The following is a 72,089-nucleotide window of genomic DNA, read 5'->3' as shown; positions in this document are numbered from 1 at the left end:
TGGAATATTTGCTTTTATAGAAATAAGGACTAAAGGAAGGAGCCATGGCTCTTTGTCATGTGTAATGAAAAGTGAGGCTCTGGCTTGAAGAAGTGGATGCTGGAGTCCAATTTTGTCATTAGTGCACTATTGCACTGTAGTCCAGACTAATTTGTTTATTTACCTGTATATCTGTGTGCACTCATGCTGCTTGAATCATGCAAACATGAAATTTGATTTGCATAAATAAAGAAAAGGTTACTCATCTTAGAATCTCAATTTGTGCATGTAGTCGCTCTCAATATAGTCCTCATAAGCACATTCAAGTTAGCATGAGCAGGATTTTTTTCTCGCAGAAGCAGTTAAATTTGTCTACACTTTGCTGTCAGGCACTTTTGTGATCATCTGTTTTAGTCCCTAGAGTTTCACATCAATGGTGTTGAGATGCTCTTCAGCGTCAAACAGAAAAGCTGGGCCGCATTAACACTTTTTATCCCAAAACTTGTTAATGGTCACCCGCTTGTTCTCCAAGAAACATCCTCACACATCTCATGGAGCACCAGCTTTAACAGCCAGCCCATCCATGTGTAACAAAAGACATGACTTGAAATACAAAAGGTTTTTGCGGCAAGTTAGACAGACACAAAATACTCACTTTTCAAACTACCATAATATGTTTTCTGCAGCATCAGCTTTGAGCTCAAATACTGCTGGACAACTTGCAGATTACATACAGCCTGGTGACATATGATAAACATCTGTACCTTGTTTACTGAAGGCGTTCCTCCCCTGGTAGTGAGTGTGGTGTTTCTGTTTTTGAGAACCTGTGTGCACCTGTGCTGTCATTAAATTCTCTCTTTTCTCACAATCTCTTCCACCTCTTCTCTCCGGTTTCTCTCAACTCATCACCTACGTTGATAACCAGCTGTTTCACATCAACAAGTCTCATTTCAAGGGAAATATTATACCGCCTGGGTTACAGTACAAAGACAATATATTTAGTGTTTTACCTCATCAACCTCATTTATTTTGTAAATATATTCTTATTCTTAATTTGATGCAGCAGTGCATTTCATTCAAGTTGAGACAGGAGCTACAAAAGACTGGGAAAGTTGTAGAATGCGCCAAAACAACTTTTTTTAGAATCAGGTTTTGTAGCTTCGCCCCTTGGAAAGGCATGCAGCACTTCTGAAATCCCATCAGCACAGTTCACACACCCCCACCTCTGAGCAAATCGAGGTGATTCCTGAATGTAGCCAGTCCCTAGTTAGCCACACGAGAGGACAAAACATGCTAATAAGACAACTTCAGAGTTACAAGAGGGCATATTCCTCATATTTTGCTTCACGCTAGCTCTCATTGTTATTGCTTGTAGCAGCTCCGAAAAATTGATTAGTCAGAAGTTACAGATGTCCTACTCTCTTTCTTCAAGGAGCACCACACCATGTATCAAACCTGTCAAACGTCTGAGTGCGCACAATGTTTTTTGCTGCACAGTTTGTAATATTTAGCTTGCGAGCCTGAAACTGAATGCACAAACTTAAAAAAATAAGAGCACAGACTGCGATGTACAAACATTCAACACAGTTTACAGGTACAAATGTATGAGTGTACAAAAATGAAAAAGATCTCAGGTACAGAGCTCGACTTTCAGCTGCACCTTTTTGAAAGATTTAACATACCACAGTTACTCAGTAATTCTTTCCTGTAAGAATGGCAAACTCTCTTTTTTTTCTAATGCTATTACAGTGATCTTCTAATATAACACCTTTCCTGTATTTGCACAGAGGTTTGCTCCTGCATATAAATCCTTAAAACAGAATAGTGGCACATGAATGCTTTGGAGACACTGTTGCTGGATGAAGTCCTTCCCTTTCCTAATTATCTGCTTTCCTCTCATTTTCAAGTACATTGCAGCTACCTGTTTTATCTCTTCTCCGCTCTATCCATCTCTTACCACCCCTCAGCAGTAGAGGTGCATACTGTATACCTCTTGCTGCATTTCATTCTGCCCTCTATCCTTCTCAACTTCCTGTCATTCTGATCCCTCTTAAACATGTCAGGCTCTGCATCTGCACCCCAGGGAATGTACTGCTACCAATCTGAATACTGAGCAAAATGCCTGAATATCAGGTGGATGTAGGGAGGCGATAGCGAGAGGAGTTGAGAAAGGGGATCATGTGAGAGGAGTGAGAGAAATCACAGTCAGGCTGTGGCAGATAGAAACAGCACAACAGATAATGACTTTGAAAATATAGACACAGAAACAGGTAGAGGATTATTGCTGGCAGATGATTGTTTTAACGGCAATGTCTCTTAACAAGCTCCTAGGATGCCATGTAAGGGGAACCCAGTCCTGTGCTGATGGGAAGGCACCAAGGAGCTCATTAAGAGCCACAGCCCATCCCTGCTAACCTGCCATCTCCTGCCCTACCCTGCTCCATCCACATCTCAAAATGAAGGACAGGACCTGAGCATTGCATCCCACTTTGGACAATGCATGCTAATGAAGTGTGTGTGTGCATGCTGCGAGGTAGTGTTTGGGCAGACGGTGGTTGGTAGGTAGGTGGTGTCTCCGTGCATAATTGCTGTTGGTTGTTAGCACGAGACGCTTTGACATATTGAGTGAGCTTCCATCTCTGGTTGATCATGATAAATTCATGGACTTGCAGTGTGAAGCTCTGCCAGGGAAATGGTTGCTGTGTGGACAATGCATGGACTATGCTGTTCCAGGTGGACGTTGACAGCTGACTGTCGCCATCAGCTTTAAAAAACAGCACACTTTCCGACCTTTTTTCTTCTTTGTTTCCTGTTTGTCTTTCTGTATGCTCTACAGTACATAGTGGAAAAAATGTCTTCTCCACTCTTCGTCACGCTGCCTCTGGTGTGATAAAGTTTGCTTTGTCTAATTTCTGTAAATACTGCATATTGTTGTTCAATTCATGAATGAATTCTATTGAACTCACCCGTCGGGTAGGCACACATAATCAATACTGAACCAGTTTCAAAAATTGTTGTCCCCATTAGTCGCACACAAAAACATGGGAAAAAAGGGTGTGTAAACATAATAATGTTTGATTGGACTTTCTCCAATTTGTCCAGGACATTGAAATCTTCCAGGAAACTCTGCTCTAGACCTACTGCTGCCGCTGTGCTGGCTTGGCTAAGCTTGTCTTTAGCCTGGTGGCCATGCTAGCTGGCTGTTTGACTATGGCTGTGTGTGGGAATTATCAGCCTGTCTACTCTGATAACTAAAGACATCCGTTGCTTGTGAGAGGATCTGATCTGCGCCTAAGAGGTTCACATCAAAATCTTTAAAAATGCACTTAATAACTCATGAAATGTTTTAGACAGTCCTACATTTCTCAGATAATACATGATAACCAAAACAATCATCAGTTCCTTTTCTCCACCATGAAAAACTGCTTAACCCAAGATCAGTTCCTGCCGAGCTCGTCTCACCGGTCAGATAAATATGTCACCTTCTTCAACTTCTCTGATACTAGAAAAAAGAAAAACACAGCAATTTCCCACTCTAATGGCTCTGGACTGTCTCTGTCCCTACATCATCTTCATCACCACCATGGCCACAGTGCATAATTTTTCACCTACAGCCTCAATTCCCAAAAATCTAGTACCCTGTGTTAAACATAAACAAAACAGAATGCAATCATTTACAAATGACTGCCAGTTTTACAAAGTGTTCCTGAACCCATGTAGTAACATCCTTTATCCAATCATGTGTTCACGAAGTGTTGAGCCTCTCTCCATTCCATCCTCGCTTGTGAACGGCTGAGCCTTTCCAGGATGCTCCTTTCATGCCCAATCATGATTCTCTCACCTGTTACCAATGAGCCTGTTTACCTGTGGAATGTTCCAAACAGGTGTTTTTGGATTATTCCACATCTGCCCCAGTCTTTTGTTGCTCTTGTGTCAACTTAAAAAAAAACTGAACGTGTTACTCCTACTGTATACTCAAACACATCCCTGACCTGCTCCCTGCTGACAAACCCTCCAGCATCCTCAGATCATCAGACACTGCCCTCTTAACTCTAACCGTGATCTGAAGAAAGACCAACCTGCTCTCTCAGGCCTGTGGCTGGCCAGTCTGTCTGTCTCTTTGCACTCTACCTATGTGTGGGTGGGTGTATTTATGTTGGTGGCTGGGAGGGGGATGAATAATTGTTATTATTTCTTTCGTTTTTGTATGTAGTCATGTTCTATTTTATTTTGGTCATATTTGTTGTGTGTGAAGCCCACTGAGCTTACATTGTATGAAACATGCTATATAAAGAAATCTGACTTGACTTCTCCAGTCAAAGGCTTCTTTCCACTCGTGGCTTGCAAACACTTTTAATTGCTTGTGCCATATGTTGCTGAGGACTCAAAGCCTTTGTTGTACATAGTGAAGAGAAAAACGCTGGACCATTGTTACCTGCATTCTGTGTTATAAGTGCAGTGGGAGTTTTTCTTTTCTCCTTTAACCACAATACATCAGCCAGCCAAGAGCCCATTATACAGAAGTTGTTATCACGTGGACCTTTCAGCCTGTGTGCCGTCACGCAGGTCAAAGCTGCTGTTCTGAAGCTGTTGATTAGTTCTGCCAGAAAATAATGTGTCCAACTAGTGTTACACAAACTCTCAACTTAAGTCTGTTTCACTTTTTGAGTTATCTTACCATTGCTGATGAAATGTACCCATGATTTTGTTGTATATTCAATACGTATGATGTGATTAATAATCAGTATAAATGTTGGCTATTCATCTATGTGTATGATGTGGCTGAACTGAAAGTAAACAAACACATGTTCGACACTTCAGGGGAGGTGTGCTGTTCTGCCACTTGATAAACTTTTGGTAGAAAACAAGTCTAATATCTTGTAAAGAGAGCAGGAGTATAAAGACTGTATTCATTAATTAAATTGTTAATTAAAATAACCCATACAGGATAGTTCATAGGCCATATTCTTAAATAATTTGATAATGTCACATTTTAAGGAAAAAATCTACCCTGACTAAGAATTGGAGCTGCAAAGGAAACACAAAAGGCAGAATTAAAACAGTCTGGCTTACTGTGGGATAAACATCAATAAGAGTTTAGCATTAGCATATTTAACTGAGCTATGAGAGAGCGCATGTAAGTGCAGCAAAGAAGTAGATCTATTGACTTGCAGGATATAATTAGATGAAAGGAAAATCATGTATTTGGAAAACAGAGATATCTAACCATAAAGATTAATCCTTGACTAGAACGGCTATTTTACATTAGATAAAACAGCACAGCAGATATATCAACTGATGTTCACTTATGGCAGATATATTGGTATATATGTCAGCAAGTAACAAGAAATCAGTGAAGGAATATCAAACTTGTATTTGATATTTGGAAACATTGTCTCCATTGCAATGTTTGTCCACCAAAGAGGAAGGACAAGCAAACAAACTTGTCCTTCCTCTGGAAGTTGAACCAGCTGAACTAGCAGAGAAAATGACAAAACAGGTTTTAAACAAGGAATTTTACCAGATCATTCAGATAATCCAGACACATTATCTGCAAGGCTGCATCCACACTACTATTTTGTTGTCTATGCTAGCAGCTGCTATGCAGTTAAATTTTGCATTTTGTGATATTGCCACTGTCACATGTGCACGAGAACGCTGAACCCTGACATGCCCACTGTCCATGAACTCAGCAAAGATGTGGCATCAGTTCAGTCCCACCAAAGTAAACTAAAATAACCTAAGTCCTGTAGCGTACAAGTTGTTCATTTGGATTGTGGGAAAAAAAAAAAGGTTTGAAAATACAGTCTCTTCCCTCCCTGCTTGAAGAGTAATAATGAGGGCCAGGTTGGCACCTAGACCTGCTTCTGGGCTGGCAGCCTAGGGTGGGTTCACACTAATCAGCCTGGTGTGAAGGCATTAGCCTTGCCTGTCTGCTTGGCCCGCCTCATTAAACACCTCACCTGATGGGTGCCACCAACCAGAACCTTATCTTAAGTCCCTCAGTTTGGCCTTCTCCTCTTCTGAATGTCCCCGACACCATCAGCTCTCTGGGCACCTTTTACAAGCTCTCTAGTCCCAAAGGAACTGGTGCCAACAATGAATGGATGCATTCCTCCGAAGTGCTCCTACAGTACCTGATATATAACTCACCTCTGCACTACTGTGTCTCATGTTTACCGATGTCTGAAACGTCTTGGTACACTCAGATGAAGCCCAGCTTTAATGCAAGTGTCTTCATTAAAGTTGCGATTCGTGCCTCACTAAATTAAAAAGGGTTTCTATCATGCATAGAGTTTTGCCATTAATTCATATTTACACCTAGAGATGCAAAGAAATGAATCGTGCTTTAATGACCTGTTTGAATGTATTTCATTAAACCACTGTATTTTCAAATTAATTCAAACCTATGTAATTTATGCGTTGTGAACACATTACATCGTAGTTGGACAGAACACAACATATATAAATGTTGTGTGCACTATCCTGAAGCCAGCTTCATTAAACTGCGAGCAATCTATGAGTGTGTGATCACCTCTTTCAAGCTCAGTAACTTCTAAGTCCTTGTGTCTGCGGACAAATATGCACTTCTTCTGTCATTTTGTACCTGTGACATCACTGACTAGTGACTAATAATCTCTTGGCATTCATACTATATGGTGCACAGCTGCATTAGTATCAAAGGCAAAGTTTGCCTTCATCGCTTCTTCTGTTGTAGTAGTACATGTGAGGCACAATCCTTTGGACATTGAAAAGTGTGTAACTTTGTACAATTAAAGCCCTCACAGTAAATATGGTGGGATAGAGTAGAACAAACACGATGGCAGCCAAGTTCTGGTGGAGGACAAACAAAGAGCGAACTTTCAACCTCATACAAAATGGTACAATCTAAGGGGAACAAGAATAAGTGCAATCTTTGCCTCCCCCCACCTCACCATGGCTGCTGTGGGGCCCTGAGTATTTGCTTTAACAGCATGGTGGATCAGGAGTCAAGTGGCTAGATTCATTTGTTGGAGTGCAGAGGGAGTACTCAGAGTTAGGAGTGCCACAGAGAGGGGAGGACGGGGAATGAGTGTTAGAGGATAAAGAGAATGGCAAGCTGTAGGAGGTGAGAGGTAGATAAGCCTGGAGAGAAAAGAGACAGACAGACAGACAGAGAGACAGACAGACAGAAAGAGAGCAAGAGCAACACAGGTAGTAAGAGGACGAGAGAGAGGGAAAGAGAGGCTTCAGTTCCCAGCACTCGCAGACAGGCGCTCTTCCCCAGAGACTTCTTATCTACAGGGGGCATCTTTGACTTGATAATCCTGCTCCTCGTCACTTTTACCACCCTGAACTCCCCACCACCACACACACACACACACACGCACACACACACACACGCACACACACACACACACACACACACACACACACACACACACACACACACACACACACACACACACACACACACACACACACACACTCCACCTCTACACCCCTGCCCAGGGCCCAGGGGAGTGAAGAGCTACCTGTCACTGTGCCTATACCTCCAGGCAGCTTGTGGGGCAGGGTTGTGAGGGGTGGGGGGTTGTCACTGTGCCCGACTAAGAAGTCACCTTTCGGGGATATGAATCTTAATAAGGTGGGGATGAAGGGGGGCTAGAGGAGGTGGGAGCAGATGCATGCTGCTGCTGTTACAGTATATGTGTATCTACTAGGTGTGTGTGTGTGTGTGTGTGTGTGTGTGTGTGTGTGTGTGTGTGTGTGTGTGTGTGTGTGAGACAGATGGGGAGTTGTGGAGTGCTGACAGGCCCTGTATGCTTCCTGGCTGCCAGATTATTTTTGGTAATTTATAACCATTGTTGCTTAAAGGGTCTTTTATCTCCAACGGTTACTGATATAACAACACTGGAACAACAGCAGTGCATCCGGCTCTTGTGGACTGCACCTTCAGTTATTTGTGTGTTCGTGCTTTCTGTGTTTTGTGCATTTGTGCGGTTGTGCACAAATGTATTAGGATATGGTAGAGCAGTGAGGGAAGGGGTGCTCTCATTCATAGAAATGAGTGTTTGTGAGAAGGTGCACAGATAAAAAGAGGAACTAAAAATTTCCCATACTGCATGCGAACATGGAACGTAGAGGCCAAATAACAGCTTGGGTTTATGTAAAATAACCGTTTGTGATCCTTGTTGTTTATTGTGTGGAGTATAGTATTAGCTTAGGCTGTTGTTCAAGTTGCTCTTGATTAGCATCAGATACTTCACTCGTGTCAGTATCACTGGCTTATTCTTTAGCTACATGGCTACCAGCTAAATCCTAATGTCCATTTACATTCATACCACCTTGACCTCCTCCTATATGCTAAGCTTTTGATATTGTTTTAACTAAGAATTTATATTCATGTACAGTATATATAGTTTCTGCTTGCATTCTTCCTTCAGACAGCAGACACCTAACCATTTGCAATAAGTGATGAGGTCTTTAATGGACATGTCTCAGACTGAGTTGTGCAGTTTGTCGTTGGCACGTCTCATGCTTTCTGTTCCCTGTGACAAATAGTTTTGCAGCTTTGGGCGCAGATGATCTGGCCACTTTGGAGCGCTGCCTAATACTGCCATTAAAACTCAAACATCAAAGAGCTGTTTGCCAGACATCTTTATTAGCTGAGTTATTATAACGTCCAAATACATTTGCAGTCAAAAGTTAACAGAAAATAGCTGGGTATTAGCTCTCTGGAGTTGTGACAGTCAAGTGAATGGTGATGTGAATATGTGATGGTACCGTCATGGTAACACATGATTGTTGCACGGAAATAGCAGGCAGAGGTTGCATTATGAGGGCCCTGTAGCACCAGACATTCATAGAATCACTGTGTCACTGAGAGACAGTTTTATATTTGGCAAAAGTACAGCATGCACCTAAAACAGCTCAAAGAGAGGCTGTGTAGAAACTGGAGTGTATGGCAAGGTCAGACAGGGGGATCTGATTATGTCTGATAAAAGTAATTATCAGGTTTATTTATTTTAGATGTTTTGTCTCCAGCCTCAGTGCGACTACATGGATTATGTGCAGGTTGTCAGGTGAGTCTGATGTTGTACATCGTTTGATGCATTTGGACACATCGGCGATGTAACCTGAGGTCACAGGGCGTTTAGGGTCTTCAACGTTAGACGCGCTCACCCATGCCTCCAGGCTACAATCGGCCAGTTCCCGGCTTCTATTCAAGTCTTATCTGTAGTCCACGCATCATTCTTCATTATTCATTGCCATCCTTGGGCCTTTCATATAACCTCTGATGGTATCAATGTTAAAAAAAAAGAAAAAAAAAACAAATGTTGCTACTCGTCAGAAGAAAATGATAGTAAATCACAGTAATATTCAAAAAGATGACATAAGATACGAAGGTTTCTAAGGTTGCAGCCGCAGCTCGATGCACTATACAGGCATCTTTCTCATCTCAATAACTCTTTTTGATTTGACAACAGAAAGGCCACATTCACACACCAGCATCCTCCTGCCCTCTCAGTGATTTGAGTCCGGTGATGCAGCAGGGGTGCCAGCACAAGGGGCCACAACCTGTGGTGGAACGTAACTAAGTATATTTAATTTAAGTACTGTATTTAAGTGCAGTTTTGACATGCTTGTACTTTACTTGAGTAGTTCAATTTTCTGCTACATTTCAATATGCTTATATGCTGTGATGGTGTGCTATTGATCTAACCAGTGGTATACGAAGTATCTAAAATTGGCTCTACATTTATTAATTATAACATTAAAATATTCTTACAGGTATTTGTTCGTCACATCCACTCAGTCCCTCATCTGCTGCCATTGTCATCTCACCTGCTCACCTGCTCTGCCAGTAGTTTTCCACACTCAGCCAAGCCCACCAGTCCCCGTCCCCAGTACCCAGCGGTGGAGTAAGTTAAATGCTAACAGGCTCACAGTGACAATGCTACCACACTGATGCTACGATGTATAATATTTGCCATGTTCAACATCTTAATTTAACATATTAGCATGCTAACATTTGTTAAATAGCACTAAATACAAAGTATGGCTGTGGCTGAGGAGAATGTTATTCATTTCGCACATATTTGATCATCTTAGACAAATAAAAATTTTGACCATATGATCACCAAGGAGGTCAGGGGACACCAAAGTTAATGCGATTACTCGCGTGGAAAACATGAATGTCTGCAACAAAATCCATGACAGTCTTCCTCATAGTTGACTGTGACAAATGTCAGCCTGATGGTGGCACTATAGGAAAATTCAGGGGACCACCACAGTCATTAGGAATCCATGAATGTCTTGTACAAATGTCCAGTGGCAATACAATCAATAGTTGTTGAGATATTTCTGTCTGGACCAAACTGTTGGGCTGACCGACCAGCGGACAGACATTTCCATCCTATGAGCCACCCTGACTGTGGGGCTACTCAAGCAAGACAATTCTCATTCTTCACATGGGACCAACATCACAAAGAGTCGTCCACACTGTGACACTGTCAAAATAATTCCAGCTGCATATTAAGTCCTGTCCTGTTCTGACAGACAGACGTAATCAAATCCAATTACGCCACTTCTCCCTTTGCTCCCCATTAGTGCTCATCTCCCATTCTCCTCTCAAATTCCCTTCCTGCAACAAAACATTTGAATGACAATGACATAGTCCTAACACCCGCAACAGGCACAGCGCTGGTGCTCTTCTCCTGTGCCTCTGTCACCCTCTCTCCTTTCCACACGTTCTCCCTTTCTGAAATCGATAGAAAGGAAAACAAAATGACAGGGTTTCATATCACTGCTGTGATACCCCGAGACTACACAGGGAAATGACTATTTCCACACACAAAAGGCTCCATTACTGCCAGGTGACCTCTCGTCATTGTGTTCCTTAACCTCCGAGTTGGACACCCCAGGATCGGCGCTTCAATGTATATGTGTTCGCAGGCGTGTGTCTCTGTGTGACTGAGGAGTGTAATTGTGTATGTAGCAGAGCTCCTCACGCAATGGCAAGGAATCTGTCATTCATGCTGACTTTTTTTCCCTCGCACTTTTTGCTGCCGTGTTTGCAATGACTGCACAGCCGTCTGTTTTTAGCATAGAAAATTCCAGCTCTTCAAAAAATGTCAGAGGCGTGGGTAATTACATTTTTCCTTTGTACTTTGAGACATGCTTGCAGTTACTCATAATTATCCTGTTTTACTTTAATGAGAAGGTAAGGGACTTTGTTTTTTAGACTCAGGATGGTGAGTTTGATTGTTTTCCAGCTCTGCAATTGTATCTTATTTTGCTGAATCGCTGGCGTGAATCTACTGCCTGAGTGTGTGTGCATTAACAAGGCATTCTTGCACAGACATAATGGTTTTTTTGGCATGTGTGAGCCTGTGCTTAGTGAGTTCTGATGTACTATAATAAGTAATGTTTCCTTGTCAGACTCATTTTGTGTCATATTCTTCTTCCCCTGCCTCCTGCACCTCCACCTCTCCTCACATTTATCTGCCAGTGTCTCTTGCCTCTTCCTTTTTTACTTCGTCCTACTGTTCCACCGTGTTCATGTGGATTTCGAGTGTGCATCAAGCTTTGGAGCCTGTGTCGCAGCTGACGTGTGCCTCCTCAAAGATGTATCTACTCACCAAGGCTGCGGCAGCTACAGAGGTATCACATGGAGACCATAAGAGCTGTGAATGGTCAGCTTGGGCTGCCTGTGTTTTTACTCACAAATATCTGATTCCAGTGGAGATTGTTGACAATGAAGACAACATGATGCAAGCACCACGATCGTCACTCTATCATAGCGAATGAAAGAAAATAAACATGACATTTACTCAACAACGAAACAAGATGAAATAGAAGTTCCCTCAGTGTAAACTGCTGTATAAACATAGCCCAGCACCACTGTATATCACCAAAACCCCATTTACATGTAGTCGCTTCTTGCATCTTGAGTGGACTCAGTAGCTATCAGATGGCAAAAACGCTTAAATGCTATCAAGAGGCATTCAAGATGGACTGAAATAGACCAAATCCTCAAACCACATCAGAGGATGCACTCTGACCCGATGTTACTGAGATGTAAGACGTCCTTCTCTCCAATAAATATATATAATCTTTACTCCTCCTGAGTGTAACTATGTCAATAAGCTATCTGAGGAAATAACTTCTACAGTGTAAGTCCAGTCCAAGTTAAGTTTTACAATGCAATGAAATTTGTCCTCTGCATTTGAACCCATCCGTTGAGCGGCAGTGGGCAGCCACTGTGCAGCGCCCAGGGACCAACTCCAGCTGTATGCCCGTCCGTTGGTCAAGTGCACCGATGTGAGAACTGACCTAAGATACATGTTTTGATGGTCTGTCGAGTGTTGTGGTGATGTTAGGTGAAATATGACACTGAATTATAAATCAGAAACATAAAATATACACCTGACTTTACTCTGAATCTCCAGATCCACCACCTCTTTTTTTACTTTTCTGCCCCTCCCTATCCCCTTCTGTCCCTCCATCTGCTTCTCCTCCCTGTATTTCCCACCTTCTCTTCCTGTGCAACCACCTCCCATTCGTCCCACCAATCCTCTTTCTAATGTTCCTCATTTGCTGATTCTCCTGTTTCCACTCGCTGCTTCATCCTCCTCCATCACTCACATTGTTGTCTTCCTCAGTCCCAGCTTCTCCCCCACTTCCACCTGCTTCTCTCTTAATCCATCAAACGACATTAACAGTAAATTGCTTTAAGGCTGGTTAATGCTTAAATACTTGTGGACTTCTCGATGCACATAGTCTTGACTGTAATTTATTGTCTTTAATGATACGTACTGTGTCCAATTTGTTTGCAAACATGAAGATGATAAACACGAGCATCCTTTAAGTGTGCAGTTTTAGAGATGATAAAACTTTCTCCTGACATTTTGGGGAGCAAAAACAGGAATAATGATGTGAGGATGATATTTGTGAAAGTAGATGCACTGGGCTCTTGCTCAGAGCATGTTCATTCATTTACTATAACCATGCAGTGACAGAGTGACTCGGAACAGGAGCGTCGCCGCTAAGTGGAACAGAGAAGGGGAGCAGCTGGGCGAAATTCACCTGCCACTTCCAATGCGGATCAGAAATTGCACTCACACCAGCAACCCCTCTCCGACAGTGGGGGGGGGGGGGGGAATTAGGGGGAACAGGAGGACGGAGTGTGCTGTGGCCATACAAATCACAGACAGTAGATTGAATGGAGGGCAGTGATGGAAATGGGAAACGGTGACATTCTTTGATACCTGCTGTGTTTGATAGACAAGGTTTTATGGTCCACTGAAGACGAAGCAATGGGTGTAACACAGTGATTTACAGCAGCTGTAAGATCGACAGAAACCAAAAGAGTAACTTTCTCTGATGGTCTTTGATGGCCGCAATTGTATTCTTTATAATGGGAAACATTAGGAAGTATTAGTTTCTCCATCTGAGTCAGATTTTGTGGTGCAAATATTGTAATAAGTTTTTTCCTACCCAGTCTTCTTTGAAAGTGAGCTTGAAAAGCAGTTTTGTTGAGAAGCAGCTCTTGAAGACAGGATGAAGAACCACACCCAAGTTGTATATTGGTGGTCAGTGTGGATGGTTGCATAAAAGCGAAGGACTTTGACACCAGATGTGGGGTTTGTAGCCTAAGTTCTATGTGTGGTAAGGCTTCAAAACAGGTCCTGGTTTCGATTAGATACTAATACAGTAAACACACTGTTGACTTTTCCAATATTTACCCAAGACCGTGATCTTTCCCTAACCCTAAGGAAGTGCTGAGTTCCTAAACACATGGCCATAAAAAACATCTGATGGAGCTTTAGTTGCTACAGTTTGAGTAGATATTCTAGGGAAACAAATGAAATATGTTGCTAATTCATACACAGAATAAACAAAATTTCCAGGAGGTCGGATTGGTCTATTCTCTGAACGCTTTACCACTCAAAGAATGGATGTGATTTTCCCCGTAGCACCCCGTAGTGTCACTTCCTATAGAGCTGATCCCAGGCATTAGCTGACCCTGGAGTTTACGCTCTAATCTGGCCAGATAATGGGAATAATTGCTCTGGCCAAACAATGCTTTCAGCAAGATGGTTGCACACTTGAAGGTTTGCTTTCACAGATTTGTTATTACTGTCTGCCCCCCTCTTTTTATGATCATCCAGTCAACTGCAGACTTACTGTATGTCATACTGTAATTATCAGTGTGCCACTCTTTTCCCTTGTGAAAGCTCTCAGTGTTTTATGTCCTCTCAGTACTAATGTTTGACTCTGCCTGCAATGACTCTTTGCCTCGCACGGAGGCAGTGCTGTGTCACTCTCACACTGATGAGAGCTGCAGCCAGGCTGCAAAAAGCCTGCATTTCAAAGAGTGATAACAGATTGCTAATATACAATATATAGAGTCGCACATAACCACAAAGCAACTCGTTTTACCCGGACACTCCTCTCCATCTGTGACAGGGTCTCATAGCACAGGCAGGCCCAACTTCACCACCCCTGAGCCCATCAACATGATGTGCACTCTGGCTGCAAATGCTGCTTTTCTCAGTGCAAGACACGAAGTATGAGGAAATGCCACAGGTGAGCTACAGTGTCCGATATCTAAGGATGAGAGTGCTGCAATGTCTGTGTTTGATTAAGAGCCAAATATTGTTCTCTTGAGCGAGACTGAGTCAGTGAGGAGTAGTTACATTTTGTATGGCGAATATTGTGTACATGGCAGAAATATTTAGAAAAACCGTAGACATAAAAACAGATGAAAAACAATCAGGCAGACAGGTAGACAAAGAGGCACTGGGAAAAACTCATAGACAGTTAGCTGGTCAGTCAGTCATTCAGACAGACAGTTATCCAAAAGGGACATACTTCATCATACACAGACAGAAAGTCGAGACAGACATTACGCTTATCCAGAAGAGACATCCGCCAGTCACTCAGTCAGATATGTATGACTGATTGACAGCATTACGTAATGGTACACAGACAGACACGCAAACAACTCAGCAGGCAGGCACGCTGATCTCCACGCAGACAAACTCATCAGATACGCGAGCAAAAACTGGGCAACCCAGATCAGTTCATTTTAAAGATCAACAATCAGGCAGGCAGCAGCTGGGACCGGCCATCAGGGAGAGATGTGGGGCCACGCTGCCCCAATATATCCATGCAACATTAATATTTCAAAATTGTTTTTCTGGCAATTTATAGGCTGGCCAGCTTGTGCTGCTGGCCTCCATAACACACAGTCACTTAAATGTTTGTCTAAGATTATGATTGTTTTCCCTTTGCTTGAGTTTAAGGTGCCTCAAAGAAAGCGAGGCACACAGTATTACTGTAGCCGGTGTAAAGATCTGCCTGCCTGTCCGTCTTTCTGTAGATCTATCTGCATGTTTTCTTGGTTTTCCTCGTCTGTGTAGTGTGAGTGCAGAGAGAATGAACAGCAGTTATAAAGCCAAAAGTCTGGTCATGTGGATTTATCTGCTATTAATATTCTGAATAATAAGGCCAATATCATAAAATTATACAGAATGAAGCAGAATCCCCAATGAAATGTCAGTGAGAGGTGGAATAAAAATAGGGCTGCAACTAACAATCATTATTTTCATTACTGAGGAGTGTGCTGAAGTGCGTGTTTTGTCCAACCATCAGTGAAAATCCAAATCTATTCAATTTACTCCCATACAGGACAAAGAAAAGCAGCAAATCCTCATATTTGAGAAGCTGGAACCAGGACATTTTGGGGCATTTTGCATGGAAAATGACTTCAAAATGGTCATTTATGAAAATAATTGCGAAACATTTTCCAGTGGATCTACTAATAGTTCATACTCCAGTATGAAACGCTGAATGAATGAAAGGTCGCATCTTAAAGTCATATTTTAAGCCAAACACTTTTACGCGAACTTTAAGGAGTCTGTAACAGAATTCTTGGCATCTTCTGTGATGAATTACTTCGAAGAGTAGAGCTGCCTCACCAGCTAATCATTGACAGGACAACATATTGTACATGCAGTTTGTGGTCAGTGTGGTTGCCAATAAAGGAGAGCTGCTGTGCGCCGTGACGCGCGTGGACAGAGAGAGAGAGAGAGGGAGGGAGGGAGGGAGAGAGAGAGAGAGAGAGAGAGAGGGAGAGAGAGAGAGAGAGAGAGAGAGAGAGAGAGAGATCTCAGCTCTGTAAATCAACCAGTCAGTGTCCCAAAACACAAGAAGCGCTGATGATCCTCACTGAAACCCCCTCTTTGCTTCCAGCCTCCAAACTGACTTCGTCTCCGCGCAAACTTCCCGCAAACGTCCAGCATGAGCGGCGGCAGACAGCATGGATGAGCCACATGAGGCGGACCACAGAAACTGAAGCCCCAGCTCAAAGTTTCCCGACAGAAGCCACCGTGACACTGACTGAACAAATACACAACTTTGCGCGTGTTTTTCTGCTTTCCTAGTACTTTTTACTGGTCGCCAGCCTGTTGGGATTGCTTGGATTCCGCGGTGTGTCTTTATATGTTCAGCCGGGGAGACGTGTAGTTTTTCGGGGTGGTCCGCTATAAGGAAGGTGTCATGCAGGTTCTCGGTTGGACCATAGTTCTCCTCTGCCAGTGGATCCTACGGAAGGTGAGTTTATCATCACCCTGAGAGGAAAAAGATAACTTAATTAAGGAAGAAAAAAAACGTTTTATATCCAGCGGCAGAGATGTGTGGGTGCTGCGTTTGGAGAGAAACACATGCCTTTTCATTTTAGAGGGTCAGTTCCCTGGAAATCACTCATCTGAAAAAAATTATGCGTGCTATAACGTTTTTATCGGGTCTCATAAAGATTTGTTTTTTTTAATCGAAATCAGCCGCAGCGGGACCTGGAAATTTTTACAGTTTCTTTCATTTGTGCCGTATTTGAGTGTAGTATTTTCGTGGTCTCTGTAAAATCTCTGGAACTTGTTTCAAAGTTGTTATATTCCCACAACAGCTGCGAAGACCTCAAAGAAACCGCGATAGACGTATTTTTTGTCTTAATGTTGTTTTGTTAGTTTGAATAAACGCGTCTGCGACTTTTGCCCCATCTCCAAACGCGCACATTTCTGCTGTCTGAGCGTTTCCCCTTCACTCCCAGTTAAGCAGCCCCCTTATCTATTCATCTATTTGCGCTCCCAGCAACTTCCTCTAATTTTTCTTCAGAAGTTAAACACGCCCGTGGCTTGTGTTATTATCTCAGCATCGCTATGGCAAAGAGTTTGTACGCCTAGTTCGGCTCTGATGCTGCTGCAGCTGCTGATTATGTGCGGTTAAATGCGTGCGCGCGTGCGCGTGCATGCGCGCACGCTCATCTTTTGGCTGTTTGCGCATTATATGAGAGTGTTTTCCTGATTGCTTTGCACTGACAGTAATAATGTAGTTATTATATACAGACATCCACACATAACAGAATACAATACAACAGCATACAATGGAAGGCTGTCTGTCCCAGCAGATACACACCATCTGTACTCAGTGTGTCTTTGGCCTCTGCAAGAAATGAAAGAGAATAAAAACATGACCTTTCACCATGATCCTCCTCTCCTCCCTCTTCCTCACCTCTGACTCTTTCATTTTCCTCCTCCTGTTCCTTTCCCCCGTTTTCACCCCCTCTTCCATTATGAATCATTTCACCCCCACTGGTTTTCATTAAAAAACACTTACTGTATCTTCAAATGCAGGTGTAGAAAAAAAAATCCTGACACTGTTAAATCTTGTCAGGTTTGAAAAGACTTTTTTTTTTAATCTGCTATTTTTGCAATGTTTAAAAAGCAGCCTGAAACAAGTGTTATCAGCAGAGGAGCATCATTTGATTCAAGTGACAAACTGTTTGAGAGCTGACGGGTTGGGAACCTTCGCTGCTAACAGATCTGCTTGGTGGCCCACAGTAGCCGCTTTCTCTCCAAGCACCAAAAAATGGAGACTTGGGGGTAGTTTAGTGTGTTTGTGAGTTTTTAAATACACCCTGTTGGCTGCTGGCAGATTGGGGTTAGGTTGCATTGTGACAGGTAATAACACCTACGCTTCTTTTGAAGATTGAATGCAAATCATTCCTCCTCCAAAGTGGAACTGCTCTACCTCTTCCGCATGGGAGTGCAACTCGGGTTCAAGTATTAGGATCGACTTGGTATTAGATTATATCAGCCACGCTTTTCAGTAATGTGCCATTTGAAATTGTGTTGGATCGTTTTTCTTTTTTTTTTTTTGTGAGGCGTAACAGAGGATAAGAGTCTTGTTTGTTTTCAACAAGGATGCGGTGTAGATGACACAGTGATTTGGCTGACATAATATGACAAGCTACATCCTTGGGAGCACTATTAGCTTGAGGGATTAATAAGCGAGGAGGTAAAAGAGGCAGTGAAGAAGTGAAGGCAGGTGAAATATTCGCTAAATGGAGAGGAGGAATGAGAGGAGCAGGGAAAGTCAGCGCAGGGGAAGGAAGAAAAGGTAATTCACCGTCTAACTTAATTTCATGTTCTTTTTGAATAAAGCACCACCTTTAGTGGCCATTTGCAAGAACTTGGAGGCCTGTTAAAGTCCATGTGTAAGTGTGTAAGTCAGGAAAGAGAAAGTGAGAAAGGACAAGAATCCCTGCATCCTTTTTTCACTACATTCTAAAGTAAAAACTGATTTTAAAGGTTTAAAAAAAAAAAATGCGTCTTGAAAGCTGAATTTGCTTCTACGTACTCGGATGGGAACATTTTGTGGGTGGGTTCTCACATTTGTGCAAAATATAAATAAATGAGTTGCATATGATGTCCAACGCTGCAATGTTATAATTTTTTTCCACCTTGTGCTTTGAAACGATATCTACAGTAACAGCACTACAAAAGAAGAAAAGATGTGTGAAAAGCTTCTTTGCTGTTTTATGCTCCCAGTAGGAACAATAGCATTAGCCGGCATCTCAACCTGACAAAATCCTCTTATCTCCCCCCATAAAACAACTAGCTATATACCCCAGGGATATTACAGCAACTGAGTCACTTTAATTTCATTATATATAGTCCTACTTCCTTTGCAATCATGTCTCATATATTCTGCATTGCTTTGCATTTCAGTGCAGTGTGTATGAGAAATACAGCTGAGTGTGTCTCCATGCCCACATGTTATGCACTTATTTGCACCATTGTTGGGGGGAGGGGTGGGGGGGGGATCCGAGCCATCAGAACAGCGGGATCGGATGTGTTTTCCACCACGGATTAAACCAGGTGGTTGGTGGTTTCCCTCCCACTCGCTGTCTTTTTGTCCATCCGTCTGTCCGTCTGTGGATCGTCTAAACTGTCAAACGGCCCAGTTTCAACAAGCAGGAGGCACCACTGGATCTGTAATCTCTGCAAATGATATTCTCTGTTCGCAAACCGATTAGATATGTAATCTGTTGAATCGTGATGACAGAAGCAATCACATTACTGCTATATCTATTGCCTCTGAAATTGTTCCCAGAGATCACAGCATTCTCTAACCTAAAAAAAAGCCCAGATTCATGCAGTGTTTTAATGGATTCTAACATGATTTGCTTAAGGTTAAGCAACGATCCATTTTTATTTAATTTGTTTTCTCCCCTTTCAACAGCCCGTGCCCCATTTTTGACAAGCCATTACTTTTAAAATGAGTTATCACTTGCTCGGTGCAGTGAATAGTTTCACCTCAGGCTTTGTGTTAGCCTTAAGGAGAGGGGGATTTAATTTAACTGTGTGAAGATGTCATATATTTGAGACTAATGTAAAATAAAACGTCATTACAGACATCCTGCTTTGCACGAGCGTCCTTCGTCGCTCTTCAGGTTATGGAGCTCATGTTTGAACTCAAAACTAATTTTTTGTCTTGTTTTTTTTGTCAAATTGTCTCATTGAAACATTCTTATAAAAAATAAAGACAAAGCTGGGTGATTATAACAGCCTCATATTTCCAGATCCAGTTATGATCATGGAGGCAAAAAACAGCCACACAAATGAGTCCTGTGGTGCCAGAACTCAATTACAAACACGTGCGCCCTTTGTGTGACTGACAGCTCAACTACACCTGAAGTTCCAAGAAAGGCAGCATTATGTCTGAAATTATTGATAAGACGATGGTATTATTTTTAAAGCACAAAGGAAGAGAAACCCAGAACGTGTTCAGGAGGATGAGCAGAGCTGCCGCTGCTCTCACTGCTGAACAGGCCTGTTTCCAGTCTTTGGTTCTCCTCCTGTTGGAGCCACCTTCTCATGCCTGATACGTGGTGTTAAAGATGGTCCTGGCTCAGAGATTCAGCTGCTGTTCATGCATCGTAAATGCATCTCATCACTATTTTCTTTTTTAAATTAACCTCACTCAGGTTTCAGAATGAATCCTCACCACTGATCTTTTAGTAAAAGTAACAATGTCACACTATCAGAATACTCTATTACAAGTTAAACTCTGCGTTAAAACTATTTCTTAAGTATTATTGGCAAAATGTACGTGCAGTATTACAGTAAAAAGTATTCATTATGCTGACGAATTACCCCTGTGGGTGTTATTCTATTCCATATTCGATTACTGGGTTATTATTACTGATGCATTCATGTGTAAGGAGCATTTTGCTGTCATAGCTGGTCAAGAAAAAGCTCATTTTAACCATTTTATACACAGTTGGGTCGGCAAATCTGTAACAATGTATCACGTTTTATAAGACGATCATGTATTTTGCATGAAAATCTCAAACTGTAATGTTGTGCATTCAAAAGTAGAACACCCTCGTGGTGGAGTCGAGCTCATTCTTCTGTTTTGGAAGAAGAAAAAAGGACCTGAGCTGACAGAAGCTGTGCATTTAGAGAGAATTCGATTTATTCTTAAAAACAGACTTAAAAAACAAACTTTAAGAAGATTTGGAACCCCTTAATCTCCTACCTGAAAGTCTAGAAGCATCTTCATCTGGATGCCACATATGATGAGGATCCAAATCTTCACAATGGAAATGTTTGAAACAGAAATGTGGTACACAGCAGCATGAAATGGCGATGCAAAAGTACAGTACAAGTACCTCAGATTTAAAGTAAATGTACTTTGTTATATTCCACCACAGACAATGAGCACCAGTAGGATTTTTTATAGGGAAACACTGCACCTAGTACTTACACATAAGTCTTATTTTTTGTGTTGTTTGTGATGGCCTTGTACCGTCCCCACAGCATGAGAATTTGCATTCAAATGGTGTAACACAGCAGTTCTCAGCCTGAATTAATTTCAAGGGTTTTGTGTTTTCTGTCACTTTCAGTGCAGGAAACAACATGTAAGCTGAATACAATGAATTCTGGCCTCATATCATCGAGAGCCTACCCCTCTTCTCATTCTGGCCCTGTATGAAGCTTCATTGCTACTGACATAATAGGTTGTTGCTGGGAGAATGACAAGAGGAGAGTGAATTAGGAGCACAGGATCAAGTTCACGTTTACATCTGAAGTACATTTCATTCAAATACATCCCAGAAATCAAAAAGCACAAGACACAAATGTGACAAAGTCGTGGAACCACTTGAAAGCAGACGTTAGACGCATTAGCTCATTTAGTGAAGTCCAAAGCGTGTTGACATGTCAGCATCCTCAGCCAGTCTGGATCAGAGCAGCTGCTTCTCAGGTTTAAATGCTGAGGCACGTCACACTTCTTCAGGCAGACAGGAAACAGCTGGAAAGAGGGGCTGCGCTGTTTTCACCGTCGCACACGCAGCAGACTGAGGAACTAATTTAAGGGTTGTGTCCTTCAAGTTCTTAAAATGAAAACTCGGGTTTGAGCTTTGTCCCAATCTGGGCTCACTGACGCATCAAAAATAAGTCTGCCTGTGCTCAGTTTTGGATGTTGTTCATTTTATTGTGAGAGATTGAATCTAGAATTTTAATCATGATGTTCTCAAACATCACAGATGTAACTGATCACTTTTTCGCCTTGTTTTTAAATAAAGAATTCACACATTAAATCAGTGTTGTTACGATCAGCTGAGATTATGAAATTACACTGGTTATGATGTGCACATGGGAGCTTTTTCTGTTCTTCTGAGGTCATTTAGGCCAATTGGTATCTTTTTTTCTACAAAAATAACAGGAACGATGATGCTTAAAAGCAGCAATAAGGCGAGTGGGCTCCTGTGACACCAAGTGAAGAAACGTGATTAATCATTGTTAGTGTTTGTTGAATTACATGTGGACCAATTCATCCCTCCAGTGACTTTCTATTTCATTTTAAAAGCTGGTGGGTTTTTTGTCAATTTGGTTTGCATCATTTTGGATTATACTGGACTAATCTGCTTAATTAGGTGGACGTCCATATGTGGTAAGGCTTTCTGGTGTCAAATGACAGACAACACAAAAAAAGAAAAAGATAAAAAAAAAACAGATGACATCACTTTGAATATAAAATCTGAATTAAACTGAACATTTTGATGAACAGTCATCTGCATGTCTACTGCAGAATATCTGTCGATAAAACACACAGTATATGTACAGGTCAAAACCTGGTAGAGTCATTTTGAAGAAGGTTCGTTCATCCACAGGGCAACATGAAGGTCCATCCTAAAGAACGACCTGTCTTTAGCGCCACGCTGCTGGTTTTTGCTAATAATACCGATGAAGATGACATGCAGGCCCTGTCACATAATTAATCTCTTCACTCTTAAATGTTGATGGAGTGATGTTAATTCCACTCTGACTCCGCAAATCACTGCGCAGACGGTGTCACAGGTCTTTAATTGAGGCCCTGTGTACAAACATTTGGGTTCTGGTGAACTCACCACAGTTAAAGGATCGACCGGGACCTTCAGTCACCCTGGTGGTGCCGTCTCCTGCTCTGCACTCGTACAGTGAGATGATTGATGTCATTGCTAATTCCCTGCAGTCTGTCACTCAGTCTTCTTAAGTATTTGCTCACCATTTATCCTGGGTCTTAGCTGTTTTTCATAGTTATTTTGAAGTAAATGCTTTTTTAAATAGGACAAGGTACTCACAGTAAGAAAAGAGAGGATTGAGCGAGAAAATAAAGTAAATTTTTCTGTTTAATTTTACAAACTAGCCTCCAGCTGTCAGAGGAGTCTTGCTTTGGTTTGGATTGACTAGGTTGTGAATGCCAGATGGTGGGCTTTCACATAACTGCAAATAACGTTGGCGATTGGTAGAAGCTTTTATGTTGGAAAGAAAATATGGAAATCAGAGAAGCAGAAGCAAACAACTTGAATAAAAACGTCCCCTCCTGTCTCTTCTGGGCTCTCATGGTGTTCCAGAAAGCTCAAGTTAATATAAAATGGTAAACAGAATGTCTTTCATATAGTAACAGTTTATAGCATGAAGACAGATACAACAAAATATGTTTCCATGTTCACTGATTTACTACCTTTACTGGCTGCATTAAAAGTCTATAAATCTGTTTTCTGTGTCATTTTGAAGTCAGGGGAGCCAAATGAGAGTAGCAATGAAAAGCATGCTATAATCACCGTGCCTGCTTATAAAAGATGTCACATTAATGTGGCAGGAGGAAAGTGTCAAAAATGAGCAAAAACTGAAATCATGCTGCAAACTGGAACACTGAAGCAGCTGCTCACATTGCATTTGCACAGTTGTGTCGTTACTTTTAAAAGCCATTTCAGGTATATAAAGCCTAATCAGGATGTGGATAAAGTTTGTATCTTTCAGAGGGCTTACAAGTCACGCTTCAGCTGATGAATAGAAAACAAATGTGTAGCACTCAGGGACTGTCAGACTTGTTTGGGGACTGAGTGTTTCAACAATCAGGGCCCTCCCTGTGGTTGTTAATGTTTTCTTTCAGTCACAGTCTCTCAAAGCGCAGCCCACAGCCAGAGGCAGCCTCCAAATATGACACGAAATGCATGCATTATGTTTTAATCATCCATGGTCCACTTCAATACTTTCACTCTCAGTAGCCGACAGTTAATACGCCAGTCAGTTACTGCAGAATTTGGTGCTGAAGGAAATGTTAAATGCCATAAGATAAGATAAGATAAGATAAGATAAGATAAGATAAGATAAGATAAGATAAGATAAGATAAGATAAGACTTTAGTGGTCCCACACCGGGGAAATTAAGTCGTTATAGCCAGCAAGCATTAGCAAAAACAGTGGCACAAAAGCGTCAAGATAAACTCACAAATAGTGTAACAAGATGCAAGATGGTGTATTTATGGTGTATCAAATTTATGCAAAAACATAACAAAATAGTGACTATTCTCTCTGCCACTGAATGAAAGAACTGGGCTCAGGCAGCAGCTGGGACGATGATGTGTTAAAACGCGTGTACAGTACAGTATGAGGTCAGACCATCAGAATTAAACCGATGTGATGTATGATTCACATAACCAACATGCACCATTATGAAGCAGCACTGCACGAGAAAGCCATCTCTTCAGTGCAACAGTTTGTGTAAAGACTAACTGCATTATAGGAGAGGGCTGAAATACAATGTGAGTTCGAGGTCACAAAAAATTCTTGAATTTCTTCGAGCGGAGCCGCAACAAACGCAGTCAGGGGAGCAGTGTTTCAGCAGTCACTGCTGACCTGTTGTGGAAAAATTAGCTCTTGCGCTACAGTGAAAACACAGCCAGACAGAGAAAGAAGCAGAACACTGAGCTCCACATCAGACCATGCAACCCGGGTTTCACTGCCAGGATAATCTGGAGAGGAAGGCCTGTGCACAGCTGTTGCCTCAACCCCAAGAGGGGCTTACATCTCACGGCCTGATCCAGCGTCCAGCCCCCGACACAGCTCTCTATGTGACTGCCAGCTTGCGCGGTGATGGAGGATGTAGTGATTGTGGAGATTCTTGGTGGACTGAGGCGATAGAGAGCAAACATGGAGTCTGCAAAACTCCTTATTTCTCATTGTTTTAGGGTTTGTATCACTGTGCTTTTCTGTAATTTTTCCTCTCATCCTTCAAGACTCTGTGTCTTCCCTGTATCCGCTGTCTTTCTGTCTCTCCTCTGTACACCCAGTGAAGGGAAGGAGGATAAGGGCAAAGCACATATGGAGGTCCAGGTCAAGATAACCACACCTGATCTGTCTTGAACTGAGCTCTACCCACACTGCAGAACACACACTCACACAGCATTTTAATGCATGCCCGCCCACCTCAATAGATGCACTGCCATTATTACAATAGCACTGCGTATGACTCACCAAGCCTTATGGAGCGGCTATGGAAAATTGCTCCCTGAGAGGAGTTGTGGGGGGCAAAAAAAAGGGAATGTCTGAGCAGATGATAACGCCTGAAAAGGAATCAATTTGAAAACATTACTCGTAATCTTTTTGCCGCAAAGATATGTGACACAGACAGACACACATAGAATGGAGCTCTGATAAAATGAATCATCCCCAAACACACAGGCATAAACACACACATACAACCAAGAGGTAAAATTAAGGAATGCAGGGTGCACAAGTGCCGAGTGTGTGTGTGGCATGAACAAGGTGTGACACGCAACAAGCTTACGCAGCAATTATCATTGAGGTAATACAGCCACGATGGCAGAGGGGAGAAAATGAACACTTAGCTACAGCTGTGTGTGTCACGGCCTGTAACGCTGTCTGCTAAGAGGGCGGGGGCACCACAATGTCATCCATCATCTCACTTTTCAAATCTTGGCTTTAACTCAGAGTGAGACCAGAATGTTTGAGTACATCACTTTAAATATTTTAGCTTCTTGATGTTTTGTGCAGGAGTTAAGGGCTGAGTATCGACCCTCAGTGCTTTTCAGGTACCAGATCAAATGGTCTAAAATAATCATTGAATGTCAGTTCAGACTCTTAATGTGGCTTACTGATTGTTTAATCAGATAGTTCCTGGTTTAGATCTTTTTTTCAGTTTCAGGCTCTAGACAAAGTTCTTGTATGGCTATGTAGCCATGGCAGCAGCATGGCTCTGCGGATGGCGATGTCGGTCAGCTGGTCCACCACTTTGACCCACACCAGAGTATCTCAACAACTATTGGACAGATTTGACCTGACACTTCACACACACATTCATGCTGAACTACAGTACAGTGGTAAACATGGTAAACATTATACCTGCTAAACATCGACAAGTTTGTGTGCTAACACCTGTTAGCATTTAGCTAAAAGCACCAGTCAGCACCATCACAGAGCTACTACCCTGACCTGGAGAATCATAAGTGTTGTCAGACATTTTATCTCATGTTAAGTGAAAAACAGGGTTTGGCAGAAAAGCATGTTCATATTTCTCAAAGAATGATATAATGATATAACCAAGTATTGTCCTGGTGTTGTACTGAAACTTGACTATCAAATTGGTGTTTGTAAAATTTAAAAGTTGCATCAATATACTGTTGCTGCTTTTTTGAGAGGCCGTGTTTTTTGTTTGTTTGTTTGTTTGTTTTTTGACTAATGTATTCAATTATTGGTTCGCCTTAACCTCCACTGGGGTTTCGATGTTGTCCTCTTTTGCATGACTTAATAAATAAAGCAGCAGAGGGAGACTGGGTGTGAAGTGGTCAGCCCTACTTTGGATTGCTCTGCTGGTGTTGCTCCACTTCGAGAGGTCCCCAGTCATCTCTGTGATGTGAGCAGTGTGGTAATCTCTCCCTCCATCTCTGCCTCTCTCTCTTTTTCCTGGCTGCGAGGAGTACAGTCGAGCTTTGGAAATAAATCACATCAGAATGGAAGCTTGGCTCTCGATGATGGCCACTGTGTTTGTTTCATACATGCATGATGAGTAGCTCAGCTCTCGACGGGGGCCACCAGTTATGGCATAACGCCGCTGCCCGTGGTCAATGTGTTGCCTCGTCTCGGCTCCCCCTGGGAGAACACACACGCTGTGCTTCATACTTTCACTATTTGATATAGCAGTGTGTATTCTGATGCGTTCACGTGTGTTTACCGATGCGAGAGACAAGCATGTGAACGGAGCACGGGCTCACACAGAGCGAGTTGTTGCAGAATCTTGAAAAAATGACAGGTTGCGTACGAGTGTGTTGGGTGTGTGCATCTATATATACACTGCGGACGCACTTGTATGAGTCGATCTTTTTCCCCACACATGCACACAGTATGTGTAGCGCGGGTAGTTAAGACGCTCTTAGACAGCCTTGGGTTTTCACAGCATCTTATGATTAATAGTGACACACCTGGAGGAGATATATAGAACAGGATTTTGTGCATGTAATGAATTATTAAAGTGTAATCCAAGCGACACCAAATATCATAACTCATGGTGCAGACAGCAGAGAACGCTCAGGGTCAGCTCGGTGTGAAGACCCTGCCACAGATGGGACTGTGGAGGAGGGATTAGTTTTTATCATTTTTTAATATCTCCACCGTGGCTTGTAATGCATTAATTCAGACATGCATTGAATTTATTGGAGAACTGAGGCAGGGTGAGAGGGAGAAAATAGACATAGGTAACCCACCCAGAACGGTGACCCCTTTGGTAAGCCTCCGTGCGCACTGAACCCTCAGCAATCACACCGTCTTAATAAATACGAGATTCTGCAGAAATCTGCCGGACATACAAGAACGTCTGGCATTTGATTTTGTTTTTCATGGAGACATGTAATAAGACTCTTGTTTGCATTCGTGTTTGTCCTTTCGGGATCTCAGGAGCTACATGGGAAGCATTATTGAGATGAAAGCAGGGCGGTATGCTTGCACAAGCTGTTTTTTGTTTTGTTTTTTTTTTTGGATTTGTTCCCTGTTGACTGTTTTCCCACAGCAAAACTTTCTTTATATATTGTTTCCTGGACTGGAGCTTAATGGAGAGTGGTCAGGAGATTTCAGCACTCCGCAGAACCATTTGGTCACAGATCCCTTGCACTTCTCTCGGTCTATTTCTCTGTCTTTCTCTCCCACTGTCTTTCATCTCACACCCCTCTCACCTGCCACCTGCCTGTCAAACCTTCACAATCGAGCCTCTATCTTTCACTCCATTGCCCCATTTCTCCTCTACCCTGCTCCCCCGCCTCGATACCGGTCATGCCCGGCCCGCAACTGCTTTGCCAGTGTGTCTGATTAAAATGTAGTCCTAGAAGAAATAAAATATGTGAGGAGAATTTCATAGTTTCAGCTTCTAGCTCCTTGTGCTCTGATAGCCTGTGCTGGTGGAGACGAGATTTGCGTTTTATTTTTCCTTTTTCCTCTCCTGGTGGTTTCTGGCTCCAGTCACCATGTTTCTCTCTGGGTGTTTCTGGATCAAGACATGGCAGTTCTTGCTGTTGAATTATATAAAATCTCTGCTTGGTTTTTAGTTAATTAGCCCAGGCAACTAAGAAGCAGGGGGGATGGGGAGATTGATGGCAAGAGGGAAGGACTGGTGTGTGCGGAGGCGGCAAGGGTAGACTTTCCCTCCTTTAACTTGGTCCAAATTGGCCCAGAGGAGGTTGCAGTGGAGGGAGTGCAGGTCAGGGCTAAGGAAGGAGTGCAGAGCAAACTGAACTCGAGGCTGTGTGGGCAAATAGGAGCATCAGAAAATCATCTCACATCGGCAAATTTCATTATACTTTCTCATGTAGGGCTGAACTGTCAGCATGTGGTAGAGGACCTTGACATGCATGTTACCACTTTATAACTTTGATGTTATTACAGATCCTGAACAAGGGAATTATGTATTGAAGGGCTGTAGCTGTCAGCGAGGAAGTTACTAATATGCCTTGTAGAAATAAATGTTCATTTTCCATCACTGCGGTCTGACAAGGCTCGCAATGTGTTCGCTGGGGTTAGAGGAGCTCATGTGGGCCAAAATTCCTTTGCCGATGATTGATTTCTACGGAAGCCCTGAGAGGCAAGCGAGGAAACAAATTCTGGTGATCCACTTTCTAAACCTCATCTAAATTGTTTTTTTTCTCCTGTATTTATGACTTAAGAGCAGGTGGAAAAAAGCTTTTACCAGGATGATATTTCAAAGGTTTTTCATCTGTGAAACAGGTGGAAAAAAAGCTTTGCCAGGCGAGGAATTTTGCACCCCGGTCATCCTGAGTTTGAACCATTCATCCATCACAACCTACACGTCCATTGTTACAACAGCTGAATACTGATTGATGCGTCAGACACAGCGGACCTTTGTTGAACCGGACCTTCATTGTCATGTGATTAATGGTGTGAAACATTACAAACTGTTTGGTTAGGTTTAGGAGAAGATCATGGTTTGGATTAAAATCAGTAAAATGCCCTTACGTACATGGCCTAACTTAACTACATTATCTAAATTGGAATAAGTCAGTGTTGACTTCTTTATAGGACGCCATCCAACTTCCTCGTTTGTTGACGTTATAATTATTTCAGCTGCTAGAAGACGCCTCCTAACAATAATTGTAAATATGGGTCGTAATAACCTGCTTGGACAGACGAACTATACAGCACAGCCATTTTTTTCCTGAAGCCTTTCTGCCAACCAGCTCTGAAGGCAAACTTCTACCATGCGCTGTGCATCCCAGCCTCTTGTGAGCTGAAATCTGTATTACAGCAACAAACAGAAAAAAGCAGAACTCTTCATTCAACTGGCTTTTCTTGATGTTTGAATAGTCAGAATCTCACATTTGTGTTTTGGATAGTCGTAGTTTAAGTGGATGTACATGGAATACACTTTAGAGAAAATATAATTGCTTGTACATATTCAATATATACACAGTATAATTATGTTCTCTATACAACCCAAGGGTTCATTCTTACTAATCAGAAGGTAATTAGAGATATTTTAAATTAAAGTTTTGACTACTCCTACAGGGAGATATCTTCAATGTGCTTGAAAACTGGTTGTTTTCCCAGCAAGTGACCTTTAATGTTCATGCAAGTCATAACTGTTCTTTTGTGGAATCGGAAGTAGTTGGACGTTGCTTTAGCACCTCAAAACGTCTAAAGGAAAGGGTGGGGTGGCTGGTAAGGTGTAGAAACTGCAGTTTGCATCCTCTTTGTTCTTTCTCGTGGAATTAACCAGTGACCTTGTGGTGTTTTTTTCAGCTGCTCTTCCCAAGGAGAAGAATAAGTTCACGGTCAAGTTACTTTATTGTCCCCCAATGGGGTCATTTGTTGTGCAGATAGATAGATAGATAGATAGATAGATAGATAGATAGATAGATAGATAGATAGATAGATAGATAGATAGATAGATAGATAGATAGATAGATAGATAGATAGATAGATAGATAGATAGAAATCACACACAATCACACACACCATAAAAGATTGCCTACCTTGCAGGCATAGTTAGGAATAAACTCTTTATCTCAACCTTTAAACCAACAATGATAGTCCTTTAAAAAAAAAAAAAAAGCCTAAAAGTTCTCACTAACTTCATCTGCAGTGCCTTGTATCATCAGATTCAGAGAAGTTCCCAAACCTGACCCACGCTGGGAAAACACTTGCAGATCAGAAAACTTTCATATGGGCTGTTTCAAAAATGTTGGATTTATTGGTTTTGTTTTAGCTGAAAATGTAAGATTTTACTTCAACTATTCACCAAAACTGTCTTGTGAATATATCTATGCTGATTAATATGTAGACAGTTGAGTTTAGATCTGCACTGCCTGCTGTTTAAAGTCAGACGCTGGGGGTGGGCAAGTGGTGATCAGATCAAGTTCTGAATGCAGCTCTGCTCATCACCACAATATAAAATGCCTCTCTTGGGCCACTCATTAGTCCAGTGTCCAGACTCTCCAAAATGTGAGACATTTTTTGTAAGAACCAAAATCAAAAACTGACCTTGCTTTTTAAAACCTTAATTTACCTCCAGAACTATCCATTTAATAACAAAAAACAACTTTTTGAATCAAATCCAGCAGATTGAATTTCAGGTTATGTTGCAAATTCAGACTCTGGCCTGAATAAAGATCGCCGTCACAGCTGAATCACATCTGCTCGTATCCCAAAAGAGCTTTCTCTCTGTGTGTCCTGGTTAGAAAAACTCTGATGGAACCAGTTTCCTGAAGCCTCAGTTCACTTCGCTCACCAGATGTCACCCTCCCCCCGGCTGACACTTGGACCAGACCCCAACCTGCATGTATCGACATGACCAGTCAGTGACAGTGACATAATGTGGCACCCAGAGAAACAGACAGACAGAGAATGAGGGCTGGGAAGTGACAGACAGACGGAGAATCAGACACATATGTCCGACCAGCGGGAGCCTGGACACCTTACTGCAGAGAGCTGTGCTTCTGTACGTACAGCTGAGCAGAGTATGAACAGAGTAATGCAGCATAAACAAGGAGGGCAACAGTAGAACAGTGTAACCCCTGAAGGTCCAAACAGAGAATGCTGATCAAACACGTCTTCCCCTCCTCATGACTTTGACAAGAGAAGCTGGCAACAGTACAGCCTTAAACTCTCAGTGCATGTCTGCCGTGGTGAAATATGGTGCATGAGTGACTTCATGAAGTTCAACTAACCTCAGTTCAGGGATGAAAAGACAGCGATCGCTTGAATGAATCAGGTTCATTTGCGAACTCTGTGATCCGTTCGACTCATCCTGTACACACCACAGGACTTCAGAAGTCTTCATTTCTTTCATTTTCTTTTTGTAACAAACTTTAAAGTCCTTTTTTTTATGTCTGTTGAATTTAAAGTCCAACTGGAATTAAGTTGTGTGGGTTGTTCAGTGAGAACGCTGTTGTTACTTTGGAGACAGAATTTTTTTGCATTTAACCTAACAAATAATTTTATTTGAAATGTTTCACTTGCATGAAGAAGAGATCATCGCTGTTCTATCATCTGCTGACTATGATACAGATTGACAGGAAAAGTGTTATTTGCACACCTGTGTACAGACAAATGTGCATTTAAGGAAGTCATGAGTCCAGGTCATTTAGTAATAAGGAGATCCTTTATCCAATCATATGTTCACAAAGTGGTGAACCTCCCTCCATCCTCGCTTGTGAATGACTGAGCCTTTCCAGGATGGCCCTTTTGTACCCAGTCATGATACTATCACCTGTTACCAATGAGCCTGTTTACCTGTATGTGGAATGATCCAAACAGGTGTTTTTGGAGCATTCCTCGTCTTCCCCAGTCTTAAGTTGCTCCTGTCCCACCTTGTTTGTTGGCATCAAATCCACAATAAGCATTATATTCACAATGTATTCACAAACGACACACTTTTTTTTTACACTGATGAACTAAAAACCACAACCCACCGTCCTAGCTTCCATCTCTTGTTTTCTTGTGTCCATGAAGAAACACCTTGAGCTCCACCTGCTGAACGAGCAACCAAACAAACAGCGAAAGGAGAAAAGAGCACTGCTAAAGTCCTATTTTAGGTTAGATAGCACATTTGCAAGTCAGCTGTAGGACACTGAACAGCTTAAAATCTTCCCTGCAGATCTCAGCATTGGTTGGTTTGGATGCTAAATTGTGTTGTCTTTATTCTTCAGTACCATTGCTAAGGAAACACCGTCTCTCCGTAGCTTGTAAGCTGCAGTTAACAGCATGTTTGTTTACATTGTCTGTCCTTTTCGCATGGTGGCTCAGCTCTGTCAGTCAAACGCCCACTCAGAGGTCTGATGGCCAAAGGAGGATTTCTGATGTTCTCCTTCTCCTCTGATGGTCTCCAAAGACCCTTTTTTCGCTCTTTTTTTCTTCATTTTGGTATTCTTCATTCTGTCTTTGGCTCTTCATTACCTCCCACAGCTTAATTGCTAATCTTCCTGGAGTCCATGTCTTTCTCTCACTAATAGAATGATGAAAATAAATAATAAAATAAATGAAAATCATGTTTACATTGATTTTTGACTGTATAAAGGAAACACTTTTATGATTTAAATTTGGCCTTAAATTGACTTCCCTGCTGAAGCATATATTGCCAAAGACAGACTGGTCAGTGCTTCCTTTTTATGTATTTTCTTTTTAGCCATGCTAGCAGGGAGGCTCCAGTGGTGACATGTTGACTGTTCCGCCACTTTTCCTCAGCCTGAATATCTCAACAATGACTCCTTTAATTGTCATGAAATGCATTTATACTGGTGCTTTTTGGTTAAATATGTAAAAATGTTACCCTCATCTGGTCAATATTTACATTTTTCCACACTTTAGCACTAAATACCAATTGTAGCGTGCTAACATGTCAGTGTGAGCATTTATCTCAAAGCCACGAGAGTCTTGTTTCCTTCTCCCTTCTGTGCTTCACCACCTCCACTTCAACCAGCTCTTCTCTTCACTATTATCCCAACTCTTCTTGTTTTCTAGCTCTTCGTTTCCTTTATATTTACTTCTTTATCACTCTGTGTGGTTGGATGCTCTCTTGTAGTTGAGATAAGGAGGCCAGTGTGATCTCATGTCTTGCAGCATCAGACAGCAGAGGCCGGCATCGTGTCCTGATGGCCTGCTGAGCCACATAAATCAAACACGTGCGCACACAAGGACAGAAAGAAAGAGATTAAAAAGGTATCTGTGAAAGATTGACTACCCTGTTGCCTTGTAAAATAGAACAGCCAAAAGGTTAAAAAAAAAAAAACAACATACTACTGTACACACATACCTGTGCAGTACTCTGGTATCAAAAACCCCTGTGTAGACCTTGAATGAGTAAAATCTCGCTTCAAGAGCAGCACGCACCCAGAATTTATAGCCTAGTTTACCAGCTGAACATCATTCTTGAGATCGGCTTGAGGACTTAACCTTAGAGTAATATCAAAAACGATGTGTCTACAAATTTTGCTCCTGCATTATTGTGTGTCTCAAGGTTTATCACATCTTACAGAATCTCATCAGGCAGAGCAATTTGTATTTAACTGGATGTGCGTTATGTGGAGGTAGCCACATAGAGATTAAAATGAGATTTACAAATGAATGTTGCTGATAAATGTTTTTTTGTAATTTTCTCTGATGTTTAATCCGCGAGGTCAGTGCTACCCACAAGCCTCCCTGTCACCCATATCAATTCTGTAATTCACATTCCTCCCCCACCATTTTTTGCATTTTTATATCAGATGCACTACCTGCTCCAGTTATTATCTTTTACAGGACATAGACGACAAAAGGCTGTGAAATGTAATGTGTTCTCTCAATTACTACATTTCTGAACATTTCTAAGGTCTTAAATTGTGCTTTTTACCCCTCCCACCTGCAAAACCGCTGCACCTCTGCTGTCTTTATGCACATTGCCTCTACAGTGATTTCTATTTTGGTCAGAATTGATTTTCATCTGTGATAACAAATGTTCTTTGTTGAGATATCAACACACTCTCACATTTTCATTTACCACATCTGATGTAGCAAAGATTGGATTCTGTTGCCAAATGGTTTATTTAATGATTTCATTCTTGTTCTTCATTGAGATTTCAAGCCCCAGTGTCTCCTTTTCATTGTCGAAAACAAGATTACAATCTGTTGCCAAATAATTTCACACTTGTTGCATTGATCGCACTGAATGTCACGTTAGATAAGATGATGTCGATCCTTTAAGTCTCAGATGTTTCTCTACATGTATGTGCTGCGGTGGGTTTATGCTGCTCTGAAATTTGGATTTTTTTAAGCATCAGAAGCTGGAGAATGATTTGGCAGGCGGCTAACTGAATGACGTAACTTTACAATGCAATGTACGCAACGCGGGGTGTGAAAAATGCAATACAAGCTCTTCATTCATTTAGTGGATATGATGCATGAGACCAGTTTGTGGAACTATTAGAGTCATTAAAAATGTCTCATCAACAACAAAAGTACACAACCTATTATTTAGTGTTCAAAGCTGACATCAAGACACTTAATCAACTTGTTCATGAAGGATTGTGCTGCTGAACCTCGATTTGTGCTTGGGTTTCAGTTCTTATGATTCTTTTTTTTTTTTAGCAGTGATGGTTTATGAATATAGGCGACACAGTGGCGCAGCAGGTAGTGCGCGTGCCTCACAGCAAGAAGGTTGCTGGTTCGATTCCCGGGTGGGGCCTTTCTGTGTGAAGTTTGCATGTTCTTCCCGTGCATGCGTGGGTTCTCTCCGGGTGCTCCAGCTTCCTCCCACAGACCAAAAACAAGCTCATCAGGTTGATTGGTGACTCTAAATTGCCCCTAGGTGTGAATGGTTGTTTTTTTCTTGTGTGTTGCCCTGCGATCGACTGGCAACCGGCCCAGGGTGTACCCCGCCTCTCACTCGTTGACAGCTGGGATAGGCTCCAGCCCCCCCGCAACCCCGAAAGGGATAGGCGGTATAGAAAATGGATGGGTGGATGGTTTATGAACACAGGCAATCACCCTTTATTTTTAGGCTTTGCAGATAGGCAACAGTTACTATTGAAATAGTTCTACTTGAACTTTTGTACTTGACAAATAAAATTTTCACAACAAGCTCAGTGTTCGCTGTAGTTAGAGGGGACATGAGAGTAAACAGTGTTCTGTGAGTTTGTGTAAAATTAGCTTGGCATCACAAGTGGCTTCAATATTATGCAGTGGCTGGCTCAGCTGACAGTTTTATCGGTGGTGTTTGCCATCACTTTAAATTCAGTCACCTGCTCTGTTTTCTCACGTTTGTTGTCAGGTGTCATGTGCCCTCGGAAGTCTCTGAGTCTTTATGGAATAATTTTAATTTTTTTTTTTTTTTTTTTTTTTTTCATTTACAGCATGTTGCTCAGACAAATGAGCCACATATATAGGAAACTTCACATCATGTTAAAGGAAAGCCATTATTTCAGGCTTTGTAGATGAACTCTCTGTGATCTAAAATACAAAATATCTGAAAACAGTTTGCGACAAGAGACTGTGATTTACTTTTGCGAAGTACGTGTTACTCGACAAAAGAGGGGGAACACATAACCAATAAGAATAACAGTTTTCACCTGCCCAGCAATACAGCTTTAGTGCCGGCATTTACTGAGGGTTATAAGTCGTCTGCTCACAGTGCGTTTACTCCATCTATCTTCTTTTTTAACTGTTAAACACTGTGCAGATCGCAGTGCCCCTTGAGGCAAATTGTGATTTGTGATACTGTTTTCGCCAGCGGGGACCAGCGAGAAGTGGAAACATTTGGATGAATCCTACATTTATTAATTTCTTCTCAGCGTCAAAGGAAAAGGTCCAGGTGGTGCAGCAGCAGCAGCAGCAGCAGAGGTCACTGTAGAAAAAAAAAAAAAGCCACAGTTTATTTAGCAGAATCTTCAAACTCTGTTTTGGTTTGATCAGTGCAGCAGCTTGTAGAAACAGTAGCATGTTTCTACTATTTTATAGTAAACTGACTTTGTGTGGAATTGTAATAATTTTGGCACTATGAGGAAGGTTCCACTTCAGGTTTGTTTTCAATTACCAGCTAATTGGGACAGTCCAGGGGGGGCAGTGAACAGCTTTACCAAGACCACAAACAAACTGTAATGCCAAAGCAAACAGTAATGAGACAATGTGAGAGGCTGCATCTCATCCGAGTCATATGGTTTGGGTGAGAGAGGACAGTATGACCATAAACATTAAAATGCCGCCTCCATCAAAAATAATGCTCTGTCAATTTTGCTGATGATACTTAAAATTAATTACAGTTTCAAATGATGAAGTTTAACTCGTAATAGAGTATTTGTAAAGAGGGTAAAGGATCTTCTTCCATCACTGGTCTAAAGGGTCAGTTTTTCCAAAATATATTCCCCCCAAAAAAGACGCTTTCATTACCATTATTTGATGCTTTGAATGCATCTTAGCTCCATTGGTCAGGTGACCTCAAAACCTCAGCAAATTTGATCAAAACTGCTTTCATAGTTACATCACATGAGGAGCAAGTAGGAAAATATGCATTTTATGATTTAGGTGAACAGACCCTCAATTAAATATCACATTCATGCGAAATGTAATTTCAAAATTGTATATATGATTATAAATCAAAGAGGTGAGTTGGTGAATGGCTGATTTTTAGATTTTTGCTCATGGTGATAAAATGTGTGTTTTCACACTGTGAATATCTCTGTTTCCAGGCTTGGTGCAGTCAGGACAGAAATCAGATTGCTGGAAGTTAGTGTTTGCTTTGCTGAGAGCTTCAGAGTGCAAGATGCATAATGTCATTACTGATTCAGTCAGCAGAGGGGGTTGTCAGGAAGGATGGAGGGAGTGGAGGAGGAGGAGGAGGAGGAGGAGGAGGAGGAGGAGGAGGAGGAGGAGGAGGAGGGTGCAAAAAAAAATCTCAGCTAAAATTAAAAAATGCCACAAAATGAAATAAAGATGAGTGCTCCACTGAGCCACAGACTGAATATAAAAGACAATCCTGTGAAATATACATGGCTGGTAGGAGAGTTGAGCAGAATGCTAAGCTCCAAACTCTACCTGTAACCCACAATGCGGACCCTGATCCTGAGCCCAGCGATCATCCCAGAACATTTAGAGATCAAGCCAACCACTGCGCTCTGTCCCGCTCACCTAGGCAACAAGAGACAGGAAGACATAGAAGGGAAGAAACCATCTCCCATATTTAATAAGATTTGGTCTTATTTTTCCCGTGTCTGTAATGCCTTTATTATTGCAGATTGGCTTAGCAGTGAAAGGTATTGATTGTGAGCCAGAGCCCCAACTGGGACTGAAGAGAAGGAAACAGAGGTGGAGGGTGTGGGCTGCTTCCAGCAGGTGATTTGTGTGTGGTTTAAAAAGCACATGTTCTTACCCGATCGTGTAAGGTTGTTTTCCAGCATACTTCACACGTTTATTTATTTGAATAAATCAAAGCTGTCGTACTTCAGTCCCAGACAGACTAGTTCAGGCACATTATTTGCAATCATGCCTGACGTGTAGAAACAATTTAATAGTGACAACTGATGCATATAGCAGAATGACCAGCGAATGTGAGAAAAATAAAAATACCTGTACAGGTAATGTCACCTAGAAGAGGCAGAGCGAGAGAGAAAGGCGTAAAAAGGCAAATAGATTCTTTTGTTTTAGTGGATTTGGGTATTAAAAATTAGATACATGGTCCCCATTGATTTCAAAGTGGAGATAATGTTCATAGTTTAATTCTACTTAATTCAGAGCTGTTGTACTGCTCATTTAATCCCACAGGCCCACGTGTGCTACAGTAGGATATTGTTTTAGTCCTTCCAGAAGCCCCCCGCCAGAAATAATGAACTGCAGAAAGAAGAAAGCAAGAAGGGACAGATATATGGAGATGATGAGTGAGTGATTGTGTTCCTATTCTTAGTCCTTGCAGTGGGGAAGCAGGACTAATGATGCTTCCTGACCTTAATGCCTAGCGCTCAAGGTCAGCCCTCCACTGATGCATCGTGGGTAAGGTGTCCTGGACCGCTGAGGAGCACTGCCAGATTGAGTTTGTTGTTGTTGTGGTTTTCTGTGACTTTGCCCCAGAATTTATCACTGTTCTTCCTGAAAGAATAACAGATACAATCACAGAACAAGCAATTTATTCAGCAGCGCAGCTCTGAGGGGAACTACCAGCTCTTGTTCTGCTGGTTACACACCCGATTTTTCACTCTTTCTTCAAGCCATGCACTGATTTTTTTCACAGTAATGCTGATGGGAAAATAATGAAAGAGAGACAAAGGATGCAGGATTTTCACAGAGACAGAGCAAGGTGTGATTTAATTACCTGGCTAGCTTTACTTTAAGTTTTCGCCGGTCGATTCCTGTTTCACACTCTCAAGCACTGCTGCTGTTATATGATAACAAAAGCAGATGTGTTTGGGTTGTTCACGGTCGACAGTCAACCTCCCTCCAAGCTCAGCTGTAGGTGTGTGAATGTGGAAGTTATTTAGCCTCAAAGAACTAGTCTTAAATTAGCAACTCTAACATAGCGTTATGGTCGGGATGCACCAATGGCACTCATACAAGTACTCATATTTGGGGGTTAGTTAGTGCCAGTATTAGTACTTGCTCAACACACACAGTTGCAGACAGTTGCAGTACAGTAGAGACTTTTTCTTCCAGTGTCAGTGAAGCGTCTCTTGACTGCCTCGTCTCTTTCTTTGGTCAAAAGTCTCTGAAGCGCAGTCACAGCAGGAATAACATCTGATGCCGTCTGCATCAGAGGAGCTCACTTTTCAGGTTAACTCCTCAAACAGAGCGAAAGCAGATTTTTTCCAGAAGTGTCCACTGCTGAGCGGTGGGATTATTGGGGAGCTAATGTTGGAACCCAGTTGATCCCAGAGGCCACTTCTTCTTGATGAGAGATTGTAAAATTGTGATGTTACGACCGGGAATCTCGTACCTTGGCTCCAGTACACCGAGAAGATGACAAAATCCCGTATTATCTAAAACTGACAATGTCTGGTCATCAAGAGCAGTGTACTGGGAAAGAGCTCTTATAATTTTTCCCACCCTGGGTTGTTTCTCTGCTTCTCCAGTGGTTGCTGCAAAGTTGGTTGTCGCTGTTTCCTGCTGCTAGCTTTAGCAAACTCCTTGAACTCTGCGTTGTGTTGGTTCTTCAGATGTTTTATTAAATTGCTTGTTGAAGGAGCGACTTTTCGCCCCCACCTCATAACAATTTAGCAGAGCATAGTTTGCAATCTGCTCTACTTTTGTCATCATCACATATCTGAAAATATCTCTAAGCTGCTGACATTTCTCGCCCTATATCTACCAGCTCAGCTGATGAGAGGTTAACACCGCACTGCGGTATCCGATGTGGTTTTTTCAGACTAGTTTTCTGATTACAGTTACGAGTACATGAACACAGTATTGGACCCTGGTATTGGTATTGCCCCTGTCTGACCGTCCTTGTCTGCATGTCAAAGGTCTGCATGGAGTAGCTAGTGGAAAGAGATTAGAGATATGCAGAGAGGTGACTCAGTTCGGTCATTAGGTGTCTGTGGTTGATTCAGTGTTATATGCAGATTATATGCAGATTTACAGGTGACAGGCAATTGCAGTAATGGTGGCTTGTTTATTTCCTACAGCCTGGATTAATCTTTAGTCCGATTGCAACACAACCTGAGTCTGCAAATGATGCCCTTTTTTCTTCAGGGATAAATTAGAAACAGGTTGTTTTTGCACACTATTCCCAGAGTGTTTGTCTCACCTGTCTTGGAGGAAAGGAAAGTGCATAAAGAGACAAAGTGTAAAAGGATTAAACGAACCAAAGGAGAAGAGGAAGAAGAATGAGAAGCCAACGCAGAGGAAGATCAACCAGGAGGAAGGCGTAATGTTGACTAGAGGGAGGGAGAGTCAGTCTGTCTCACTTGCTTGGATCATTAATTTGTGTTCTAATTAGCAGGAATGCCGCAGTTGGAATGTGATGCCTGCGTAAGGACGAGGAGGAGGCGTGTGTGTGTCTATCTGTGTGTGTGTGTGTGTGTGTGTGTGTGTGTGCGTGTGTGTGTGTGTGTGTGTGTGTGTGTATGTGTGTGTGTCCTGTGTCTATGACCTGCCCTGGCTCCAAGTCTCCTGGCTTGTTAGAAATGACAGATTGGCGCTCTCCTGCACCCCCCACCCACCAGGCCCACCCCATTCCTCTACCCAACCCACCCATCTGCTCTGGAAACATGCCAGATCCTTAGACCCGTCTTGTGTTTACGCCATGTGGGCGTTTGTGTGTGTGTGTGTGTGCGTCAGTCAGTTCAGTTTTGTCACTGTAGGTCTGGTCAGACCAGTGGGGGAGCTCAAGAGATTTCCAGTCATGCTTTTGTTGCATGCATCATTTTTGCTACTGTGAATGCCAAGGCCGAGCTGGTTTTGTTGATATAAGCTGTTTTGCCTTTTAAGCGCATATTGTCCAAACTGAGGCTGCGCTACACAGAACAAAATGTCTTTGACATCTTTCAGTAAATCAAGTTTGTTTGCTTAAGATGCACAATACGAGTCCTTGGATTCAAACTTACAAAAGACCAGTTGCCAGCCGAGTGAAACTATGTATTCAGCTGAAACTGGTTAAGATTCCCACCCACTAACTGTCGAAAGAGTTCTGCGAAAGTGCTGGAATTGACTTCATAGGTCAGTATTCATTTCCTGTGTTTTCTCTCTCATTGTGGATAAACTGCTTCAGCCAAGCTTTTCATCAGCTGTCCTCGGATTTTTAAAGACCCAGACGGTGCAGTGAGCCTTGCCTCCCCAGGGCCTGAAAACATTCATTTAGATAGTGCCAATATCCAATCTTCCAATACGTTTCGTCTGGACATATCTTTAAGGAAAAAACGAGGGAGAGAAATGTATCAGTGTTGATATCCTTTGGTCAGCGACATCACATTTATAAAGGCTGTGTGTGTGTGTGTGTGTGTGTGTGTGTGTGTGTGTGTGTGTGTGTGTGTGTGTGTGTGTGTGTGTGTGTGTGTGTGTGTGTGTGTGTGTGCGTGTGTGCACACACTCTGGCGTGTGTGTGTTTACTGAAGCTGTTCCAGTAAAGCATCTAGCCCAGGGACAGAGGAGAGCTGCCCCCCACAGTAATTGAACCACAGACCCTGCTGGACTGTTAGTCACAAGTCTCGGTCTGTCCAGAGCCTTTTATCGCTGTTGAATCAACACAAGCCGTGTGAATGAGAGCAGGTCAGTAATACAAATGTAGCCGTCATAGCAGTGCCACAATTTTCCTCCGCACAAATCTCCTGCTTCAGGTTGTCCACACCGGAGACAAACTGTTAGAGTTTCTTTTTGCAGAAGTCACATAAAACACAAAACTACGAATGTCTAATGTGGAAATGAGACAATTTATCAACCAAACACAGATTTTCACCTTATTGTTTTTACCAAACAATCTATTCAAAGGACAATTCAGATTTATTACAACATGAATCTTTTTAGGTTTGGACATTGAAGGCATTGTATTTACCTGGGGCGGCACGGTGGCGCAAGCAGGTAGTGCGCATGCCTCACAGCAAGAAAGTTGCCGGTTCAATCCCCGGATGGGGCCTTTCTGTGTGAAGTTTGCATGTTCGTCCCGTGCATGCATGGGTTCTCTCCGGGTACTCCGGCTTCCTCCCACAGACCAAAAACATGCTCATTAGGTTAATTGGTGTCTCTAAATTGCCCCTAGGTGTGAATGGTTGTCTGTCTTTGCATGTGCAATCTGCAATCGGCTGTCGACCGGCTCAGGGTGTACCCCGCCTCTCACCCATTGAAGCTGGGATAGGCTCCAGCCCCCCCACAACCCAGAAAGGGATAGGCGGTATAGAAAATGGATGGATGGATGTATTTACCTGGTTACTTGCTTTGATCAGGGTGTGATGAAATTCAATGTTTCGAATTTCATCACTGGTTGACTTCTTGTTCCACATTAGTTTGCTGTAGCTCTGCAAGAACAGTTTGCCTTTGTAAAAAAGCATCATTATTAAAATGACAGGTACACCCAGTTTGTTTATGTGTTAATCCAATAAAAATATTGGCCTTGAAATGCCAGTATTGGTTGGGCTACTCTCAGCAGCTAACTCAGTAAGCGCAATGTCATCAGAACCACAGCCAAAACACAAATGATCTCATAGATCTCTGGACAGTGTTTCAAATCAGAAATCGAGACAGCTTTATGACATTATTAGAGTTTCAGGGCGCTTGCATCTGGAGCTGAAACGTTGAATTGATTATCGCCAATCAGTTGATAATTAGTTAATTGCTTCAAATAAAATAAATATCTTTAGGTTTTGCACCTTTGGTCAGATAAAAATCATTCATCATTAGTTGCAGCTTTGTTTGCATCACTATGATAAAGTAACTTAATTATCAGATATTTCTATCACTGCTTTCAACATTTACAACCTTTAAATGTATGCATTGGGGCATATGTAATCAAGGATGATGTGTGTGTGTGTGTGTGTGTGTGTGTGTGTGTGTGTGTGTGTGTGTGTGTGTGTGTGTGTGTGTGTGTGTGTGTGTGTGTGTGTGTGTGTGTGTGTGTGTGTGTGTGAGTGTTGACATTGACCAAGTGATCAGCCACTGGGCAGCAGCCTGCAGGGGAGGTGACCTGAGGTAAAACAAAGCGACTGTCCGGTCAGGTGGACGGGGAGAGAAAGAGGAATACGGCTGTCCTCAGTGAACGTGTCGGGCCTGATGGAAAGACCGCAGGCAGGCGGCCCAGAGAGATACGATAGACCTACTTACACCAGTGGATAGCATGACACAAATAACCACAGTGGACACAATTGTCTGTGGAAAGACAATCCTGTGTTTCTCATTTCTGTTCGTATCTACTTTGATATTGAGTCTCGGAGTGTGAAACCAAGTCGAATGATGGAAGGACACCGTCTCTGGAGGAGGGCGAGCGAAGAGGAAGGAGAGAGGGAGGGAGAGTGTGAATGAATACTTCGGACAGTTCTGGATGAGCAGAGACACTGACAGCTTCTCTCTTTCTTTTTGTCTGTCACGGCCTCTGTTTCTCTCTCTTTCCCCCTCTCAAAATATCATTACTGCTCTATTCGACTCCTCTTCGCTTCCAGGGGGGATTTTCTATGAAGTCCAGTACACACTAAGCAGTCGTTGGATTGATTAGGTTTCTATCTTCAGTATACACCTGCCCCTATCTTGTGGCTCGTCCTGAGGAACAGAATGAGAGCAGGACCGCTGGTCAGCACTCTGGTTTTCTACGTCCAGATGGTGGATGTGAAAGATCCCAGTTAGGGGTCCCAATGCTGCGTCCTTGAAGCAGGGTGATTTATACACTGGCAAAGACATCCAAAAGGCAGGAGGGGAGAAAACGTACTATACATTGTGTGCTCCAGTGTGTTGTCTCATCTTCGTCCACCTTATCTAGTATGTCATTTCCAGTTCCTTTTAATCAAATAACTCTTCAAAAATCAAGTCATACTGGAGCTAATCTTGTACTTCCTGTGCGTATAATGCTACAGGAGCCTTGCTGCCTCAGTCTCAGTAGTAGGTGTGTGTTTTTGTGTGTGTGCATAACCTTGGTGAACAGGGGAATGTCGCCATGCCCTGCTGCCAGCATCTCTGAGGGGTTTTATTCATCGGCACCTCCCACTGTTTTCTCTCCAATTAACTCTGCCATCAGCCCCGGTGAAGACAGTCTGCCCCAAGCCGGAGAGCCACGTATCCCCCCGCAGGTTTGAGCTTTGCCCCCGCCCAGCCCCACCCAGCCCCACTCGGATTAAGCCCCCAGCGCATGGAGCGCATCCCTCACAGCAGGGAAGGAGCAGACATGGAAACGCTTAGTCTTTTTATCTTTGTCTAATCATACTATTACATCTCAAAAGCCGACTGACTCCCAAACCAGGGAGAGAGACCGGGAGGCCTGGGCTCTGACAGCAGGATGAGAGGAAAGTGGGAATTAAGGATGAATAGAAGGATGGAGTTAAGGATGGAAATACCAGGAGCTTGTCACAGTTCTGGTCATGTTAGGTGGATGGATGCAGGAAAATAAGGAAAGAGGAATTAAAGGGAGGAAATATGAAAATATTAGGAAGCAAGAAAGAGATGGGAGAAGATTAAGGGTGAAAGAAAATGAGGAAGGAAAAACAGGACGGTGTCAGGATGTAGTTGTAGCTCTAGTCATGTCACAGCCATGGACCTGTGAAGAAATGAAAGGACGCCATGAAAGAGGCAATGGAGCAACGAAAGATGGACAGATGAGAAATTCAAGGAAGAAATTAAGGATGGAACAAAGGTAGCAGGATGAAGGAAGTTAAGGAGGAAGCAATCAGAAACAAGCTGTTATTCTCAGTCATGGACGAATGAAAGGATGGAGAACTCTGGGATGAGGATGAGAGGAAATGAAGGAGGGAGTATGAGGAAATGAATGAAGAGAGAAAGAGGTGAAGGATGAATTAAGGATGTGGAAAACATTAAGGAAAGAAGGGAGGACATATCAGGAGGTAGTTTTGGTATTGTCGTGGATGGATGGGCAAATGAATGGAAGGATGAACGAAGCAAGGAAGGAAAGGTGGATCAGTTGTCACAGTTATATATGTGTGGACTGATGGAAGGATGGAGACAAGGGAGGACACAAGGAAGGAGGAAATAAAGCAAGCAAGGATGGAGACATTAGAAATTTAAGAAAGAAACGATGATTGAGGGATCAAAGTATTAAGAAAGAAAATTTTCTTGTCATGGATGAATGAAATGATGGAAACGGAGGAAATAAAGGAAGAAAGGATGGAGGGACTGAGAATGAATGAGGGATGAAATGGGTACGGAAGCATTAGGAGGAAGTTTTAGTCTTGCAGTCATGGATGGGTGGATGAATAGAGGGGTGGAACAACGAGGACGTGAGGAAGGAGGAGATGAAGGAAGGAAGGATGGGGAATGAAAGGCAGAAGGAGGGATAAGTTGTAATGCTATTGGTGATGAAGGATAGAAAGATGGAACAATGATGGAAAAGAAGGATGGAGGGACCGGATGGAGGATATGAAATTAAGGAATGAATAAAGGAAGTACTCTTAATTTTGTTCATGCCATCATGGCTTGATGGAGGGATGGAGCAAGGGAAGAATGCAAGTGAAGAGGAAATAAAGGAAGGAATGATGGGATGGGATGTAGGGCAGATGAGAAACAGGATGAGATCATTATTCCGGTTAAATCATGAAAGGTTTCTTGGATGGATGGAAGGATGGAGAAAAGGAAGGATGCAGTCAATAAAGGAAGGGGGAGAGATGGATGACAAGAGAGGGAAGAATTAAGGAAGAAAATCCGGAGCTAGTCCTGTTATGGTTGGATGGATGAAAACATGGAAGGATACAAGAAATAGGAAATAAAACAAGAAAGTGGGAAATGGAGGGATGGAAGAGAGATCAGATATGGAATTAAGGAAGGATGGAGAAATTGAACAAAGAGGCAGATTGAAATGAAATGAAATGGGTTGTAGGCAGTGGGACTGCAGGTGGCGGGAAAAAAGGGGGGAGCGAATGGAAGGAAAAAGAGCAGGTCTTTATTATGGTGAGTAAATTTGACACGCTCGCGTTGCGCCCAGCGCCAGTCCATCCGTCATCCAGCTCTCCTACTGATGAGCACTGGAAACAAATCTGAGGAAGCCGGGCTTTATTTTGCCGCCTGGGTGACTTGTCGGAGTCGTCACAGGCCCATGTGTCCCCGTATCCCTCCCCAGCTGACGTCTCCCAGGCTCAGCTTCACCCGCTGGGAATCTCTGCCTCTCCTCTGCCTCCTTCTTTCCATCTCGTCTATTTATTATGCAGATAGTTTGGGGTTTGTCTTTGCCAGTCCCTCGTGTTTATTTGATTCTTTATTTATCTCAAATGTTTCTGCTGTTTATCTGTTTGACGAGTCAGTGTGTATATGCGCTTGATAAGTTGCGAAACACAGAGGGCATCAATCACTGTCACTTAGCTGCTCAACACGTCGCTCATGCTGCCAGAGCCCGACTACCCTGCACCTCCGCCGAACCTTTCTTGCTTAGTCTAACCTCAGTGAATTTCAAACTCTTTCAATACATAAATCTATGAGAGAGTGTGTGTGTTGGGGGGGGGGGGGGAGGAAGAGGTGTGGGTGATGAGGAAAAGTGCTTTTTTGCCTTTGCAATCTGAGTCAAATATATGTTTACACATTTGCAAATGAGAAATCCAGGAGCGCGACGTCAGTTTTCATATTCCCCCACGCCCACGGCGGCCTGCCTGGAGCTACGGCCCCCTCCGGTCGCAGACTTCTGAAACAGTTATTTAGATGAATGATTAAAGTTAAGGCGCAGCCGGCAAGAGTCTCACTACTCTTATTTAAGGAAGAATGGGATATTTGTCATCTTTTGATGTATTGCTTGCCGTCCCACATGCAAACGAGACACCCTCACTCCACCGATGCCTCTCCGCTCCTTCGTCCCTCCCCTCTGATGGGTCCCCAAAGAGTTGCAGTGGGTGATTGATCAGGTGCCATGGCATCGCTGGAGACATGTGGGAAGCCTGCCCACCCACCCAGCCAGGCAAAAACACTCCGGCATGCTGATCTGATGCCATCAGTAAAATAGGAGGAACAAGGGAGGACTGCTGCACACATTTGATCCATGGCCACTGAAGTTAGACTCCTGAGACCTCAATCTTCTAATGACTGTATAGATAAAGCATGTTGGCCTTTTTTCCCTCTTTCCTTGTCTGGAGGCGGGGAGATGTTGGGGAAGTTGAATGCAGGACTTGAGAAATTAGATGTTTTCACTGGCCTGTTTTATAACTGATTTCCACCGGCCGCGACAGCGTGGTAGTATTTACACCTTGTGAGTCTGTGTGCGCGTGTGCCAAAATGTGGTCCTGGAGACGCCTACTGTAGTAGGAACTAGCACAGAAGTGGATTTGATGACTTTGCCAGGTGTTTATCTCTGTCTGTCTGTCTGTGGACACGTTTTGTCAATGCAAAGGCATCAAGATGCAATCACCAAACTTCACAGGTGTGCAGTTGAGAATGGGATCATATTGACTGTGGTCTGACTCATGAGTACTATATACTCATCTAATAATGTAGTAATGACTACTGAGTATGGGTCATGGGTCAAAACGTCAACATGTTGAGTGTAGTTTAAAAAGTATTGGAGAGTTGGGGCAGGGATAAAATACTATAAATGCAAATGATGAAAATCAAGTTGCGCACCAAGCCACAATTTGTGATATATGCTGTATTTATATTTCTGTTTAATATTCATTTATTTAATATTCATAACTTTGTCTTTAATGCTAATATATAGAGTTGATATTCAGCAGCAACACATGCCTGACATCATCTTAATCAAACATACTGTGCGCAGCATTGGAGTTAGCAGTTGACTTTCCTTAGATCATGTTTCCTAAATTACATATAACATACCTGCTTACACACCTCTCAACAAAGAAAATATAGATGTTAAGAAGTGGGATCTACACTTAATTAAATGAATGTAAATTATAGAGTCGTAGTGCATGAAGTGGTCACATAGATTTCCTCTAAAGACTTTTGCTATCAGCATGCAATGATGGCTTCAGCAACAGGTCTCTGTTAATGTCACGCTTGGTTGCACAGCTTGTTTGAAGGCTGATAGTTTGATGCAGTGGTTTGTGCTACATGCATGCCTGTTTGTATCATGGGACCAGGTCGCAGTCTGGGTACAGTGACTATCCCTCAATGAATCTTTAGCATGTTTTGTGAGATGAATATAGCCTGCTTACTTACTCTGTGCTCTGAGGATGGCAGAGTCCGGTTACAAGGTGTCAGTCGCTGTTTTGTTGCTATCGTGATCCAACATATTGACTAATATTAACTTTATATATAGAAATGTGGCGTAGCCCGGTTGATCTGCTGAAAGGGTTGTTGCTCCATTTTAATTTTTTAGGTTTTGGGGGGACAATAGCAATCCTATTGTTTTGTTTAGGCTGCTGCATTTGGGATTCAAGTGTTTTCACTCATTTGGCTGTGGCAGCATTGTTTAAACGTACATGAATGATAACTCCCACACACAATGCTGGCACTGGTGCCCAGTGTGTTTTAAGCATTGTATGATAATTTGGCAGTGGTTCATACTCACTGGGTGATTGTGCAGTCCCCTGGGTTAATATCTTGCACAGTTCCATAATCCTACCTTGTTTTACAAAAGATGGTGTTAACAAGAGCAGTATTGTCTATATAACCTTATTCCCTTGTGTTATAAAGGCAGTACATCAGTACAGTAAAAAAAAAAAAAAAAAAAGAGAGAAAAACAATTGATTTCATCATGCCTGCAGTTTTTGGTTGTGGCTGGCCTTGTTCCTGTTAAATGTGTGATTCACTGCACTGCAGTCCTCATGTTCACTAGAGAAGTTTACTGCAGAGTGTGACAGGTAGGACGGCTTTAGACTATGATGCAAAGAGAGAAGCTGCAACAAGTGTAACGTTTATCTGTGTTGATCTAATGAGTCGTGGTAAAGACGGTTGTTGGATTATGGCATGGTGTGTTGGAACATACTGCAGCTGTACTGTTTGCTGTCGACCCCGTGCAGCATTATGTGACCTGACTACAACGAGTTAGGAAGAGAACGGAGTGTCCTCACGAATAGCAGTGATAGTTGTATTATAAAGGGACTACAACTTCCATTTTGTTGGACAACCCCGTGTTGAAGAACGCTAAATTAATTCATCTTTCTTTGAGTTGAGTGTTTTAAGGAATAGTTGGACATTTTGGGAAACATGCTTACTTGCTGTTGTGCTGTGAGTTAGATGTGAAGACCGATACGTCTCTCATATTCGTCTGTTAAACATGTGGCTACAGTCAGTGGTCATCGTCGAGCATAAAGACTAGGAAGATGTGGAAACAGCTGGCCTATTTCTCTTGCCGCCATGAGGTTGCCAGCAGCCAGTGGAGGCTTCAGAAAGTTACTGCTCCCAGCCAATAAGCAAGAGGTGCTGGTTGATTTGTTACCTTCAGGCCGAGCCAGGGGAGCTGTTTTCCCCTATTTCCTGCAATAGTGCAATTATGCGAAGCTAAGCTAACCAGCTGCTTGCTGTAGCCTCGTACTTAACTGGGCAGATTTGAAAGTTGTATCGATCCTCTCGTCTCACCTTCAGCAAAAAAAAAGCAGAGGTTTGTCACAGTGAAGGAAAAATTTCTGCCATAACACAACATGTAGCCATCATGTAGATGGTCATCAAGCTCTCTCGTGGCTTAAGTATAGATGGCGATAGGTATTAAAGAAGTTCATTTGGCTTGCACAAAAATTGCAATAATTTCTCCCCCCAAAATCCTGTTAATGTTCAAGGTTAGTTAAAGATACTGATTGATGAATATCCAGCAAACCATAAAAGAAGTTTCTGAAGCCAAGGCAATGCAGCAGAAAGGGAAAAAACTGCCATTAAGGTTCGTATTGCTACACATTTGAATTTTTAGTGCTTGTGTGTTACCTCACATGCCACAATCTCAGATTTCTATATTTCACTCTCAGTCTGATCTTTGTGGCATCTACAATATTTTGCAATATTGTAAGCATATAACATTTAAGCTAGCAGAAAATACCTTCACAAATCCTCTTATGTAACATCAAATGGCAGAGTTATCTCACATCCTTCTCTCTCGTTCTTTCTTTCTTTGTTATTCTTCAGTTGACGTTTGACCCAAACTACACTTTGACACAACATTATTGGCCCTGTACGCTGTATGCTAGATCCTGCTACGTGAAACTTTTGCTTATGATCAACTCAAACACTTTTTCATGTTTTGCCTGATGCGTGGGGAAAAAAAGACTTCATCCCTTTTTTTAACTAAAAATTATTTCAAAGCTGAGCTGGTCTTCTTGAAACAATATTACAGATATTACTTCTCAAGAAACCTCTGATTATTCTCTATGGGGTGAAGTGATTCTCATTTTTGCCTTATTGCACTCATAATCTCACTGCTTGTCGTATATATATTGTCTTTTTACCTTTTCTTTCTTTCTTTGCACTTTCTTCTTATATTGTCATCCAGACCTCTCTCTGCTTTCTCCAGTTCTCTTATTCGTTTTCTTCTTCTCCCTTACTGTGTTATCTGTCTCGGCTCCATTTCCTTGCTCCCTGATACTCCCTGACTCAGTAGCTTTCATTTTCATGATAATCCAGCGACACCACTGGACTGCGAAATCGCTTTTACTGCCTTTTCTTTTTCTCTTTTTCCCTCCCTCTCTCCCTCTCTCTCCCTCTCTCTCTCTCTCTCTCTCTCTCTCTCTCTCTCCATTTTCCCCCTACTAGTTTATCTTTTTTCCTCCTGGCTTTATTTTGCTTTTTGTAATTAAATGTCAGTTTTAGTCCTCCCTTTTTTTGGGGGGGGGAAGAAGGAAGAAAAGTTTCTTTTTTCAAAATATGTGATCATTGTCAAAACAGAGTGGACTCACTGCTGCTAAAATTGAACATGTCAGGGCCACAGTACACCTGAATATGTCACTTCAGCTTTCTCTTTCTTCTTTGCCTCAAATTAGTTCAATTACTCCTGCAGAAATGAGCATTTAAAAATTCTGAAATGCAATAATCATATATTCATATAAAGGTTCAATTTCTATCATATCTATGATGTCTGCCTGTTGACAGCTCTGTCCAAAGACATCCATCCGTACATTTTCATTGCTTATTCAGCTCCAGGCAAAGTAGGCCAGACATTCTTCTTTTCAGCCACATCCTATAATATTTCCAGCGGGATCCAGCGTGTTCATAACGATGGGATTTGTAATCCCTGGGAGGAGACCTATGGGTGTGCCCTGAGGTGCTACAGGGAGGCATCTGTGATGTTGCAACAACTGTAAATGCCTAAAGCACTTCGACTGGCCCCTTTCAATGCAAGTAGCAATGCCTGCTCAAAGCTCCTTCCGGATGTCTGAGGTCCTTAGCCCTCAACCCAAGGATGAACCCAGACGCTCTGATGTTCTGATGACTCCAACATCGTGTCATGTTCAACCTCAGACACTCAAACACTCTTTCCAGGCTTTGTCTGTTTCTCACCTGCCACAGTGAATACCCCCCCTCTTTAGATCACCTGCCCAGCAGTATCTTATCAGTAATCAGTGTCAGTTTATCTGGAGTGCAGCGGGCTCTTTATTTCTTCTGTCTTGGCTGAAATATGTTTTCTTGATTTCTCAAACTGCCCTGCATGTCATGCTGCTTCACTCTCTTTGTTTACCTGTTTCAGACCTGCCTATCTGTTGCTAATTTCAGATCTCCACGTCTGCTTTTGGGTCCCCACTTTGTCTCCCAGACACGGCATCTGCTACTCAATACACTTTTGTTCACACATGCGTCTCCTTTGGCAAGATCACAAATCTGATTGCAATCCATCTTGGTATTCCCGTGCTACATGCAAATCCAGGTTGGCGTTGTTCCAGCCCAGAGATAAGCTGTTTGGTAACTGCCAAAAAACTCCAGAAGAAGAACAACTTGTAAATTTTAGCAAATGAGTCACTGCAGCAGCTATCCATCAGCTAACTCAAACACACACAGATGAATCACATTTATGGAAGACGAGTGAGACAAAAGTTTTATCATCCTCACAGGCTTTCGTTCACGTTGCTTCCTCACCCACACTGATCATCATCCACCTCGCAAGGGGGTTTGAGCGCTCAGATTTCAGCATCTCAAAGGCTTTTTGGATGCGTTTACAGTTAACTTTTTTGAAATAAAATAGCAAAACGCTTGACTTGACAGTAAAGTAGCTCTTAGAGCTTGTGACCAGGTAACGACTGGTAGACAAATGACATAGTGTAAAGAACAAGAGAAGTCCACATATGGAGGAGGTTGGGTGGCTGGATGGATCAAGCACAGGACCTTCACCTAGGGGAGTAGTCTATCCTACCTTCACTTGTCACACAGGACACAAGACAACATGCTTGACCTCCTTCGCTTAGGACATCTGCTTTCTCTCAGCCTGAAGGGGACAGTTCACAGTTTTCTAACACTCTATGCTGACATGGTAGTGCCGACCCTTACCGCTTCACGTTTGGCTGTAGAAACCTGCTCCGGTGTGCACTGGAAGTCATGGCATAGTGAAGCCAGAAGAACTACATCATGGAGAAAACCTTTTCATCGGTTCATTATGGATGTCGCCATAATAGTCTTTCACATTTCAGACTCAACGTACAACGTAACTCATACCTCAGTATCAACGGTTGGTAAGAACAAATTTCATTTTTGAAGTTCAGAGCTACAGTGAGATAACTTTTCACTTTAGGATGTTCAGCTTTCCACCACCACCTTGAACTAATTCATGGCATTTACCTTTTAAATGGTGAAGGAGCTTTTAGGGTAAACAGTGACTTCAAAGTAAAAACTAATGTGCAGCTTTACAGCAATTTATCCTGAATTAGTGTCCTCTGACTATTCACAAATAGGTTACAGCTTCTCTTACCCTTCTGGAGGAAATATGAGGTAAACCTTAAAAGGCCCAAAAAGCCATTTCTTCTTCTAATCACAACAAGCACTGAAGTAGTAGAAACAGAAAGTAAAAAAAATAAAGAAATAACAAAAACTATCCGTATCAAAGCCTGTGGTTTATAGTGCAGTGGGAGTGGAACTGTACATTTGACTCTTCTCTGTGACAGCAGATCAATGCAGCCTGGAGCTGAGATAGAAATGAATTGATTGTCACCAATAAAACTCCAATTAAACAAAAGAACAAGCCTGGGAGAGAACTCTGAGACAAGCAGCTCTCATCTTCTCATCAGTCCTCTGGGGGGAGGATAGGAGGGCGGGGGGGCAGGAGAGGGAGTCGGATGTGTGCCGGGGAGCTGGTACGCGAGATACATTTCCTCTGAATACTCTGACTATCAAGGAGGTGGGGAAGTTATGGATGAATGTATGAGTGAGCAAACTGCTGATGGAGGATCAGATACCCGATAGACAGAAAGAGCATGAAAGAAAGGGGCTCTGCCATTGATCCTAGGCCTCCTTAATGATGAAAAGAGATCTTAATTGTGGTGGCATGTGATATATCAGGTTTCAGCAGTCAGCTCTAGACTGCATCTGACCTTCTCTGATTTAATAAGTTCATGTGAAGCCCTTCACCGTGCAGTCTCTAAACCCTTGTCTATTTGCCGCTATGGGTGCTTCGTCTTCTTTTTCCGTCACTCATGATCTCTCGCTGTCTGAGCTACACTCATAATCCTCTCATTGAACAATACCAACATTTCATTCTTGCATGTACTTTCAGGTGGGTTATAGACCTTCCTAAGCAGCAGCTAAAGATGCTTTTTGCTCATATGAACCTCCAAATGAAGTTTAAGATGATTAATGTTCCCCATTCCTAGAAAATGTACAAGATCTCCTTACTCTCTCCTCTCCTCATCTCACTTCTCCACTAATAACATTTTCTTCACTATCTCTCTCTATCTTCCAAGCTCTGTAATCTGATTGTTCTCTCTATGATTGTGCTGTTATTGAGTTGTCTGTATCATACATATGTATAAGTCCACCACAATACTTATTCCATCTTCTGCTACATTTCCCTCCAGCATCCTGCCATACAGGAATCTCTTGCCTAAATGGAGGAAACACTAATGCCAGTAAATGTTCACTGTGGGGAATTTTGCAGGTTGGGAGTCCCATGTGGCCACAAGAGGGAACCCATAGCAAGCCCCCAAGTCAAGTTTTATCTGACCTTTACTTTTAAGTCATTTCTAGTCGGCCCGCATTGCACACATAGCTGAGACGGTTTGTCTTTGTGAAAGGAGTTGTTTCCCCCGGCATGCTTGCTTCAGATTGAATGTGAAAGTAGACAGTGGGAAGGTAAAGATCTAATGTTGTGTAACTTCTCTGGAGGGGCATGACAGGTTGTATCTGTGTTTCCTGTTAAGTGCAACATGAAGCGCATTTTCACCAGCAACTTCATATTCTCACATCAAATTTTACTTTATCACATTCAGATTCAGACTGTTAGCCCTGCTAGTACTGTGGCTCCAGGGATAGCAGTCGCTCAGACAGTCATGCTGCCATGCTAAACAAAGACGTTGAACATGGTAAACATCGCACCTGGTAGACATTAGCATGTTAAAACCGTCATTGTGAGGTTGTTAGCATACTGATATTAACATCTAGCTCAAAGCACTGCTGTGCTAAAGTGCAACAAGGCACTAGTGAGCACAAAATTACTTAATCAGAGGCAAAAATTGTGTTATCACAAACTGTACTTAACCATGGATGGGCAGTTAAAATAGTATGGCAAGTGCTGCTTCCTATTATTCCTTATACTTATATGCTTACATTCAAACAAAATGCGAAAAAAAAGAAGAAGATCACACCGAAATGTAGATATGCAGATGTAACATTAGTGTCAAACAAAGACAGGCACTTAATTATGAATCTCTGGATTAATTTATTAAGACGATTAAACATAACATAACATAACATAACATAACATAACATAACATAACATAACATAACATAACATAACATAAATGTATACATAATAGTCACAGCTGTGGTGATTTACCTGCTAATCTAGGCCTTCACACATAATAGATTTTCATTAAAGTAACTTATATAAACTAAAGTAAATGCATGTATGAGACTAAAATTTGCTTTGGGTGACAGCATCCGCCATCCACATAGCTCTATTATAGTGTATATTATTTGTATTCCTTATGATGGTGTTACAGTGGCCCATGTTACTGCTGAAGTTCCTTTTGACCTAGTCTATTCTCTCTAGTCAATTCTAGTTGAATTGCTTATGCGTAAATATAATGTGTATACTGTGTGTGTACATGCACCTGTGTGTGCTTAGCTTCATAACCCCAGCAACATCCCTCTGGCTATTGCTCTAAAAGTTACTTCTCACTCATTGTAATCTAGCTGAATAGAGGCTGAGAAGGAAGAAAGGCGTAAAGCTGTGTTTTTCCAGCTGTCTATCTTTCACTGGTTGCAGCAGCCTGATATGACCTTATAGCCAACATCCGCTGTTTTGCAAAAAGTCTATAGCTTATGGATTTCTTGTCAAGAAAAAAATATCTGATATTTCTTCTAACAAATCCTCACCCTTTAAATGGATTTACTGTCCAGCACAAAAAAATTTCATATTTATGCTAATAGAAAGTCCATCTATTTATTGGTTTCTGTTGGCATTTTATTACTTCCGTGCCACTGAAGAAGAAGGCCTCTCACCACACTCATCTTTTTCCACTCAATCGATGTTTGTTAAAGTTGCTGACTGTGTACAGTTGCTTTTTTTCAGCCTCAGAAAGACTCACGCCAACCTCAGACCCCATCAGAAAATCATTCCTGAGCTTCATACAGTTGACCCTGAAGGTTAGGTTGAGGTTCATAGTGTGATGTTGCCGCTGAAGATGGTTAAGGATTATGATGATGGTGCTACTTCGAGCCCTGTGCCATCAGCAAGAGAAATGATTAGGACTGCACCAGCAGAGTGTTAGCCTGACAGATGGCAACACATGGAGCTAGCTGACAGCACTGCTGACAGCGCATTCACAGGAAGTCCCCATCTCGCATGCACTCTACACACTGTTTGTTGCTGTCCATATTCTGATGTTTTTCTGCCATCAGCTGTAGCTTATTTCTACCCGTCAACATTAAGTCAACTCACATCAACAATTCGCCAGCTTTAAATTGGAAGACCTCTGCGAGGGCGTCTTGTCATGGCACCAAAGGGAGTCTGGGTCTGTTAAAAATCTTCAGTGGGTCATTATCCCAGTCACTGTTCATTAATCATACCTTTCTTTTTTTGGTAATTCATTCCTCCAGTGGTCAATAAACTTTCAGTTATTTTCCCCTCAATCAATCTACTTAGAAATCAGCTCTGCGGGCATGTTAATGAATGGCCAACAGACATAGATACATTAATTGAGTGACTGAATGCATTAGGAGCTGTATTGAGTGCTGCACTGTTGCCTCTACGAATAGCAATATGGAGTTATTATTAGGTTCAGTGATTGATGAAAGATGAGGAGAGCTGTAGCACAAACCTGTCGGTTCCACTGCTCTGGATACGAATGAAGGAAGACAGAAACTGTCCTTGCACGAGTAGACACAAAGATCTGATCCGGTACTTGTGTTGAAATGGTGTTTTCATTTATTTTTTGGTGTTTTTTTATCCACTATGAGAACAGTTTTTAACTCCATCCAGATACATCCTCAGGGGAAGCACATATAACCTCTCCGAATAGTTGTGATACTTCTCACTGTCACTTCATGACAGCATCAAGCTTGAAGTTTGCATGTGTGCGAATGCACTGTGTGCTCGAGTGTGTGTTTGTGGGGGTACATATATGCATATGGATGGGAGCATGGCATGTGATGTGATTGATGAGACATGAAAGAGAGCAGAGGAAGATTTCCAGTCAATCAGCCCTCTGAATAACCACCTAGGCTGTGGATTAAAGGCAGAGAGCTGTCTGAACTAACAAAGGCTCACATCCATTACCTTACATGAGTTGTTTTTCTCTCTGGAGCAACAGTGACAACAAAATTAAAGTGTGTTAACAAAAATAGATGGTTTTGTTTTCTTGAATTCGAGAGATGAAACATAGAAACATCCAACAACTTGGATGCTCATGGAAATGAAAATCATTTGAGGTAAAAAGATCTCTGCAGAAAAGTGACCTAGACAACATTTAAGATTTTGATCGTGTGTGTAGAATGAAGTGGGACATAATGGATCTTTTTCTGCATATTAGGTTTTGTCCAGACTGTTGCAAAATTGGACTGGACTGATTGTAAATTTCAGACTAAATCTAGCCTCTCTGATTGATTCAGCATGACTTAGAGGTAAAGAGGTTAACTAAGAACTGGTTGCAGATTGTTGTTTGTACTTCTGGTATTGAGAGCTGTGCATTCTGGGTTTGAGTCAGCAACAGAACTGGGATTACATCTACTGTATGGCGCCCATTGCTTTATGTGCCCTTCATCAAGGTGCAGAACCCTTTAACCCTTCATGGATGCGTGGCTAATGCCGGGCAATGCCAATTTTCAGTGCCAAATTGGTTGCCCCAGACTGACATGGCTGAATTTCCAGCAAATTCGTTCATTTGACATTCATTTTGCGCCAGGTCCTGACACCTGATCAATTTTTGTACGCTCACATGGATTCGTGGCATGTCAGAAATTCTGCAATTGAATTTTTCCACATGCTTGTTGTCAGAATATCCATTTTAAACTGTAGCACAGGGAATTTCCTGAAATGACTAATAATGTTATTGTCCTTGGAAAGATATGTGATGTGTGAAAAAATAAACTTAATACCGTTTGAGTCATTGTCAGTAAAGCTTTCTTCTTCTTCTCTGTTCGGTCTGTTTCATTTTTCTACAGGTCCAAGGGTTGGAGAAGCAAGTGGAGTTCTCAGACCTGGGCCCAGTGGGGTCGGTGATGAAGACTCTTCCATATGGCATGGGCGGAGGGACAGTTGGAGGCACAACGGGGGGCGTAGTTAAACCTCCGTACCAAACACGTATCTTCTCCACTTCTATCGACCAAACACCCATGAAATCCAAGCCACCCACCTACAGTTTCTTTAACCCATACGACTCGGCCCGGAATCAGTCCCTGCTCCTGGACCAGACAGGCTACCGCTCTAAGCGCAAGCCCTCGCTAAAAACAGCCATGAAGACCAAGAAGATCTTCGGCTGGGGAGACTTCTACTTCAACGTCAAGACCATGAAATTCAGCTTGTTGGTGACAGGGAAGATTGTGGACCACATCAATGGGACGTTCACTGTTTATTTCCGCCACAACTCATCCAGCCTGGGGAACGTGTCGGTCAGCATCGTGCCACCAACCAAAGTGGTAGAGTTTGAGGTCCTCCAGCAGCAGCAGCTGCACCCCCACACCCAGCAGGATGTCCAGATCCAGGATACCCACCAGTCCACCATTGACCCCAAGGAGGCAAAGACCTTTAACTGTCGGGTAGAGTATGAGAAAACCAACAGATCCAAGAAGCCCAAACCCTGCCTGTATGATCCATCTCAAACCTGCTTCACAGAGCACACCCAGTCCCACGCTGCCTGGCTCTGTGCCAAACCCTTCAAGGTGATCTGCATCTTCATCTCTTTCTTTAGCATCGATTACAAGCTGGTTCAAAAAGTGTGTCCGGACTACAACTTCCAAAGCGAGCACCCTTACTTTGGATAAGTCGCTTAGACTGAACTGAAACGAGAGAGAGAGAGAGAAAAAAGAAGAGACAATATTAATGACGACTACGATGATTATAATGATGATGATGGAAATGATAGTCATATTGATTACTATGAAGAAGCAGGGGACAGTTTTTTGCCTCTAAACTGCTGTGAATTGTGGATTTAAATCAAGTATAATCAGAGTTATGGATGATTAGGATATGGCTGATTTCTCTGACTTATTTTCCAACTTTGTATTTGCTAACTTCAGTTTTTAATTTGATTTTTTTTTTTTCTGTAAATAATGTACTCAACCTCAGCACACTTACTGTTTTTAGATATTTGTTTCCCAGTGTTATTACTTTTTGCATTTGGAGAATTTGGTTGAAACCAGCTGGAATCAGAGACTCTGAGGTGGTTGTGCTGTGTCATCACTGTATGGCAGATGCAGTGTTATGGTAGACTGACTGTTAATCATCCTCTCAGCTCTACATTTCAAACCCTGGATATAAGAGAGTTATATGTATGAGAAATGCTATGCTGGATATGCATACAATATACTGTATGAAAAAGCACATTAAAATCTCTTAAACTGTCTGTCTTTTACTGCGTGAATGTTTTTGCTCAGAACAGGAAGCACAAGCTGTACAGCATATTCAGGCTATCTAACTCAGCGTGGACACTGTAATGAATAAAGTTACATTTTGCTCTGATTGGAAATTCATACCCAAGCTTTCTGTGAAGATATGTCATTTTAATTTTCTGAATTGTATTGAAGGAAAGTTGGTTATGGATTCAATTATTACATGAAAACCAACCGTGAAACATTCTTAAGATGATAATAATGTTTGACTCCTTTTGGGGGAGTTGGTATGTACAGCAATAGAATCCGAAGGGGGTATCTGATACAGTGTTTGATCACATTTACCCTGAAATTGAAAAGTAAAATAATTATTGTATTGGAGATAACATGACTGACAGATTTCTGTTTGCTTGATCATGCAAGCAAAGTAAGTATTGCACATCTGAGCAAACATTTTTGAGTTGCACCTAAACCTCCAGGTGGCTTCCTCACAGTTTATTGACTGCTGTATTACTGGTGCCACCGTTATAATCTCAGTCACCTAATAATATTGACTTGTTCATGACTGTCTTTATGCTAAAAATATGAACTTATGGAGAAATGAAGCTGCATAGCGTCACTATTGCTAAAAAAATATGCATCTAGATTAGAGATCAACTCACTCACCTCGTCCTTGATCACATTAAACAAACACTTCTCAAACACCTTCTGTCTTCCAACTATCTCAGACTGTCTCTTCATCCGCTTTCACAAACTCCCTTTTTTTGTCTCTTGGCGCAGAGTCTTTGGCTCTTTGCTCTCAACACTTTTGATCTGATGATAATGGTGCTCAGAATGTCATTAGAAAACACACAGTCGATGCTAATTGAATCTTCATTTCACTCTGGCTCAATACCCTATTATGCTTTTGATCAATTGCTTTGAGATGGCGGTCCAGGGAGGTCCATGTATCTTGCACACGTTGCTGTGGACAGTCGGGACACAGAGATTGATGGAGTCGCAGCGACCTCGATTCTCTGGAGTTCCCCTCTTTGGTACACAGATTCTCTCCAGTGGGTCGTTGAAGAATCACCAGACTGGTTGCTGTTGTGGACAGATCCGTATGTGCTCTTTTGTGTGTTACTAGTGATTGCATGTTTGTTGAAGTGGGAATGTGAGGTTCTGATGATGATGGTTTTCGGAATTTCCCCTCGAGGGACGAATAAAGGAATATTGAATGTTCCTCACATTACAGTTCCGACAGAAACATCTAATAAACTATGAAAGAAAGTTCTCTATAGTCAGAGGATGTTTGTATTAAATGTATTCCACCATGAGAGAGATTTGTTTTAATCATGTGATACGTATGCAGCAGTTTGTGGACTCTTCGAACCTAGACAGTGGAGAGAACTGCACTTAAGTAACAACGGACCTTTGGAGAAAACTGGTAAGCATGCTGACAATGTGCCACAGGCTTCTTCAAGTCCTCACACGTAAATATTTAGCGTCTTGTGCAGAATAGTTGACACATTCATTGATACATATGATACATACATGCCACACGTTTAACCTCTAGTATAGGAAAATGTCTAAACAGTAGGTAACACTAATCAGAAATAAAATATGTCCAAAACATTTTTTCTGGAAATGCTATGTTGCCCATGTTGTTCTTTTATTCATTGTTTTTCTATGTCAGATTGTTTCTTGTTGTATTTTACTATTAAACGGTTTTATAAGTTGACAATATATAAAGAGAGGAAGAGAGGGATAGGGAACAATATGTGCAAAGCCAGCCCCCCCAGCCAAGCTCAGAGCTGAGATGTGGCAGTTCACAGTCAGGACCCTCTATCTCTTAGCTGCTCCACTGAGTGCATCTCCACTGTGGATCAAGACGACGTGGTGCCTTCTCAGCACCATGCACTGCTAAGCAGTTTGAACAGAGACTCACAAACAGGTTCAGGCAGGCAAAAGTCACCTGACTTGTCTTATGATGTTTGGAGAGGCAAACAGCTCATCAGACGAACTGCACACAGAGACATGATCCTTCCTTCTGTGCATCAAAGGTGCCAAATCAGTTAAAATTTTAATTTTCAATAATCTCCCTCCTCGATGTTTACCCGAGAGTGCATTTTTATACGCCCATGAACAATTTATCACACTTGGATGCAGTCTACATGCTCAACTTGCTTATCTTGTTTACATCATCCAACAATAACACAAGATTGCTGCAAATGTTCTCAGTTTATATCTCAGTTTATATCTATTTTGACTGATAATGGATCAGTGAAAGTACTGTAGTCTGTTATCAGTTCAGCCTCCCTGTGAGCATGAAACTGCAATGAGTTGACGAAGAAAGTGAATGAGTAAATGAGTGACAGCTACATTACGAAAGTGGACTTCATGCACACTGCTGGTTTGCGTAATGCAACTGCCTACACTTCCCATCAACCCTTGCGGCGGGACAAACGTAACCAACCGTTGCTAACAACGTCGAGCAGCCCCTTCAGAGCTTGTCAGCTGTGTGTCGTCCGACTGTGCTGCTTCATCCTCTGGCCTGAGAACTGGAAACATGCTGTCCTTCGCTCTGAGACAAGTCACACGGGTAAGTTGATGAGAAAGGACTGTTTTTGTGTCACTATGTCCATCACGGTGAATTCGTGTTGGGTAACTTTATCAGGTGAGTCTGTGCTGGTTAAAGTGTTCGCTAGCTTAACGTCGGTGTGGGTCAGCATGTTACCACAGTCGTGGGAGTTTAAGCTGCCCACCTCTGCTTTCGCAAAGTGTACAGTCGTCACCAAATGTCAGCATAATATCAGCAGCTAACCGCTAACATTTGCCATCTTTTCTGCCCTGTTGTTCCTGTTGTAGCTAATAAGCTAGCAGGCTATGTGCCAGTGCACGTTACATGGCTGCAGCAGGATCCACGTAATGATGCAACAGCGACTGCTCCGTTTCATCATGTGGGAAGACTGAGTGAACAACACGAATGATCATGTAGCAGGAAACACTTACAACTTAGCCACGTACTTAGTTTTTGTCCTTAAACATCATTATAAACGCTGTTTCTGCAATTGTAAATGCTAAATGAAATACAGTTAAAAGCCTGGCTCATGATAACTTTGCAGATAATGCAACAGAAGGTTACAGACAATGATACATTAACTAGAAATGAGGGGTCCTGCCCCCATTAACGACCAAAGTGCAAAATGAGACCAAAGGAGCACCAAAAGAAATATTAACCTCCCACTCTGAGATAATTATGTAACAGATAAGGCTGTATTTTCATCAGACTTGGGAAAGCTGTAGTCATTGTTTCAGCAGTTTTGGCTCATTCTTGACCTCTGAAATATTTATTACCTACTGATAACTGTAAGGACAATGTCAGCTAAATTTTCCAGATATGTATGTTATCCTAATATATACAGTAAGACTCAAAGCTCAAAGGTCTGCTTTCCTCATGCACTCAGCTGGCAGTTTATTAGGTACACTTAGCTCAAACTAACGCTTAAACTTCAATATTTATTTAGTCTAATCTTGTTGATGGATTAGGGAAAATGTTTGAAACACCTTCTCAGTGGTGCACAATGCAATTCAACAGCACTGCAAACTGCAGCCACCAAAATGACCATAAAGTGGAATCAGCCCCTCTGTGAAGCAGCCCCAAATAAATCTGACATTATAAACTTGCAGGCTCTGTGGTCTGGGACTGTATTAGTTTTAACTAACCTAATAGTCTGCCAGCTGAGTGTAAATCCTAATATTTTGTCCATCCAGTTTATATGCAGGAGAGTATGTATAATGAAGACCAATTCAACATCACCACAAATAACCTTTTGCTTTATGAACATATTTGATGCAGTATTAATAATTTAACTTAACATTATATGCTTCACAAAAGTGTGTTAAGTGCAGGACCTCATTACAGTGAACAGTGGCTTCTGTTATCCCTGTAAATCAGTATTTGTTTGAAAATCCGGACTGCTGATACTCAGGCTGGTGGGTGACGCACGGCGAGTTAGGGAGGGTGTTTGATTTTGCTCATCTGTTTTCAACATTACAACCGGGTCTCAAATTTAGAGCTGAACTGTACACTGAAATATGTTATTGATACCGTGTTAGGCTAGAAATAGGCAATGAGGTAACAGACTCTTGATTCAAACTGTATTAGCACTGCCTAGTTTCCATGAACCTGGTGAGCAAGACTCAAGTTCAGGTGCAGCGACTTGTCCGTCACCTCACTGCATTTTATTAATCGTGCACCTCCTGGCCTGACCTCCTGCTCGCCATAAAAATGAACTGGATGCCTTGACTTTACATTCATCAACAGATCCAATGTGTCTCTACCATTAGTACTCCTCAATGTGTACGTTTTCTCTGACAAATTAGTTTCCTCAAAGTTAAGTACTTAAAAGTTTCAGAATTTGATTGTTTTTTTTTATTAATCAAGTTGTTTGATGAGATCAGGCATTGGGGTGAAGGAGGAGTTGGGGGAAAAAGAAGTTGATTGAGGCGTATTAATAACCTAATTTTGAACTTTATGAAGTGACCCATTTTGGAGATGGTGTGAATTTCGTGTACTTTCTCAAACAACTAGGCTATGCCAAGCTTGTGCCAAAGTCTTGTGGCATGTATTCAGACCTAGTTTTATAAGTCACAGTCAGTATGTTGAAGTTTCCTGTTAAACTGACTGATTCACGTGTTTGCATGCTTTTCCTGTTGGCCCTAATTGATTAAGTCTGCATCTTTATTGAATTTCTAAAGGACTCATAAGACTTTTAGGTTGAGGCATGTGGTGTCTCCACTGTGTGTGTGTGTGTGTGTGTGTGTGTGTGTGTGTGTGTGTGTGTGTGTGTGTGTGTGTGTGTGTGTGTGTGTGTGTGTGTGTGTGTGTGTGTGTGTGTGTGTGTGTGTGTGTGTGTGTGTGTGTGTGTGCATGCGTGCGTGTGAGTGAGTGCGTGTGTGTGTGTGTGAGAGAGAAAGATTTCAGGCCATGGGTAGTCATTTCTTGTGGCTGTTGACCTACATTTTAGGACTGATCTAAAGATGATTAACGATGAGGGAACCTGAACTTTTGTCACTCCGGTCTTAAGACAGTATGTTGCAATGGATATTGATATCTGTGAAAAACCGATTGCTTTGGCCATTAAGGGTATGCTTGTTCTTAACTAGGACTTTTGCTGCAGGTAATGGATTCCAAGATTCCAGTTAATCAATTTCAGAATTAAGAGTAAACTCTAATCCCACTCAGAAAACCCTTATCCCAGTAAAAGAGGCCACTAAAGGAAGGTTCTCAGCTGTGACTTCTATCTGCATTATTTTCCTTTCATTAATAAGAGCATTGCTTTATCAATTTTTCATCTTCTTTCTTTAAGCTACTTTCATTTAGCAGTCTTACATGGCAAAAACTTGGTTTTACTGCAGTGTGTAATGTTTGAAGTGCGTAGATTTTTATGGGCCCTGTTCAATTTGAATCTATCTATGAATTCAATATATAAAGATCACTCCCTGACCAAATAAAGACCTTCGAGGTGTTTAAGTTTAGATTGAATGTGTGATGATGGGAAAAAGCACCTAGACAATACAGCTTTGAACCTTTTAAGGGACCCTTCAGTTTAAAATGACACACATTCAAATTGTAATGCAGCACACGAGTAGAGCAAACTGAGTGTGAGCATTGTTTTTTGGTTTGACGGTTCAGGTTCTGTTCTGTGAGACATCTGTGAAATTAGAGAAAGGAAATGAGCTCAGATTCAGTTCAGCAGTGTGAAAATATAGGAGAGCGTTGTGGGTTTTGATATTTCCATGGACTGCTGCGTCTCTGTACATCCATCAGAAACTTTGTTTTAAACCAGCGGTGTTTGAAAGAACTGTCAGCCAGAGGTCACGTAGAAAAGTGAAATGTGGTTCAGACATCTCTGACTTTTTTGGTATTTTTAAACCCGGGTCCTATTTATGCCTCTGTGCCAGCGACAGCCGTGGCTGAAAGCATTCTGTCTTAATATTTTGTACATTAATCTTTTAGATTTTGCTACAGAAGTTTAGTGTGACTAATGCTCGGACTAAATTTCCCTCATAGACATTTTAACTACGATACGTCTTTGTTCATGTTGTATTCTGATGTCACAACTTTGTGTGAATGGATGCTTAAATCAATGCTGAAAGTCCTCCTCTGTGCTGTGTACTGAAAGATTAGAGATCTGTCTTACATGGCTTTGTATTGTGTCGGTGGGAGGACCTGCTGCCCTTTGGAATTTGCTGCATTACTCCTACTCATCATGCCTTTGTTGAAGTCCTGAGAAAAATGTTTGCAGCAATCCTACCAAAACTTACAGACAGAGGTTCATTCGGTTGGGAAAGAGACATTTTAGTTTTTTTGTTTAATCTGTGTGTTGCCAGCATCAACCAATAGGCTGGTATTGGTGTGTTCAGTATAACCCAGCAATAAGCTTTCAGAATTGTTTTTTAACCTACTTTTTAACTTTGCTTTTTGGTGTCACCCTGAAAACAGCTTGTCAAATTCAGTGCTTTTATACACATCAGTTTTTGACAAGCACTAACACAACTCTGTTCCAGTAGAAGCTGTTTGAATTCAGTTATAGTCATTTAACAGGGGCAGAACACAAACGCACCCTGTTTCGTGGCTTCATACAGTTTCCTCTTTTTCTCATTTGTTGCTTGGAGCTACTCTGATTCCATGAAAGATGGCTGCCAATGCCTTTAAAATGTCAAGTGTTTCTCATGTCAAGACCACCCTAAATACACATCAAACAAACATCTGCCAGTGTCTTGGTATACTGTACTCCACACTACCACTGAGTGTACCTCATGCATTTTTAAAGCCTTTTTGCTTTTGTTTGCTCACATCTTTATGAACACAAAGGCTACACAGAAGTCCTCTGCGTCCAGCTAATACGTATGCATGTGCGTCGAGCAGATCATTCAGATAACTGCATTAAACAAACGATGAATGCCAAACACATGCTGCTTTGGGCTTTTCAATTCCTTTTCTGTGTCTTTATGTGATTGTTATTTGATATACTGTTTGAAAACATCACATATGGGACATTAAATCAGGCATTTTTCCCTAGTTTCTAGCAGTTAATTGACAAAATAACTGGCAGATTAATTGATACTGAAAACAATCAGAATGAAGTTTGTTACACCTCACAGCCCTTTCCATTTTCTTAAGATTTATAGTGGATTGAAACATAACATAATGATAGAATAATATTCCCTGCGACTTAAAAGCATCACTTTTCATTCTCATGAATCTGGGCTTAGTAAAATAATGCTTTTATGACTGATTTAGTTGCATGTAGGTGGCTCAAAGTTGCTTTTAGCTGGTCCTAACAAGATCTTACAGTTGAGTGTTTCTATTTTTGGTTTAACAAACTGCACTTGACAGGTATGATGAGAGGGTCGTGGGCACAGGCAGAAGAAGACCAGGCTTGACTCAGTCTATGTCACCAGTACAGTCCACAGCATGCCTCTCAACTCCCTCAGGCACCGGGATGAAGCCCAGTGTAGAGCCTTTTCACCATCGTCATCTTCACTACAACAAATGTTGTGGAAAGATTACAGCATAAGTGTATCGTTCCTCCGCGTACACCTCCTGGACATTGGCTTTGTTGCAGGCATCGCTTAAGTCTCAGATTGTCACCCTGACAGCCCTTTGACCCGAATAGAGTGGAGTCACCCTCAGTCCCTTCACGCCTCTTCACCCCATCCAGATTTCTCAGTCTAGTGTTATCCAGACTGAATCACAGGGCAATTTGTAACGGACAGTCCCGTTATTAGTCAGTGACAGGAAAAGAGGCAACTGCATGTCAGACTGACGGATGCAGCTGCCTTGTTGACACTTCTCTCTAACCTTACAAATCTTTTTTTCTTCACTGCTCTCCTCTCTAGACCCTTCTGTTTTTCTTCTGTTACCAGGCTGATTGTTGTTTGGTACAGTCACTGATGGACAGCAGTCATCTGTAAAATTGACTCGCCCCAGGAGCTGCTTCAGGAAATGGACAAAAAAAAAAATAATACAGAGCAAGGATTAATGAAATGATTTTCTTTCCTCCCTTTTCTTCTTCTTTGCCATTAGTCTTTGGGCACAGATGTTTGACAGGAAAGGTAAACTGCCAACAATTACCTTATCATTGTCACACAGATGCAGTGCATCTGTGACTCTGCCATTACTTCGTGCTCAGCGCCCAGGTTGATGTGGCCTATCCCGCCTCTTTTCTCACAGCAGAGTTTTCATCAAGTTCACCTTCAAACGACAGCGTCATCTGTCGCCTAAAAATAGTCCCACTGTGACACATTTGGTGCTTGTATCTTGGCTCTCACTTTTCTTGGATCAGCTTATCTTGTGTTTATTAATTAATCTCCCGTAATGATCAGGGCTGGCAAATGAGGCAGGATAGCGGAGAGACAGACCACAGGTGCTGACCTGTGTATTATTTGTTTAAGCCCAGTGGATGCTGTGATAGTGATATTGATGACAAGAAAAACTAATAAAAACGCCACATGAGCGCTTCTATGCTGAGCGTGCTTAGCAGCATAGGATGACGTGCCCGGGACTGGATGAGGGCGGGAAAAGGACAGCAGGGATGAAGGTGGAGGTGAGGTGGAGGAAGGAGATGCACGCTTGTCTGTTTTGCAGTCGTCAGTAGCGCTATAACCACGGCAGTGTTGGCTGCTGGTGGTTTTTGTCTGCCACTGCTTCCCCTGGCCTTGGTGTGTCCCAGCAGAGGCGCAGACAGCGAAGGACAGTTTCCGTCAAGATTTAATGACCCGTGTGATTTCTCTGCGAGGAACGTGTCCTCAGAGGCAGCTCGACCTGTCTCCCCAGGCCCTCATCTCTTCCAGAGCCCGGGGGGGGGGGGGGCCCTCGCCCCTTTTCCACCATCACCACTGCCACCGGTGACAGAAGGCCAGAGTAGAGACTGTTAGAAATCGGCCATTAATGTGCCAGACGCCTCCCCTGGTGTGTCACCACTGTCCCCTCTGCTACCCCGGGGAGCAGATGAAGAGGCGGAGTAGAGAGGATGGGCTGATCAGCTATGGAGTAGATAAACTATCTGCAAGCTGTTCCTAAAGATAAAGGGTTCTTATTAACTGTTTATTTTTTACAAAGGTTGTTGTGTTATAAGACTATGGTGGTCATTTTAATCACTTCTGCCAATGTTAACATTCTTAATTCTTTTTTTAAACTTGTTAAAAACTAGAGTTAGTGTCTTTGCCAGATTTACAGCGCAATAAAGCCACTACAAAAGATTAAGTGTCCAAACATTTTTTTACACCTCATGGAATAATCATAAATTGAGTTGTTTTTTTTTTATTTCCATGTGGTTGTTCTCAACCAGTCCTGAGTATCATCTTAATTGCTTTTTAATGGTGCTATTAAAGGGAGGTTGTCCCTCACACCCCAGCACACCTGTACAGATGATAGCTATAGGTCGGCAGTGGTGGGATTGATCTCAACACAGAGTCATCATCATATTGTTGATTAAATGATGAGACAGAGCCAATTTGTTCTGAGTGCAATCAACCTGTCAAGGATTTTTTTTTAACATTTTTTTGTTCTTGCTCACAGTGCTTTCCCTGTTGATTGAGGTTTATAAAGAGAACGTGAATGCTGAAGGCCACACATACAGCTTTAATACATGACAATTGTTTGGTGCACAGAGAGGTTTTATATTATCTATGTATAGTATGCAATACCAAGCCAGAAATTAAGCGCTAAAATAATCAATCACAGGCAGAGTGCATAGAAGAACGGTGCTTAAAAAAAGAGACAGAGGCAGTGAAAATAGCTTGGACTCTGCACACTCATATGATCAGGAATTGCAGCAGCAGTAACAGCAGCAGCAGCAGGAGAACTCGCCAGCCCCAGTCCAGATTAGATAAGCAGGAAGTGCTGAATCTGTTCTCCATATGCCTCCTCCGGTACACTGAGGCTGTAAAAGTCAGTCCCTCAGTTTGTAGAAGTGCTGATAGAGGCATAATTGAACAACCATGCTGATTATTGATATCATGCAAACACGCCAGTTTCTAATTATACCAGGCTACATATTGGAGTGAATGAGGAACAGAGGAGGGGGTTTGAAATGTCTCTATTTGTAAAGGACAGAGCGCAGTGTTACCTAAAACATGTAAATGTGAATGTGAAATCCATTTTTCATGAAAATGATGTTCTGTGCAACAACTTCAGGAGCTTAATATCAGTCCTCATTACACCCATTTTAGTGTTAAAAGATGTGTCCATGGTAGCTTTAACATCTGTATAAAGCTAACGTACTCTCAATTGATCCTTCTCCGTTCTCTCTCTCTCTCTCTCTCTCTCTCCACAGCCGCTGTGCCAGCGAGCCCCAGTTCGCCTCTGTGTGCGTGGCCAGCAGTCCCACGCAGCCACCCGCGCTGTGGATGAAGATCGTCCATGGACGGGCCAGGAGAGCCTGGCTCAAGATGACCCCGAGATGTGGGATCTGCTGTTAAAGGAGAAGGACAGGCAGTGCCGCGGCTTGGAGCTCATAGCGTCTGAGGTACAACATTTTTCACTGATATGAAGGAGGTTTTATTTTTTAACTCAGTGTGTTTTTGACAGTTTAAGTACATGTTTACAGTGGAGAGAGATGTGAAGAATGGGCTGCAAAAGAAAGAGTTCAAGCTTGATTATCAACCCAGAGTAACTTCTTGTGCAGTGACTAATGTATAAATGAAGTAGCTTCCTCCAAAACATTTTAAGTTTGCAGTGGATGGGTATTTAGAAAATTATAGACCAGATAATTACCAGATAGCCTGGACACAATAATACATTTCCTTGAACCAGCCAAGGGCATCATTTTGCCAGTGCCTTAAAAATGTTGGTATAGAATTGACATGCTGGCAGATACTTCATATTATCAAAGCAAAAGATTTTTCTTTCAGTAAGCCTTTCGGCGAACATAAAGACCCATCCTGTACCGTTTTACATTGATTGAGTTGCCTCATTTTTAAAGAAACACAGTAAGTGTAAACACTTACTCAATGCCTGTAAGAGCTGGCAGCACCGGCCCGGTATGTTGGCAGTGCAGGTATCTCCGAATGCCTCATCATCTCTGATTAATGTTTTGGCTAAATGGATGAATGAATAGGCTTACATTTAGCCTCACGGATATCTACTCTGGTTGTGTCTCTTTTCCATATTACTGCTGGCAGCGTTGACAGAAGCAGTAATCAGTAGTTTATTAGGGCACTCACGGCAGATGAATACACTACAACACATCAAGGGCAAGAATTTATAAGGGCATTCAAATTCACTACAAAATACACTGCAGGTATAAATTCATTTTTCACTCATAGTTATTCCAAAATCATCTTGTTGTTGAATGTTTTAATATTTTCCGGCAGTGAATGTGCTCATTCTTAATGTTTTCAGTGGCTTGCTCCGTCAGAAAAGCTGTGACCTACTGGCTCAAACATGCACATGATAAACAGATATCATGAACTCTGATGTGTGTTGTGTTTTAAAAACAGAACATTCATATCAAGTCATTCAATTTTGCCGTCTTTAATAGTAAAGCGCTGACAGGATGCAGTGCTTTCTGTAAGCAAGAGTGCCTCAGTTGCTCCAGAAACATTTGAGTATCTCCTGTTCTTCTGTTTTCACTGCAAGGCTTGATGGTGTGAAATGGAAAATTTTACTATTCAAAAGAGCTGACAGTGTTTTATCTTGTATTGTTCTTCCTCTCTCCTCCTGTTTCCTCTTCGCCACAGTAGTTGTTCAGTGGAGTATATCGGCCCCCTCCCTACACAAAGCCTGACCGCTCTAGTGTGAGATAAAGCTGATATCTTCATTCTGCCTCCTCCCCACCTCACTGTGCAAGGCGCTCCACAGTACAGCTCAGGCAGGCATTCCTTGAATGAAAAGACATACATTTTCCCACGTGTGCACACACACACACACACACACACACACACACACACACACACACACACACACACACACACACACACACAAGAAGCAAATGCGTTTGTTTTTCTAATATATGCACAAACGGACACAACAGAAAGCTGTTACTGGAGCTGTTATCTCCCCTGATCTCCTCTCGGCTTCAGTGTGTATTATCGGCATAAACAAGCACACACACATATACACAACCGTACAACCCCAACGAGGGCGAGTGGAGACTAGACTGCACCGTGTATATGTGTGTGTCATGCAGTGTCACTGGCCAGTGTGATAATATACATGAAGTGTGTTGTGGTGTTGTGTCAGGAGGCCATAACAGAGGAGGTATCCACAGTCAGTTACACAGTCGCTCTGCAGACATTTGTGCAGTAAATGTGACAGGTAATCAAGCCAAGTTCATTTGTTTAGTTCTGTATCATGGACAGTGTTTCAGTGGCCTTTACAAGGTCTCAAGCAAATAGCACTTAGTGCTACAGTCCCAGTTTGAGTCTGTTTATTATCTCGCATGGTGCTTTGTTTTCACATATTTTGAAGCTTGTTTGTTTGTTTTTTTAAATAAAAAACAAAACACCTTAAGATTAGTAAAACAACTTGGATATGGATAAATCTGTATTCATATTTCAGTATTTCGTATAATGTCCCACACAGTAAATGTCTGTATAAGTTGGACGACCTTTCTTCATCTCAAGCATGAACAAAAAAGTTAAGTTCAAGTAAAGTTTTCAACAGCAATACTTTACTCCACCAGAAGAGAAGTAGAGGAAATCTCAGGAGAAGAAAGAGAGCTATCCTCCAATCAGAGGGGTGCCGTCAAAGCTGTAGGTGGGAAACGGCAATTAGAAGATAAACGGAAAGTTGTAACAGTTAGTATTAAAGCTGCAATTGATTATTTTCATTATTGATTAATCTACTGATTATTCTCCTGATTAATCATTTAGGGATTTAAAATGTTTTGAAATGGTGACACAAACCCAACATTTTCCTCTAGCCTATAAAGTGACCAACAGTCTAAAACCCAAAGATATTCATGTTTACTGTTACACAAGAAAAGAGAGAAATGGAAAATCCTGACATCTGAGAAGCTCGAACTAAGCAATGCTGGATGACTTTAACAAAATATTTAACAAAATAGTTTTCCATCAACGTCATGTCTTTTTCGTCTTCAAGCACGCGAGCAACATGTGAAAGCTAACTTCAGGGGGACAGTTAGACCCCTTGTGCAGCAAACCGTACTTGGTGAAATTTGTTTTTCTTGGAAAATGCATTGCAAAATGATTTAAAAAAAGGCCACACCAGTGTATCTCAGCATGTGCAGAAAAGTTTATTGCATTATCTTGTATCCTGCAG

General features: G+C 42.1%; 2 protein-coding genes across 2 annotated transcripts in view; both read left to right on the top strand.

Moving 5' to 3' along the window:
• Nucleotides 1–16,161: 16,161 nt before the first annotated feature.
• On the top strand, nt 16,162–58,830 carry LOC139329021 (neurexophilin-2). The gene is made up of 2 exons (XM_070959140.1): nt 16,162–16,581; nt 57,431–58,830. Exons 1-2 carry the CDS (start codon nt 16,528–16,530, stop codon nt 58,247–58,249), a joined length of 873 nt encoding a protein of 290 aa, XP_070815241.1. The 5' UTR covers nt 16,162–16,527; the 3' UTR covers nt 58,250–58,830.
• A 2,463-nt stretch (nt 58,831–61,293) lies between these two features.
• Nucleotides 61,294–72,089, top strand: part of shmt2 (serine hydroxymethyltransferase 2 (mitochondrial)) — a 22,742-nt gene continuing 11,946 nt past the window's right edge. The window contains exons 1-2 of the mRNA XM_070959278.1: nt 61,294–61,397; nt 69,142–69,333. Of these exons, the coding sequence (XP_070815379.1) occupies nt 61,365–61,397; nt 69,142–69,333 (225 nt within the window). The 5' untranslated portion in view covers nt 61,294–61,364. The remainder of the gene's footprint in view (nt 61,398–69,141; nt 69,334–72,089) is intronic.

Source organism: Chaetodon trifascialis, chromosome 3 (assembly GCF_039877785.1).
Source record: "Chaetodon trifascialis isolate fChaTrf1 chromosome 3, fChaTrf1.hap1, whole genome shotgun sequence".
NCBI lineage: Eukaryota > Metazoa > Chordata > Actinopteri > Chaetodontiformes > Chaetodontidae > Chaetodon > Chaetodon trifascialis.
The sequence above is the reverse complement of the archived record's forward strand: the minus strand, read 5'-3'. Positions and strand labels throughout refer to the sequence as shown.

Coding starts and splice junctions, on each gene's coding strand:
- LOC139329021 (XM_070959140.1), top strand. CDS start 16,528: ATGCAGGTTCTCGGTTGGACCATAGTTCTCCTCTGCCAGTGGATCCTA. Junction 16,582..57,430: donor GCCAGTGGATCCTACGGAAG/GTGAGTTTATCA, acceptor ATTTTTCTACAG/GTCCAAGGGTTGGAGAAGCA.